This window comes from Ochotona curzoniae, unplaced genomic scaffold (assembly GCF_017591425.1).
Source record: "Ochotona curzoniae isolate NIBS_2020 unplaced genomic scaffold, NIBS_Ocur_1.0 contig_3332, whole genome shotgun sequence".
Taxonomy (NCBI): Eukaryota; Metazoa; Chordata; class Mammalia; order Lagomorpha; family Ochotonidae; genus Ochotona; species Ochotona curzoniae.
The window spans coordinates 2,805,989-2,878,077 of NW_024465816.1; the positions used below are offsets into that span (position 1 = coordinate 2,805,989).

Consider the following 72,089-nt stretch of genomic DNA (forward strand, 5'->3'; position numbering starts at 1 on the left):
CTCAAGTGACACCACCTTGAGCAGGTGTCCTGCCTCTTGCGTCTTGGTTTCCTTACTCATGGAGGAAGAGTGCAGTGCCTTTGTCGGGCTATTACATGGTTGTCATAGGAATCTATGCAAAAGGACCAGTACTCCGTGAATGGTTCACTGTACAGTGAACAATGCTACAATGCTCTTGCCAGTTTCAATGCCATAATCGGGGACCTCCACTGGTTCACTTCCCATATCCCAAACAGTCCCAGCTCTGCTGTGACATAGGGCTGTCCACTCTGCTGTTCCATTCAATCTCTTTTTTGGTCTTAGAAAGCCTCACCTTCATTGCCGCTCCATTCCACCCAAATAAAACTCTCATCCCCAATCTTCTCACAATACATAATTAATCCTTCACAGTTCTGGGGGGTGGGAAGTCCTAGATCAAGGTGTTTTGGGCCTAACTTAATTTCTAGGTTCTTGCTCCTTACCCAAAAAGCATTTTAAGCCCATGTACCAACATAGCTTTCAAAGTGATGAAGTGTATTCAAAAGGTGAGGAATCCGCAGACACATGTGGGCCACATTCAGGGACAGAGTGAGCCAGGAAGGGAAAAGTGACACAGAGAGGTCTCTACTTTACATCCTCTGAGTCCACACAAAGAGAGAGTGTGCACAGGGGAGAGCGCACCCGTGGCATGAGCTCTTACGGGATTTGAAGTGGGTGTGGTTACACTATACAGTCCAAGGTCTGAGTTGGGCAAGTACTTCCTTGGGAAGGGGTCATTTGATTGGCAGGTAGGCAGACAGGGCTACACAGTGCAGGGGCTGGAGAGTGAGACAGCTACATACCTATCCCAAAGCAAAGGCACCTGCCAACACAGTGTCTGGTGGGTGGGTGCTCACGGCTGCTTCCAAGAGAGTACCTCTTCCTGCGTTCTCACAAGGCACAGGGGATGGAGGGAGAGGCAAGGCTTGCTGGACCCTTGAGCCCTTCTGTAAGAGCACTCATTCTGTCTAAAGACTCAGAGCTCTCACCGCCTAATCACCTCCGAGCGGCCCTGCCTCTCAGCACCGTTATCTCGGGGGATAAAGTTGCAGCATGGATTTTGAAAGGAGAAACACATTCAGATCCTTCCCGTCCTCATGGGCTCTTGCTGGCATTGGAACCTTGAGCAATAAGTTCCACCATGCTGTGATCCACAGGTAGTAAATGCAAGCTCTGTCCCTGTGGTCCTCAGCCTGGGCTGAAGCTGCCCCTCCGGGATAGCAGGACTCATATTTTTACCTCAGAACCTTTGACCCTCTTAAAATAAAGTATTGAGATTCTCCCTTCCCCTAAAGCTCTTCATGTGGGATACACTCATTAATGCTTACCATGTTAGAAATCAAAAGGGAGGATTGAAAAATATACATATACATCATTTTTAAATTACCATCATAAGCCTAATGCCATTGACACAAATTGGGTACATCTATGACACATAGAAAAAGCATAGTTAGAGGGGCCGGCACCAAAGCATAGCAGCCTAATTCCTCTGCCTGAGATTCCAGCATCCCATTTGGGCACCAGTTTGAGTCCCACCTGCTCAACTTAGGATCCAACTGCCTCCTCGCAGACTGGGAAAGGAGCAGAGGATGCCTCAAGTCCTTGAACCTCTGCATTGGCTCCTAGCTTTGGATTGGCTCAGCTCTGGCCTTTATAGCCATTTGGGGACTGAACTAGTGGATGGAAGATCTCTCTCTATATCTCCTGTCTGTATAACTCTGCCCTTCAAAAAAAAAAAAATTAAGGATGCCTTTCTCAGAGCACAAGAGCATTTCAATAAAGAAAAATAAAATACAGTTAGGAAAATAATATTGCTTTACCTTTATGCCAACTGGTTTCACTGAAATTTAAAAAAATGGATTTGGGCCCAGCACAATGGCTCTGTGGCTAAATTCTCACCTTGCACGTACCTTATTCCATTTGGACACCGGTTCGTGTCCCAGCTGTTCCACTTCCCATCCAGCTCCCTGCTAGAAGCCTAGGAAGGCAGCGCAGGATGACCCAGGGCCTTAAGACCCTGCATCTGAATGGGAGACCCAAAGGAGGCTCCTGGCTCCTGCCTTTGGGTTGGTTCAGCTCTGGCCACTGTGGCCACTTGGCGAATGAACCAGCAGATGCAAGACCTTTCTGTCTCTCTCTGTAAATTTGCCTTTCCAATAAAAATAAAATACATATTAGGAAAAAAACTGATTTTCCTGCCTGCTTTTGCACTTAATCAGTTTCACTGTCACAGCCTCTATCTACAGCCTGAAGAGAAGGCAAATGATGTCTTAGTATTTCACAGTCACTTTAGCCTAGAAGGTTCCTGAAAGCTCTCAAAGCAGCTCCTGGGGCACAGGTCCACATCTGGAGAACAGCTGTTCTGAAGAGTCTCTGGAAACACATGGTCCTTTCCAGCTGGTCCAGGGACTTACAGGGATGGGTGGCTGGATGGCAGAATGTCTCTTATAGCCCCAAATGATACACAAGGAAGACTGGCCCAGCCCACAGCAGCCAGGTGCCCCATCAAAGGTCAGGAGACCGAGTTAGCTCCTACAAAAGATAACCTGGACTCAGGCACCTTCACCACGGCAGAACTCGGTTAGAAACTTAAAAACCATGTCACATGCATTCAGTGTGGATGGTAAAGCCAAGGTGCTGACCAAAACAATGACTCTAAATCTGACTGTAGTTTCACTGGGCAGTCTTTTAATTCATGGGCTGCACAGTGGAAATCATGGCACATCCCAGACATTGTCTCCGAAAACAGTGCAGCATTTGTTGAGCCCACAGTGTCCTTCGTTTGCTATTTTCAACTTTCCTGGATCCACGGCAGGCTCTCTTGTGTGGGACAGCAAGTCTTCTGGGTCCCCATTTCTCTGCAGGAGCAGGAATGACGTCCTAGGAGCTTCCCGACCCAAACAGCAAACAACAGATGGGACTCTGCATATGTGGATGGAAATGACCAAGGTAATCTCTGTTAAAACAGTTTCCTTGCAGTGTTTTTTGTTTTTTGAACCTCTTCCAGGTCTCTCTCATGGGTGCAGGGTCCCAAGGCTTTGGGCCATTCTTGACTGCTTTCCCAGGCCACAACAAGCAGGGAGCTGGATGGGAAGTGATGCTGCTGGAATTAGAACCAGTGCCCATATGGGATCCAGGTGCATGCAAGGCAAGGACTTTAGCTGCTAGGCTACCACGCCGGGCCCTTATTTGGCCTTTCTTTTCATCCTAATTAACGTTCCCCAGTTCCTCTGCCCCCACTTCTGACTACAAAAATCTTTCCCTAGCCCTCACTGTGAAGTCTTTCCTGGATTCAGCATTCAGGGCATCCTCAAAACACATTAGATAAATAGACCATAGTTATCTATACATTGTCCCTTTAAAAAAAAACACAGTTATTTATTTTAGAGAATTACAGAAAGTGAGAATCAGAGCAGAAGAGAGAAAAGCTTCCATCCGATGGTTTACTTCCCAAATGGCAACAACAGCCAGAACCAGACCAGAATTCCATCCTGGTCTCCCATACTGGTGACAGAGACCCAAGCACTTGAGTCATTTTTTTTTTTTCTTTTTCTTTCTGTCTGCCCTCCTAGTCACATTAATAGGGAGCTGGACTGGAAGCAGTATAACCAGGACTCAAATCAGCACCCTGACATGGGATGCTTGTGTTGTAACAGGCAGCTCACCTGGTGTTCCATAAAGCCAACCCTTTGATGAATATGTAAACCAAGTTAACACTTCTGATGATTATGAATACTGTTTAGTATGCAAATTTTCCAACCTGGGATTCAAAGGCCTGCCTTCTGTGTCACCCATTAGTTTTGTTCAGATTTCACGATACTCCTGAAAACCCTACGTCATCCTCCTCCCCATCACCATTAGGGTATCCTCTCAAGGGTCTCACTGGACCCACACCCTTCCAGAGGTCTGAACCAGTGGCCCAGAAACGGCTCCCACCTCGGATTGCAAGAGCACTTACCATTGGTCCACACAACTGCCTCACTGCCTTGGCACACTTGGCTGGATTCTCTGCTTCCCTGATGCAGTAGTCACCTGTGGACCAGGAGTGTGTCTTGGAGACTTTTTCTTTCATAGAGAATTGTGAATGGAAGGAAGTTCCTTAAATTAAACATCTAGCCCAAGCTCCTCGTTGAATTCTAATCAATGTCTACGGACGTCAATTAAATACTAGATAGCATTTTTTAAAAGTTTTTAAAAAACAAAAACTAAGGCTATCCTATTCAAATGAAAACATCTCATTATTAAAAAAAAGAAAAACAGAGTAAAGAGGGGGGTTTTTTTTATTTACTTATTTTTATTGGAAAGTCAGATCAAACTTATAGAGAGAAGAGACCAAAGTCATCCATCCGCTGCTTCACTCCCCAAATGAGCTGCTGGAGCTGAGCCAATCTGAAGCCAGGAGCTTCTTCCCTGTCTCCCGCAAGGGTGCAGGGTCCCAAAGCGTTGGGCCATCCTCAACTGCTTTCCCAGGCCACAAGCAGGGAGCTGGATGGGAAGTAGAACATCCCTTATAGGATCCTGGTGCTTGCAAGGTGAGGATTAGCTAGTTCACCCATTACACCAGGCCCAGAGTATAGAGGTATTTTTAAAACTGTAGGTTGTAGGCACTTGGTCTAGTGATTGCCACCCACCTTGGATACCCATGTCCTACATGTCACTGCTTGTGCTGAATATGTGGCACCTGATGAAGGCTCCAACTTCTTACTAATATACGTATTTAACTTCGAAGGAGACTTGGTCCTTTCCAGATGAGCCCATCCTCCTCACTGCAGAGACACATGACCCAGTTCCTCACAGGAAGTGCTTACCTGTCCCACAGGCACAAATGCCCTTTGCTCAGGTGACAGAGCTGAAGGTGCCAGACCAGCATGACAGTGAGGCTCTACATAGCAAACAGCCCTGGGAACTCTCACTAGGAGCGTGCTCACCAAGGTCATGGCCCCTGCACTGATGTCCAATCCCCAATTCAGGGCTGATGGGGACGGAGAACAACCCCCTGGGAGCTTCTGTAACTCAGGGACACGGACACTGCCTTTCCTTCCTGGCCCCATTGAGAGGCTACTTGATACAAACATTTCAGAAAACAGTGTAGAGAGGTAAAGAACAAAGGAAAAACCAATACCCAGAGATAACCACTAATGGTATTTCAGAAAAGTTTGTTAACTGCCACGTGCATAAATACACATAAATACACACCACCATGGGGACTCATGGTGTATATGTAAAAAGCAGGTGTAACTGGGGCTCACATACGTATTTGCAACCTTCTGTGTGTGGTCAAGGTTACAAGTGGGGCATCCGGAGTCTAAGCTGTCTCTATCACCCACTGGCTTCATGACTTTGAACACTCGCTCTTACTGCACATGTTCACCCACCTGAAAAATTGTAATAGTATCTGCCACGTAGTCGTTCTGAGTTTCACTGAGGCAATGTGTCTAAAGTATTATTAAAACCACTCAGCTTGAAGACAGAATTATAAGGCCTGTGCTGTGGCACTGAGGGTAAAGCCTTTGTCTTCGATGCCAGCATCCCATACAGGCCCAGTTGGTACCCTAGCTGCTCCACTTCTGATCCAGCTCCCTGCTCATGGCCCCCAGAACCCAGAGCGCACGTGAGTAACCTCTCTAGCGCCTTGCACTTGGAAGCGACACCAGGTCAGGGTACCAGAGGCTCTTGAATTGATGGTGTGTTTCAGTAGGAAAAGGATGAACCAAGGAAGCAAAAAATATAATGAAATTATAGAACAAAACTAAAGTTCCATTTCCCATACAATGAAAAGATCTCACTGTGTATTTTAAAGGGAATTACTCCCCCCCCCAAAAGGGGAGGAGTCTTTACTTAAATATTTACCTAGAAAATTCACATAATTCTGAAAAAAAAAAAAACTGAAAATCCATCCAAAATCCCAGCACATAAGCATAATTCTAAGTTAACTCACAAAGTTGGGAAACATGCTGCATATTTCCAAGGTGGAGGCCACGAATTCCTTCACCACGGCTGTCCCCGTGTCACAGTTGCCACAGCTATAACATTCCCTCAAGAGCTCAAAGACAAAGGCTCTAGAAGGTTCTCAGCACGCATCCAGGCCTCCACATCCCACTGGGAGGACGCTTCCTCCCGGGCCTCCTGCATGCACTGGCCCAACTGTGCAAGTCGTCCCAGCCCCTTCCCTCTTTTCACAGAGGCTGCACCCCCTGCCCTCCTGGGCGGCCAGCTTCCTTCCCTCGAAAGAGTTGCTGAAGGGCCCGGGGAAGCTTCTCCATCCTTCCACCTGTGAGGTACCTGGGGCATCTCAAACACTAGCATAGAAAGTAGAGCAAGGGGCCCAGCGCGATGGCTCAATGACTAAAGGGCCTAGGAAAGCAGCAGAAAATGGCCCAAAGCCTTGGGACCCTGCACCCACGCAGACCTGGAAGAAGCTCCTGGCTTCAGATCTGCTCAGCTCCTGTCGTTGCGGCCACATGAGCAGTGAACCAGTGGATAAAGATCTTTCTCTCTGTGTCTCCTCTCTGTGAATCTGTCTTTTCAATAAAATAAATACATCTTTAGAAAGGAAGGAAGAGGGAGAGAAAAGAAAAAAAGAGAGAGAGAGAAAGCAAGGGATGGTGGTGGTTGGTGACAGTTTCCAGGGTATGGGGTTTCCAGAGAAGGTTCTGGAAACGGGTGGTCGGCCAGCGTCCTGACTGAATGGGCGCTTGAAAATCGTTGACATATTCTGAAAAGGACAGGGAGAAGGGAACCAGCTGAGCAGGAAAAGGAGGGACCGGCAAAGGCCGGTGTGTCGGCGGAGCGGGGTGCCCCGGCAGGCCAGAGCGAGGCGCATCCCAGCGCGGAGGACCAGGGCAAGGCGGGCTGCGGGCCGGCCGCCTGGAGGGCCAGAGCGCCTGCAAGAGCTTTCCCCTCCGTTCCCGGGTTCGCGCTTCAGCCCGTACCTTCCTCCTCCTCCGCAGAAGGCGGGCGAGGGGAGGCTCCCTGTCCGGGGGCCTCGGTGAAGGACCTCCCTTCCCACCCCGCAGGGTGGATCCTCAGGGGGCCGCGGCCACGTTCCAGCGGTGACCCTGTGTCCCGACCAGCCTCAGGGGGCGGGAAGGGGCAGGAACAACCCAGAACAAGCCCCCAAACAAAAGCGCCGCCCGGCGGCTCGCGGCCTCCGCTGGAGCGCGCACGCGGCGCCAGGGCGGGTCACGCCGGGACAGCGCGATGTCCGCGGCCCGCAGCAGCTCGGCCGCCTCCTGCCCGACCCTCGCGTCCCGGTTCCGCCCAGGAGGCCCGCCCTCGGCCGGGCACGTCCAGCGGCTCGGCCGCTTCCGCTGCCTCCTCCGCCCGCGCCAGGGTGGCGGCGCCCGGAGTGGCGAGAGGCGCCGCTGCCGGCGCGGCGGAAATGTGTACACCGCTCACCGCGGCCTGAGCGACGAAGTCTCTGTGGCGCAATCGGTTAGCGCGTTCGGCTGTTAACCGAAAGGTTGGTGGTTCGAGCCCACCCAGGGACGGCAATCTTTTCCCATTTTAAAAGTGCGGTGGCCAGCGATGAGATTTGTTGTTTTAATGGAAAAGGAGTACGACCGTGCCACAGTTCTAGCACAGCTCTCTGTGCCTTTCTCCAGGCCCCAGTGCATAGTCATGATGCGGCTTGTTTAGTGGTACCCCATTCCGGTCTGTTGGGTGTTCCCACTCAGAAATCCATCTTTCCGCGGGTTGTGGGCAGCGTTCCTGTTAGGGCCCGCAGGAGAATGACAGACGCCATCCTAATGGCAAATCACAACCCAAATTCCCAATGACTGATGCACGAATAAACACGTGTGAGAGAATAAATGAAAAACGAAAAGCAAATGGAATGATTCAATATTGCCTGTCTCGACTCCAGAAGGATGGAGAGCCTTCCAGAGCAAAGTGTGCCAAGAGGGCTCATCTGAAAGCATGCGAACATGGAGCATGCAAAGAAACTCTGTTAGCAGCTTTTGACTGTGAACTTCAAGCATGGGAGGACACCAATAGCAGCGCTGAGCGGAAGAATTTCCCCTGAAGGTGAAACGCGGGCAGAAAAACCTTTTAGAAATAAATGCCTGACAGTCTGACTGTCGTGGGGCAGGTGTTGTGTCACAAACCACTGCTGGCAACCCCAGCATTCCCTGTGGGCACCAATTTGAGTCCCAGGTGTTGCACTTTTAAAATCCAGCTCCCTGCCAATGGCCGGGGAAAGCAGGCCCCTGCACCTATCTGTGTGACCCTCAAGAACTCCTGCCTCCTGGCTTCAGCCTGGCCCAGCACTGGCCATTGTGGCTATCGGGAGTGATCCAGCACGAAGACATGTGTGTGTGTGTGTGTGTGTGTGTGTGTGCGTGCCTGCCTCCCCCCTCTCTCTCTCCTTGCATGTCACTCTTCCTTTCAAATAAATAAACTGGAAGGAAGGAAAGAAGGAAGGAAGGGAGGGAGGGCGGGAGGAAAAAAGAAAGAAAAAGGAAAAATGAAAAGAAAAGAAGGAAAGAGCAATATCTACAATGGCTGGGCCATGCCGGGCTGAAGCCAGAAGCCAAAAGCACCTCTTTGTTAAAACTTGAACATTAAGAGAAAATGGCAGAATTAAAAGTGGAAACAAGAAAACAAAACCAAGAAGCCAAAACCCCCATGTGGGTGGCAGGGGCACGAGTTCAGGGGCTACGTTCTGCTGCCTTCGCAGGTGTATTAGCAGGCTGCTGGATGGGAAGTGGAGCAGCCGGGACTCCAACCACGTACTGATATGGGGTATTGGTATTTCAGGCCTCACTGTGCCACAATGCAGCTCTAGGCGGAAATGCTTTGTATGGGTTCCTGTTAAGAAGTCTCCAATGGCCCTGGTTTGACAGGTAATTTATATGACAAATTCTATAAAGATACAGAATCAAGGCTAATGTAATAGCATCACATTCATTTCTGCCAGGACTGAGCATGGTGTAGGCTGCTTTGTCTCTGGGATGGATTTGAAGACCTAGAAGAAGGAACCGGGAAGTGGATCATTGGAATGGGTCTTGGGTGCTTTGACAAATGCTCTGATCAAATTGTCCATTGATACAAAATCCCTTCTGTTGCTTAGGCAGGAGCCCTAGAGGAGGAGACAGAACATGTCACTTGGAATGGTCTTCACTGGGTCCTGATGACCATCAGAGTGCCAGATTTCCACCAGTGCTACTGGGTGGCTAACAGGGACAAACAAGAAAATGAAGGGGGATTGGATCATGGAATTGTTCACTTCAAGCTCAGTCCAACATTCAAGACGAAGGCCAGAGGATTTGCTCTGAGTCCTTCCTTCCACTAGGAAACTGAGCATGGTTATCTGAGGTGACAGCTTTCTGGGGCAGAGACCCCCTTTCCGTTGTTAATGATGACATTCATGGTCTAGGCAGTTCCTTCAGATTCTTAGAATTAGCAACACAAGGGTCTATAGGATCCACCGCCCTGGCTCCAACCTATGTGTTTCTTCATGCATCCCATACCCTTCCACACACCCATCCCACTTACCTGAATAGCATCAGGACAGCTCCTCCCTCCTCCTCCCCCCAATGTTATCCCACCCCTGCTGCTTCTGCCTCAGTCTGGTTTAGATGCCCTTCTTCCCTCCAACCACCACACACCACTCTGAAGCAGTGAGTTGCTGGTCATCTGCAATGGTCTATGGACTCTTTATCTGTTTTTTGTTGCAGGGACAAAGCACCTGAGGCTGAACCATTTATAAAGGAAAGAGACTTCTGCTCCAAGAACATGCTGCCAGCATCTGCTTGCTTTCTGGGGAGGACCTTGTGGCAGAAGGGTGAGCAGGTGCATGTGAGAGCACAGAGAGAGGAAGCAACAGCACATACTGACGGGCCATGTCTAGCCCATTGGCTAAGGTGCTGCTGGGGGTGCCCTCATTGTGTATCTGTAGAATGCCTGGTTTGAGGCCTGGCTCCACTTCCAATCCAACCTCCTGCTAATGCTGACCCTGGGAGGCAGCATGTGCTTGAGTCCCTACCAACCACATGGGAGACCTGGATGGAATTCCTGGCTCCTGGCTTCAGCTTGACCCAGCCCTGGCTGGTGCAGGTGTTTAAGTAGTAAACCCGTGTATCTTTGCCTTTCAAATAAGATGAAAATAAGTGAATAATGTGAACCTTCAAAAAAAAAAAGACAAGTTGAGCCACCTTTAGAACTATCCCCACTCTCTTGGGAACAGCATTCAACTTTTCATGAAAGTAGAGCCCTCATGACCCAAAACACCTGTTGAGGGTTAGGCTACTTCTCCACACTGTTAAAGAGTTGGGAACAAGTTTCAGCATGAGTTTGGGTAGGAACAAACTACAGCATACCCCTTGAGAGTGGGGCCAGGGTCTCCACTTCATCTCACTTGCTCACCTCTGACAGGCCTGTCACCAGTACATCCCCATACAGCAGCAGCCCTTGACATCTAAAGGGCAGTTCCCAGAGGTGGGCAGTCAGACCAAACACAGAGGACGGAGAAGAGAGTCAGCATGACAACTGTGGGAAAAATGGTCCTTGGCAGCCAAGGAGGCAGACCAGTCAGGAGATTTTGAAACAACCCTGAAGGATCTAAAGAAGCCCAAAGTGGGGGAAAGGCATTTAAGATGGGGGGGGGGGGGAATGAGCATCCACCAGGATGCAGGACAAGTGAGCTTAAAGCTAGTGCCCTGGAAATGGCCTGCGCTTGTTGGAAGGGTTTGAAGACACAGAGCCGAGGTGAACCTTCACCCTGCAAAGCAAGAGAGTAATTGTTAGAGGCTTCTGCCTCTGCACAGAATGGATTCTAATGAAGGTAGTAGGTGTGGCAACAGAGGAAATGAAACTTTGAGTTAGGAGGCCATCTGTTCTAAAGGAGAGGTGGTGAGGTTCCCGGCCATAGTGCGTATAGAGAAGGCAGTGTGGTACAGTTCAAGGGAAGATTGAACAAGATCTGGGGTCTAAAACAGGAGAGTCAAGCATAACACTTACATGTAGAGCCTAGGTGACCCTAATTATTTGATACTGGAAATGTAGAGGGTTCTTCAGAAACCTGGAAATCCTTATTTGTGGCCGATTCTCCACCATGGAGTTCTTGAACCTAGAACCTAATTCCAGACACAATCTTCATTTTTTTAAAAAGTTAAATTGTAAGTTAAGCTTCAGTGCTTTTTCAGCTAAACTTCTTGAGACTACATTAGGGACTCCTGGAATGCTGTGGAAATCTGAATGGGAAGCTAAAGACTCATCAAATATGTATATCAGGAAGTTGTTTGTGATGTCCAAGTCACAGGTGTGATTGGGATTGGTTAGCCCCTTCCCCCGCAACCCCACAATATCCCTGTGTTGGAAGCTTGGACCCAGTATGGCAATACTAAAAGATGACAGAGCCTCTAAGAGGGCTTAGCACCAAGTAGTTAGGTCCTCAGTGATGCAGCCCTAAAAGGGACTCTCCGTCCCACGAACACTTCCCCTGTAGTGTCATCTGCCACGTCATGATGGCACCAGAGGCCATGCACAGGCTTGGACTTGCAGCCTCCACTACTTTGACCTAAATATTTTTTTTTTCCACAGCAAACAGACCAAGACTTTTAGAAGCATAGTTCTTGGCCCTCAGACTTTGAAACCCCAGACTCAATACAAATTATTAAATGTCTATTTTTCTTTGTAAAGGCCATAAAATATGCTGACATACTTTATACTAACATACACTCCAAAGTGTTTAGGAAAAAATGACTAAACTGAAGATTCTAGGGTCACACATACACATAAAGCCTGAATTGTCTAATACCACTGACACAAAGAGATATTAGTTTGATTTTTCTTAAGGGATGAGGAGGGCGATACTGGGTAATTAAGTAGGTAGGGAAAATTAGTAATGAAGAATCTGAAACCGACAATAAAGCTGCCTGGAGGTTTTAGCGCTCCATGTTTTATTGTTCCAATCTGGAGTGACTAGCTAGGAAGAGCTGTAAAATATGGGTCCTTTCAGGATCACCCTGTAGGAATTTACAGCATTAGCAGATACCAATGTGTTTCTTCTGAATTGCTTTAATGACATCCAGAAAATGGCCATATTTTAGCTATCCCTCATAGGAATGGAGCCATTTTTCACTTTTTTTTATTTTTAGTAAAAACAACAGAAATTATTGTCAACAGTGACTCTACTTATTCCCAAACAAGTAAATCAAACACACACTTCTGAATTAGGAGACGCTCAGCTGCCGGGGTAGTAAACAGATACACGATCTGTGCATAGGAACAATGCTGGTTTACTTTCCTTAATTGGGGACAGGTGTTCAGCCAAGGATGTGATGCTCACTGGGATGCTGAGATCCCATTTTAGAGTCTGCGGGTTTGATCCCCAGCTCTGTTTCCTGAACCAGCTTGCTGGCAATTCTGAGTTTTAAATGTGGAATTTCTCAATTAGTTTAAGTGCAGGGATTCTTTAACACACAAGATCCATGGCCAATGGGACATCAGTTTACAAGCGGTGAAGTACCTGCAGTAACTAAACAAAATGCCTTTTTTCTCGAGCATTGTACAGGCTTCCTTTTCCTTGTGGCTGCTGTTTCTCTGGAGTGGGCTACCAGTGACTGTGAGTCAGCAGCACCCCTCCTGGAAGGAAGGGTGCCCAAGGGGAACTCCTAGGGACTCGGCAGAGGGTTTGGCCTTTTTATAGGCATTACTTGCCCCAAAGAGCAGAAACAGGGGTCACAAGGGTGTTGGTTTCAAAGTCATGTTTTTCACAGTGGGTATAAAGCAGGTGAGGCTTTCTTAACCACGCAGGCTCAGGCTGCCTGAATCCATTCTAATCGATGACCATGACTCTCTTACTCAACCCATTTCTAGGGCTCAGTTTGCTCATTAAGTGCACCTTGTGTGAATGACCCCATTTTGGTTCAGTGTGGTCTGTTGGGCTTGGCATAGGACCTCAGGTCTGAACAATAGCTGCCCACACCATAGCTCTTTACCAGAGCAGAGAGGAGTCAAGGCAGCCAGAGCCGCAGAGAAGTTCACAGAGTTTCCTGGGGAAGCCCACAAACAGGGGGTGACTGTTCTGTGACAGTGGTGCCCACTTACATTGCTTCTAGAAACCACTCAGATTCAACTTACTAATTCCACTTTTCTCCAAACCACCACACTGGCCCTACAGTGTGGTCAGGGAGAGCAACCTTCCATCTGCCAGCTTACTACCCAAGTGATGGAAAATGGCCACGACCAAGTGAGGCTAAAGCCAGAGTTGGGAACTTTATCCAAGTCTCCCATGTGGGCACAGAACCTAGGCCATCTGCTGCTGCTTTCCTAGGCACGGGAGCAGAGAGCAGGATAAGAAATGGAGCAGCTAGGGCTCATCTGGGATGCAGGTAGCTAAACCCTCTACACCACGGACTCCTATTTACACTTTTTAAAAAAGTATTTATTTATTTATTGAAAGAGTTACAGAGAGAACCAAGAAACAGAGAACTCTATTTGCTGGTACATACCCCAAATGACCACAACATCCAGAAGTGGGCCGGCGTGATGTGAGAAGCTTCATCTAGGTCTCCAATACCGGTGCAGGAGTCATCTTCCAAGCTGCTTTCCCAGCCACATCAGTGAACTGAATCAGAAGTGCAGCAGCCAGACACAAACCACAGCACATACAGGATGCAGCTCTTCCAAGCAGCAGTTTAACCCAATACATCACAACACTGTCCACCCCCCATTTATACTTCCTAATTAGTATTCAAAATTAGAGTTAAAAAAATCCTTCTGACAACCCCACCATACTACAGAAATTGAATAAGAAATGTGAATGATACATTCTGAATGACTAAAGAATAGTAGGGGTTAGTTAATAAATGGTGTTCACAGTTTACTCTGGGGATAAGCAGAAACAACCAAACACTTGTAAGGTTAGATATCCGAATGCATACTAAGTCACTGGGGGAAGTGTCTGCATCCTGTATTGGGGTACATGGGTTCAATTCCTGGCTCCAGCTCCCAACTCTAACTTCCTGCTGATGCAGAGCAAGAGACAGTAGCACTGGCTCCAGCAGCTGGGTTCCTGGCACCCACATGGGAAAGTTATGATCCGGACTCCCAGCCATTGCCTGGAAAGCTGCTGTGGGTATTTTGGGAAATAAACAGATAAGTGCTCTGTCTGCCTCTCAACTATTTAAAAATATGTTCCAAATATTAAAGATTCATACACACAGACACACACACAAAAGGAAAAAAACCCAGAACCTGGTTTCACTAGAAAACATAGTTATATGCTTTGGCTTGAAACACCCTAGCTAAAACACAGTAACAAAAGGAAGACTAAAATAACATAAAAATTCTATACATCTAAACATTTTAAGTGGTCAATTGGGAACCAATATTGCCAAGTGAGAGAATTTACTATGTTTATACTTTGAGTAGATGTAAGACTGCAGTTCAACTACTGCAGGCTTGAGGGGAAGGCCCCTTGCTCCCATCTCCGCTTCAAGATGCCCAGGCCATAATCTCATCCAACTGGCTGTACCTGTCTGGCCCCCTACGCCTTGCACAGTGCCTTTTGAAATGTTTGATCTGGCTGGACAGGACATTCTGTGGCCTCAATTTCCTCAGCCATCTCTCCCCTGCGTGGTACTAAGTGAAATCTGAGTACCCCGAAGAATGTTCGGTGGTGACCACTTTACTCCCGTCATCCCCTCAGCTGTATTGTTGAGCCTTGTTGCTATCTCAACCCCCTGCTCCCTCTTTCTCCTCAGGACTCTGCTGGCTTTGAATAACCGACCCACCCAATCTGCTGCTTTTGTTGTCATCTCCCAGTAACTGCAGGGATTAATATCAAGACCCTATATGGAAATCTGTGGAACCTCACGTCCCTGCATAAAATGGTACAGTACTTGCATAGTGCACACATGCGCCCATATACTCAATCATACCTAGCACAATGTAAATGCTCTGGAAGGAGTTGCGGTGCTGTACTGCTTAGGAAATAGTTCCATCTTCAGTCCTGCAGTTTTGATCCTGAACACTCGCCATCCTTGGCTGGTTCAATCTGAAGGCCTGGAGCCCGCAGACAGGAAGGGTTTGGGAGATGTTTTCCGGCTTGCTGCCATCGGGATATCTGTGCCTTTCACAAAAACTGTGCCTCTACTTGTGTTTCGCCTCCTGGTGCCTCTTCTCACCCTTCATGGGCTGCTTCTCCAAGCTGGGAAGAACACTAGAACAAACACTAGAACAAGGTCTTTTCTTTGCAGGGAACCACACTCTCTAGTTTTCCTAATGCCCTCTTTATTCCCTCAAACCAGCCTATACATTGGCATTAAGACTCATGCATTTCCAATTCCCAATCATCTCTGTCCTCAGCCCCCAGTGTTGCCCAACTTACTGGTAAATTATCTCTACTTGAAAATCTAGTAGGAATCCCTCAATTAACACACCATAAATTGAAATAATCTACCCACCTCAGATCCCTTCCTTTCTAGGTCTGACCCACAGAACAGCACTCACTGGCTCAGACACCACCTGGGAATGATTTTTCACTCCCGTTTCTATCCTACATCAACACATTCAGTTAGCTCCATCTTTGAAACGGCAACAACCCAATTACTCCACAAGTAGTGCCCTAGACTGGACCTCTATGGAAACTGTAGATGAGAGCTTCTACTCTGGACATCTGTAGTTACTCTGTGCACTTCAGGGATCCTGTTTAAAGCCCAGACCACAACTGTTACTCTTTTGGTTGAATCCTTCCAGTGGTTCCCTGTGTTCAATGTAGATAGCCTTCACAATGATTCACAAAGCCATGTAAGATGTGGTATCTGGCATCTCCATATTGTGGTTTTGTCTTTCAGTATCAAGCTTTTTGCATTTTTGTGATTTCTGTTTAAGTGGCTAGGTACAGCCATGAAAGTGTTTAACACTATCTCTTTTAAAAAAAATCCATTTTTATTCGAGTCAAAGAGACACAAAGACGATCTTCCATCTTTTTCCATCTGCTGGCTTACTCCCCTAATAGCTGCAACAACTGAAGCTGGGTCACTTCAAAGCCAGGAGCTTGTTGCAGAGAACCTCAAGGACTTGGGTCATTCTCTGCTGCCTTCCCAGGCCATTCAGCAGGGAGCTGAATTCAAAGTGGAGCAGCTGGGACATGAAGCAGCGCCTGCGTGTATGCTGGCGCTGTAGGCAGAGACTTTCACACCATGGCCCTGCTCTCTAGCATTCTTAAGCACAAAACAGTGGTGAGTCTTTTAGAGAATATCCTAGCCAGGGATGAGTTCAATCTGTACTACACATTTAATAGTGTATCATTAACAGACCCTCACAAAAACAGTGGTATTCATAGACTGGCTGACTGTATAGCAAGATGCTTGCAGGAACCTCACACTGCATTTCCCCAAGGAGCGATGGTTTATAGTTTAGTACTTGCTGACCTGGTGTTCACTGGTGACTTTATGAAAACTACCAAAAATTACAGGAATTAACTATAATTTCCTCCAGATACTACCTAGCATTCCATACAACAGTACTTCAAAGGTTAAGTTTGTTTTGAAACGAAAGGATATTGAAATCTTTGCATTCGAGTACTCATCTTGTTTAGGAGGCAAACTCGTACAGGGTAAGTATTTCCTTTCACTTTACTGCCTCACCCTGGCTCACTGCATTGCTGTGCACTTAATGTTGTTATGTAATGTATTCCATATATAACAAGAAATACTTGTATCATGGAAAACCTTTAACAAGCAAAAGATGGACAGCAATTCCTCAAAGAAACTCAACTGGTTAGCAGTTACCTCGTTAGCAATGATGAAAACCCAAAGCAGCCACGATATTCTTTCCTGGCTTCAATTCTATTGCCTATGCTTGGGAGAGTTCAGGGAAGCCAACCAAGCAATCCTGGAAGATGTTAACTGTGTGTATCCTTTGGACCAGCACAGTCATTCCTCTGAACACCTGAACATGTGCCATAATTTGTGGGGATTTCAGCACAATTAATGGTAGCCGTGCGAAATAGTACAATTCACCTCAGAATCTAGAAAGATTAGTGGAACAATGGTGATCCATATAATGTTCCATTACGCAATTTTTCTACAGTTCTCAAAAACTGAGATGGAAAACTATTAAGCAATATGCAAAAACAAATCATATACATATAGTCCAATAGGTTCTCATTTTCACTTAAGACTTGTATGCATACAATATTTGCAGCAGCTATAATAATCAAGATGAATGTTTAAAATTCTGGTTTTCCTGTATTCTTTCTATTTTTCATACAATAAATATACACTACTTTTGTAATTTCAAGAAAGAAGAGGTGTGGGAGTAAACCTGACAGATCATTAAGTACTGGGCTTTTGGGCAAAGTACTGAAAACCTTACACCTCAGTAAATGTTGTTGCTAATGGCAGTCACTTTAGCAGTGGTGCCGTCTGGAGAACCAACAGGATATGAAGCCTGAGATGGAATGGAAACTGGCAGCTCTCCTGTGTTGACAACCACCCTACTCAATCCCAGCTGCACAATCTCTCCACTGTGTACAGGGGCTCTTTGTCCATGAGATAAGAGGAAAGTTGCTCACGCATACAAATACTGGGATTTACTTTTATTGGAAGGTCAGATATACAGAGAGGAGGAGAGACAGAGAGGAAGATCTTCCGTCTGATGATTCACTCCCCAAGTGGCCGCAATGGCTGGTGCAGCACCGATCCAAAGCCAGAAACCAGGAACTTCCTCCAGGTCTCCCACACGGATGCAGGAACCTAAGGCTTTGGGCTGTCCTCTACTGCTTTCCCAGGCCACAAGCAGGGAGCTGGATGGGAAGTGGAACTACCAGGATTAGAACTGGAGCCCATATGGGATCCCGGTGCGGTCAAGGTAAGGACTTTAGCCACTAAGGCACCGCACCAGGCCCAAATACTGGGATTTAAATCAACCCACATTTCTTTCTTTTTTTTTTTTAAACATTTCATAAGTAACAGAACCCAACAGACTCATACAGTAAGCCTGGTAAGCTTTGCTTATTTTCCTAAATAGAACTGGTATATGATTTCCCAATTTGTATGCACAAAAAGAATAAATGTCTTAGGGAAAAAATTGAGGTTAATACATTATTTTTTGGTGGATCAATACAAACACACTTCTTATTGTTAAAGCTCATTTACCAATCACATAACATTCCTCAACATTCTAGCAGTAAGGTTTCCTGGCATCCTGAGGACAGAAAAAGCAGTACCATCTTTACAGCACTCTATCAAAAAACAGGCTTAGGCTCTAAGACCAGAGAATCAGCACACAAAACTATCACACATTCTTACATCGCATACAACAACTTACATCTGCATAGTGTTTTTCCTGAACCAACATAGCCAAAATTTAAAACTTGAAAATGTAGTGCACTCAACTGTTCAGGTTGCCAGAAAACCAAAACACACTTCCCATGTTTAGCATTTTGAGATCCGTATCTTTCTGTAAGTAGAAAATGAAACTAACAACAAAAACATATTCCTGATAATTTTAATTTGTAGAAAAAAAAATTTCATGCTTCACAGGCAGAACCAAAAGGAAGTCTACATTTTGTTCATGGTTATTACCTAAGGCCAGTGTATAACACACTATCTGAAAGTCTTTTTTGTAAGTATAAGAATAAATATTAAAAGAATCAAGCATTCAAAAATTCTCAAACAGGCATTCATCAAAATGAGGTAAGTCTAATGTGTCATTGGCTAATGAATCTAATGTTGATGTGGAAAAAAACTCATCCAAAATGTCAGTCTTCATTGGACTCTCAAAGCTTAATGTTTTACTGCAGGCATCACTTGTTGCTAAGTCTGGTTGAGTTTCACACTCATTCTTCCTGCTGGGGCTGCAATAATCACGTTCCTGTTGGAGAAGTGTGTTTTGGGAAGTACTGTTTAAGTCACTAGGTACTGGTGCCGGCATACAGTCATCTCCCAGTTCCAAATATCTGAAGTCAACATCCCCATTGTCCGACAGCTCCGTTGAAACAGTGTTTGTAGGAGATAATATTTCTGCCAAAATTTCTTCCTGAGTTTGACCGTTGTAGGATAAAACAGGAGAGTACCCCAATTTATTATCTGCAATATCAATGTTATATTGTAGCTCTTTTAACAAATCATCTAATGATTCACAGCAATTTGGAGACTCACACTGGGATATGTGTTCTGAACTTCCTCCTGGAAGTGTTCCATTTTGGGGGGAAGACTTAAGTGCAGCTAACTTCCTCTTTTTGGCCTTCAGTTTTTTAAGAAGTTTTAGTCGAAGTTTATGAATCTGACCTTCAACTGAATCTCCATATTTTGCTGAAGAAAAAGTTTCATTTCCATGAGGACCGTGGCTGAATTGAGCTCCATATGAGGTGCTGTCAGACTTGTTCAAAACTATCGAGGCAGCACTCACACCCCCAGGCGGAGCAGCTACACTAGCAGGTAAAGGGGCTGTGGTAGGTGGCAGAGAAGCTGGAGAAGCAGCCATGCTGGGTGGAGGACCTGGAGGAGCAGCAGCCATGTTGGGTGGTAAAACAGTTGTGCTAAGGGGTAGAGAAGATGGAGGAGAGGCTGCGGTGAGTGGAGAACTGGGAGGAGCAGCCATGGTGGGTGGAGGACCTGGAGGAGCAGCAGCCATGCTGGGTGGTGAAACCGCTGTGCTAAGGGGTAGAGAAGCTGGATGAGCAGCCTTGGTGGGTGGAGGACCTGGAGGAGCAGCCTTGGTGGGTGGAGGACCTGGAGGAACAGCCATGCTGGGTGGAGGACCTGGAGGAGCAGCCATGTTGGGTGGTGAAACCACTGTGCTAAGGGGTAGAGAAGCTGGAGGAGCGGCTGTGCCGGGTGGTGGAAGAGCAGCCGTGCTGGCTGGAGGAGCCACTGCGCTAGGTGGAGCAGCAGCTGTGCTGGGCGGTGGAACAGCAGCTGTGCTGGGCAGTGGAACAGCAGCTGGAGGAATGGCTACACTAGCTGGCGGAGCAGTGGGCGGGAGACTGGGGACCAGAGGTGGCTTGCCTGCATGCTTCCGGGTTTTCTTGGATCCCTGCTTAGCCTTTGGTTTTTTACCTTTCGCTTTAAAGTTGTCCACACTGTTTGCCCTTGCAACTACAGAAGGCTGCAAATCAGTGTCTCTATTGTAAGCAGAAACACAGAGTGGCATAAAAGAAACCCCTCTGCTTAACAAGCCTTTAACCCAACTTCCCACAAATGGTTTCTTCTGATTCTCTTTTACAGACTGATTCTGTAGTGGCTTCACTATTGCAGTTTGGGAATCTGTTGCAGGTTCTTTCTTGTTCAGATTAGATAGCAGAGATGGAGCAGCATGCTGCTCTGGTTTTGACGGCTCAGATTTGGGAGGAAGGAATTGTTTTAACTGAGCATTCTCCACTTCTACTGATTTCTCTGTCCGTGTAAGCCCAGCAGAGTGACTGCCATCCACAGCCTTCGCACCAACAGTGTCTCTTGTACTCAGCTGCACCAATGGCACATTTGTATTTACAGCTTGAGATGGACAGCCTGAACCTACAAACTGGCCTTGGACTTGGTTTTCTTTACACGGTTCTGGTACTGAAGAAGCCATTAGTGAGTCTTGTGTCTGTAAAGTATCTGTTTTGACAATTCCCGTTTTATTTGCGTTAGGTTCATTTTCCAATAGGACAGTTTGAGACTTAACTTGAAAAACAGTGACACTTTTCTGGACAGCTTCTTTCGATGTTGAAGGTAAAACCTTGCTGGCAACCACACTTTTTGGCCCTGGAAGGAAATGATCCCCAGGAGCCGCAGCTTCATCTGGTGGACCAGTGTGAGGAGCAACTGATCCACCCGCAGGGTGTGTGAGTGAGGCTGTTCCCGCTGAGGAGGCTGCCTGCCTAGGACCCAGTGCTGCAGAAGATGACCGATCAGCACCAAAAGCATGCTCATCATTAGGCTTCCCAAGGGGAAGGCGGGCAGCTTCTTGATCTGCCAGCTGGGATGTTTTTCTTTCCCAAATAACAATATGTATCTCTGAAGCAGGAACTTCAAATTCCTCGTGTCTCTCGCAACAGAGGCCTTTTAAGTCGTCACATTCCAGCCAACTTCCTGGGGGTTGGGGAAGAGTCAAAGAGGTTACTCTTACAAACATCACCACCCTAGTTAAGTTTCTTCTATTTTAAATGTTGTCTTGTCCTGATCATCACCCTTATCCTGCTACAGTCCTAATTTGAATGGCAAGAATTAGGGATTAATATATTCAGAAATCTTAAAAATGGAGGCAGCTTTCTGGATAAGTGACACTCTCCAAAAATAGACACAAAAATCAAGACAGAACTATGAGCATGATTAACTTCTGGTACTTAGAGTACAATAACAATCAATTTATCCAACATCATCAAAGAGGTTACGTTGTTCTGTATTACCCAGATAAATGAAAATTACTACTTTAGTTGCCAACATTTTTTAGTTCTTGGATTACTTGAGTGTCTCATTTGTCAAGTGAGAAAAAAGATGGTGGATGCCAAGAGACACATCTGAAGACCAGGACTAGGTCTGTGAAGAATCCACTATTCCCAACAGTGTGCTCGCTGCTGGCAGTTATTTTTGACAGATTTCAGTGGAGTGGTAGGAACAGCGGTCATTAAGCATTGGTGAAATGTGAGTGGAGAGTACAAGCTGTGACTTCATGTAAACCATTCCTTACAAAAAGAGAAAGCAAAGACACCATGAGGATGGCTACTGTCAAGCAGCACCACCACAAAGCACAACAGTACGTGTGGTGGAGACAGGCACAAAGTGGAACTTTTTTACTGGGGAATGGAAAACTGAACGCTGCTGTGCAACAGTCTGGTAGTTCCTCCCACGGTTAAACTGAGAACTACCCTGAGACCTGGCCCACCCACTGCAGGTACACACACAGAACTGAAAGCAGGGATTCAGTAACTTGTCCCCTAACATTCAGAGCAGCATTACTCAGCTAGCAGGGGGGACAAACCACAGGTTCACCAATGGATGAGTGGGTAATAAGACAAGGGAATCTTTCTAAGCCTTTAAGGAAAAAGAAAACCTGAGAAACATTATAACATGGATTCATCTTGAAAATATGTTAACTGAAATAATTCAGACATAAAATGACAAATATTGTATAGTTCCGTCTTGCATGAAGTACCTAGGGCTGTCAAATTCAGACAAGTAGCATGAATGGTGGTTACCAGGGGGTATGGGGAGAGGGAAGGGGAATTTAAGAAGAATTTGTTAAGATGATGGAAAGTTCTAGAGATCAGTGGTGCTAACTACACAACATCATGAATGTATCTAACCTAATATTGCACACCTAAAAACCTGAATAAGTTTCTCAATATATCTATGTTTGTATTACTGACTTTGCAAAACAACTCATATTTCCCCTTTACATATCAATATCTATAACTATCTGAAGTGTAAGTAGCTAGAAAAAGTAAATTGCCATGGGAATTGCAGCAAATACGTAGCTCTATTCCTAAGAAACACAATATGATTTAAAAGTCATATTAACTCACCATCCTACTCACTATCGGGCATTTTCTACTCTGAAGTGCATAACGGGCATCTAACCCAATGTATTACTTTGAGGATGAAAAGGGTGTTAGAAGCCTCAGCATAAGTATTAAAAGTGCATTAAATTTCCCTTCCCCTTTTCTTTTACATACACTTTTAACCTTAACCAAAAAAAATATTCCTAAAAGCATATAGAGAAAACTGCTAGGTCATATACATAACACATCTGTCCTTCATCTTTTACTGTCCAGAAACATTTTAAGAGGAGAGGAACAGAGAATTCAAGTACAGGCTTCAATGGTCTCCTAGAAGGAACTCACTGTGAGGAACTGGGAAGTTAAGGAGAGGAGAAAAGGATCTACTCAAGAAACTTCAGGTCAATTTAGTTAGTAAAAGACTGGTCAATTTCTGAAGTATCAGTAGTGACCTACGTGTGAACAACCCAACACAGAAACATCCCAAAGGGAAAAATTTAGAACAAGATGAGAATGCTTATTAAAATACAGATATGATATAAACAGTACATAAATCACACAACAGAAATAAAAATGTTCCAATAGTTAAATAAAGAAAAAAAAATTAAACAGACTTCCGCTAACCCTCCCACATACACAAATATCTAAAGCCAGAATCTTTATTCTGTACTCATTAAAACTTTGAAGCTTTGGTTGGTCTACATCAGTGGTTCTCTATCACACGTGTGCCTGGTAAGCTTTTGAATTATTTGAGGCCAAGCTCCAAAACGGATTGATTTGTTGAGGTTAAAGCCTGAACATTTTTAAACTAACCAACGGATTCTTGCATGCTGTTAGGACTGGGAACCAGGCTGTGCCTGAAGTAGACTTTCATTCCCTCTAATGTTAACAGGAAGCTGGTTTTGTTTTTTATGTTATACAGAATTACCTGTGATGCAGGATGATACCTTAAGGTAATAATCATATTCACAATGTAAGTTTCAGTCTACAAAGTTCTCTTGTAGTACAGTATTTTTAGTTATGACTTCAAAGATATCTGAAAGGCCTGCCCCTAATAATACAGTTTTGTACCACCCATTCAAATCATTCCCAGGAGTGCCCAAACAACAGAATGATTAAAGTGACTCCTCCAGAACTTTCAAGGGGTGGGGCTGTTTCTGCCTAAGGCAAAGTAAACACTCAAATTTTCCAAAATTCATGGACAACACTTATTACTGAGACTCTTATGTAAGAAAAGGCTTTACTTTCACCGTAGCTATTAGCAAATCATGCATTTCAGATATTCTGTTTCACAGTGACAAAGGACTATGCTGTCTAATCATCTTCAAAACAAATGTTTGCTATTTTGTTTATGCTAACAACAGAGTAAAATGATGAACTTTCTCTTTAACATATCTGTGAAATATCTAAAAAATTCTGAAAACTCCAGGTCTGCATTGTGGCTTAGTGGGTTAAGTCGCTATCTCAGATGCAGGACATCAGTTTGTGTCCTGGTTACTTTCATTCCAGCTCTCTTCTAAAGCCCTGGGAAAGCAACCAAAGACAGCCTGAGTGTTTTGAAGTTCCTGGCTCCAGCACGGCCCAGCCCTAGCAACTGCAGGTGAACCAATGATTGATCTCTCCCTCTTTAACTCTGCCTTTCACATCAAACAGAAAGATCTTTTTTTAAAAAAAATTAAGTAAACATATAATATGCAATTGAAAAACTAAAAGGAAAAACATGAAGTGGAAAATAAGTAAACAGTAAACACAGTGTATCATCTCATCCTCTGATTAAAAAGGAGATGTACACAGCATAAGTGTATACCCAGAGATCTAACAGAAAAAAAAAAGAGAATAAAGGTACTTCAAACAGTTCATGAGAGTTTATTTTGCTGTAGAGGCAAGAAAAGAGAGCAAAAGGAATTAAAAAAAAAAAAAGGCTTAGTTTCTATGCCTACTATTACAAAAGAAAACACTGAAACACTCACCATCAGCATCTAAAATCCATGTAATAAAATGATTATTTGCTTGGTACTGGATTACAGACTTTATTTGATAAAGACATCCTTCCAAATGAAATACATAGCGCTGCAAGTCATTCTGTGGTAAGCCTTCCACGAAGTGCACCATAAATATGGGAGATGCTCTGTGTGGGGGAGAAAGAGAAGCCAAATTCAACACCATGTGTCTGCTCACATACAGGCGGGCTGAAGCAAACTGGTCACACGTAACACTTTGAAGGCTAAATGCACTAATTTTTCTTGAGCACCTCCAGATGTGTGTCTTAATTGGAAATGGAGCACTGACTCTAAGAAATGTGCAACACTACACCCACTCCGAATGCTGTCGGTAACAGCTGGAAGCCATCACGCAGGAAAGAGTCTAGCACAGACCATCCAACAAAAATTGCTCAAGGAGCAATGCTGTTTCGGCTTACAGAAGATTTCTTAATAGCTACATGGTAGAATCAAAGGAAAAAGCCTGGACCTTTGAATTTTCTGTGGTACCAAGTAGCCAAATTAAATTAATTGCTTTTGTTGGGTAGCATATGTAATGCATAAAACAAAGGAAGAATCTGTTATATTCAAATACATATTAATTTGCCTTACTCCTCTTGGCTACTCCTGGAAGCTGGAAAGTCTACAAACCAAAATTTTCACTGAGGAAATTTCTAAACAGAGTAGAAAATATAGCACCTTGGCTGATATACTATAAACCTTAAGACATCTATTATTCCAACAAAATGCCTGTTACTATTGCAGTAACATGCCAAACCAGAAAATAGAACCCAGACAGGCCTCAAAAACCAAATTTAACAAAGCTCTTAGGATTTAAGAAAAATGTTGAATATCCGCTTTTCCAATATTTGAACAGCTGTCAAAACTTACTTATCTTATTAAAATATATTCTGCTGAAATGAACTGGAATCAATGTCCAAAATGAAGATTATTTAGGCTGACAAGAGATAATTTGTAAATTACTCCTTGTCAATCATTCTGACAGAGAATAATCAAGTCCTCAATTTTAAATGCCTATGAAGAGAAAGGCCTGCAGATCGTCTACAGTGCCAGTTTCCATTATTTCTACCATTCCCAATTTATCGAATCTGACACGTCACTGTAAAACATACCGCAAGAAAAACTCAAACCACATCATGCCATCAAATTTGAGATATATTCCCACTGCAGCTTTGTTAAAATGTGAAGTCTATGTCCTTGTGTCAATGATCACAGTTACACTAGAGATGTGCCTTCACAGTTCACTTTGTGTCTGAAAGCTAACAAAGTTACTATAAAATCAAATATTTATAATATCCAGTTCAGTTGGCCTCCTATAAAACCTCCTGGATAGTTACTAAGATTATCTCTTTTTGATTCTTAAGATTAGGAAATCACGCTGTTCCCCTTCATGTGCGTTAAACATGGATTTTGTTCTAAGACGTAGACATTAACATAAGACAATACACTAAGACCATCTGACACTTCTGTACATTCCAAATCTTCTAAACTATTCTCTGGCAAATTAGTATAACCACCAAGATAAAAATCTGCAGTTTGCACACTTCCTTGGATTTAGCAGACACCAGAACTTTAACTGAATAGAGGACCCTGGATACAAAGAAATGACTTGTCTGAAACCTCCAAACCCTGTTTGAGATCCAGAGAAGTTGAAAATTCAATTTTCTTATCAAGCACAAAAGGGAGGACAATCACCCAAGAATTATATCCCTTTTAAAACATCCTCTTAATTATACCAGCCTCTGATAATCAGTCGACTGGCCACCAAGGTTCTAACAGGGCTGATGTGGAGCAACATGATAGAGAAGATTCTAACATTTTTGCCACTTTATCCATATAGAGATCAGCCTTTCAGAATTAAGAATATCCTCTTAATCGCTTCTCGGCCTTTTGGCTAAAATCAAGTGCAGAATGTCCTCTTAGCCTCGCTTTCTATTATTTTTTCAAATGCCAGTGGATCCCACTTTCCTTTTCTCTAAGGCTGGGGATGCACCTTGTAATTGACAGCACACAGACAGGCATTTTTCCAATGGCACAGTAAAAGAAACAACAATACAACATGTAAAGATCGGTATCCTGGAGTTTATCAAATAAAGCATTCACCTCTTCCAACTTCCGCTGCTCATTTTCTTCACTGGGAACATTTTTCTACCACAGGTCTTTTGGATATTTATATCATCATCTATGGGTCACACAAAATTATCAACTTAAAATTAGCTGGTTGCATACATTTATTGAATTTCAAGTCTTGCCTGCAGCTGCCTATGGCAGAACCAGATCAAATGCTTTTATGGGTCTCATACAGTGGCAGACAGGACATTCCCACCTGGCCAAGAACCTGGTGTCCTTTGGAAGTTACATATCCTGTCCCTAATTCCAGCTTGTAGCATTTCAGTCTCTCGAGTGAGGGTAGAACTTCCCCTCTACACTCGCACCGAGCATCATTTTCAGGCTTCTTCCTGCCTCAATGCCTGGAGCCAAGGATGATGCTCAGAGTTCAAAGCAAGTTAGGTTCTGCCTCAACCATGGGAAAACTTCATGGGATGGTTTAAGAGAACTAGAACCCAGAGTCAATAAGGGATTTCAAATAAGATCCACCTGCATTTGACTGAAGTGGACTTGAGCTCCTCCTGCTTAAAGATATACCCTCGGAAAGTAAAAAGTACAAGAAAACTGTGCTGGTATTTGCTGCCCAAAAGTAGCAGCGACTTAAGTTCATGGCTCATAAGGGCAGCCATATCTTGTGCTAACAGCTTGGAATACAAGTTTTTTAATTCCATTTCAACCAAAGGACTATTGACTATTTTAGAAAATGCAAATTGGGACGAATATATGCACATCTGAACCGCAATAATGCAGGCCTTAGAAAATCTAACTTTTTAAAAAATTTATTTATTTTTATTGCAAAGTCATATACATACATACATATGTATATATATATATATATAGAGAGAGAGAGAGAGAGAGAGAGACAGAGAGAAAGGAGGTCAGACAGAGAGGAAGATCTTCCGTCCGATGATTCACTATCCAAATGACCGCAATGGCCGGTGCTGCGCCAATCTGAAGCCAGGCACCAGAGACCCTCCTCCAGAAAATCTTTTAAATCTCCTATTTCACATCAATATCAATATTGCAACTATTCTAAATAAAAGGAAAAATTATAAATAAAATAAACTGTAACCCAAATAATTAAATTGGTTACTATTAACTGGAATAAGAAAATACTTGGGAAAATTACACCTGCTCAACAAAGCTCTGCAAGCTGTACTTTGGAGGCAGCATACGATCTTATAAAGAAGGAAGTATTTCCTGTCAAACAATAAGGATTTTTTTAAAATACATAACACTTTTTTTTTAAAGATTCATTTTATTTTTATTGGAAAGGCAGATATACAGAGAGGAGAGACAGAGAGGAAGATCTTCCGCTTGATGATTCACTCCCAAAGTGAGCACAACAGCCAGTGCTCTGCCGATCCGAAGCCAGGAGCCTCGGATTAGCCTTATTTAAATAGCTAAATAAATTTTAGCTATTTTATATATCAGTATCCACTCAAACTTTTGCAGAGCAGGACATAAATTTTGCATTAGCGTCACAGCTTTTATACCATTATAACAGACACCTGAACAAGCTCTACAAAAACAGAAATGTTTTATTTCTACCATCCCCTTATCCTGTACAAATAGTTGATTACTAACTCATTGTTCATAGTTTAAATGAGGGCCCAGCGTGGTGGCCTAGCAGCTATAGTCCTTGCCTTGAACACTCTGTGATCCCATATGGGCGCTGGTTCTAATCCTGGCAGCTCCACTTCCCATCCAGCTCCCTGCTTGTGGCCTAGGAAAGCAGTCGAGGACAGTCCAAAGCCTTGGACTCCTGCGTCTGTGTGGGAGACCCAGAAGAAGTTTCTAGATCCTGGCTTTGGATGAGCACAGCACCAGCTTTGTGGTCACTTGGGGAGTGAATCATCGGATGGAAGATCTTCCTCTCTGTATATCTGACTTCCCAACAAAAAATAAATAAATCTTTGAAAGAAAAAAGTTTGAGTCTTTTCAATGTACAGCCATGTGTGATCAGCTTCCTGAAGAGACCACAGCTGCTGTGAGCTCTCATTCTGAGCGTCTGGGAGGTGAAGCCTGGTTGGGAGAGCTTGGTGCTCAATGTCCGCATGCTCCCGGTGAATCCCTCCAATGCTATTGCATGTGCTGCTGAAGCGAGTCCATAAATAAATTCCTAAACAATTTCCTGAAAAAATGAAGCCAATTTTGATCCACTATGCTTCATTCACCTGATTTATCAATGGACTCCTTTTCAAATGAGAACATAAAATAGACGTGAACTATCTGAGACAAAGTGTTCAATTGGCATGACTGGGTTACCCGCATCTCATGATATTTCATAAGAGATTCCTAAAGTTGTATTAAATCTGCTTAATTTCCTTAGATACAAACAAATCAAGTTATACAAATGTCAAAACAAAAAAAAATTACAAAGCACTTACGCAAAGATCTTGTAATTTAAAATTTAGTGAATTTTACACTAGTTGAATTTACTCTTTTGAACATATGGGAAATGTCAAAATACACATTTTGTTTATAAATCGCTTTTGAATAACAAAGCAAATTTTCTACTGAAACTCTTACCTAATATGTACATTTTCAGATTATAGCATGAAGCTTTAATGTAAGTAAAACAGCATATTACTGTAATTAAAAGGTGAACACTGCAATGCAGCCACTACCAGATCAAAGTAACACAATGAATGCATCCTCAATCGTGGGGCTTGAGAAAAAGCAGCTACGAACAGAACATTGTGAACTCCAGGAGGCCTGAAGCAATCCAACAGCCGGGTGCAGGATGACACTGCCGACCTCTCACCTGTCTCCCCAAGTGAGATCCCAAAGCCTGCGCACCAGAAAGCCAAGACAGATCACAGACTTATATGGAGTAAAACTCTTCCTTTCCACTTTGCCCTCCCATCAGCTGCTGTGTCAGCGAAGGACAAAAGAAGCGAGCAGTCAAAAAAGGAAAAAGAGGAAAAGCAGACGGAAACAAGCAACACGGAAGTCAGCAGATTTAAGACTAAGAGGAACAGACAAGTGGTAACTTGGAGAGAAGGGCCCAGGTGGTAAGAGCAGTGCTGCAGAGTGGACATGCCAAGGAGAAAAGGTCTTCTGCCCACCTGAGTGCCAGAAGACTGATGTTTATAGATGCTACAGAACATGGGATGAGGCTAAAAACTAAGGGAGTGATTCAACCTCCCTGAATCAAACACTGCACTGCTTGGCGCAAGAGGGAAATACACCTGTATATATAACAGTACCTCAGTTTATGACAAATGAACTAAAACAAGTTTATTTGGGTGGCAGGAAAAACAAAATCCATGCATGGTTTTTTCAAAACACACACTTTCTATGAAATTTCCTGAAGTTCACTTGTTTCCATAGTACCTTAGTACATAATTCCACTTAGTACATAGTACCATAATACATAATTCAAGTACCTTGCAAGTACTAAGCTAATCAAATGTGTTACCACACCAGAAAGACAAAGATGGGGCCAAGGTTTGGTGTGAAAAGCCCAGACTTCCACTATGGTGTGGAGAATAGTCTACATAACAGCAGAGCCAACAAATAATTTGGAAATGCAACAATATAGTGGTCCCTTGGTATGGTTAGAGAGGTTGGATTGGTACCAGGGCCTTTATATATTCTCACTTCTGTAGATTTCCAATCTCTAATACAAAATGGTGCAGTATTAGCAAATCCATGCACATCCTCCCATATATTTTAAATAATCTCTAGATTACTTATAATACTTAATGCAATGTGAAATAGTTTTCTATAATGCTTAAGGAAAGTCATTACATGTTAATGCAGATACAATTTTAAAAAGCGTATTTTCAATGCAGAGTTGGTAGAATTCAGATATAAAGCATTGACTGTACTATCTTAATGTGAATGTCTGAAGCAGAAAGCTTGGGTAAGGGTGAGGACTGTCTCTTTTCCTTTTAAACCTGTGGCATTATTAAATGAACAGAGTATCTATTACTTCAATGAAAACAACCCTTTAGGAGAGATGCTGAGGGTTTTCTGGCACATTCAAGGGATCATAGGTTAATGTCACTGGCTCTTTATTATACCAAATCATACCTCAAAACATTTCCTTAATGTGGAGCTACAGGTAAGTGACACTGAAAACCAGGGTTAAAGATGATGTGTCTATGTGTGAGTGACTGCCTAAGATATGCTGACCCGAGAGAAGAGATGGGGCTTTTGGTGATGCTAGAAAAGAGAATTCTAACCACCTATTCTACTGAAGAGGAACAACAAGGCTGGCAAAACACAGTCAAAACACATTTGCTTTTAGAATAGCATGAGGCTTATAAGATGATGATTTAGCAGGCTGATCTGGGAAAAGATGGAAATGCAGAAAGATGAGCTAATGGTTCATCTTGGAATCATCTTAGTTCTTGAAATTAAAGAACTCTCAGATTCCTAGTGACTTCAGGCACTTGGCAGAGGAGAGAAAAATGAAAGCTTAATACCCCTAAAAGGGAGTGGTCGGGGGGTCGGGGGCAGAAGGATCGTAGGAGAAAGGAGCCTGACAGCCTCTCAGTGAACAGTGCTGTGGCTTGTCACCGCACGGGGATGACATTAACAGGAGCACCTGGTGATCCGAAGAGTGTGTTAACTCAAACTTCTCAAAGGTAGATTACAGTCACTTTTCCAACAGCATACATTCAAAAATATACAAACCACCTTCACTTTGTCTAAAATTGCAAGGAATTGTCAACTTACTTTTCTAACACCATTTTCCTTATTTGCGATTTATTGTTGCAATTGTTACAGGGACCAAAATGAGCAGCATTCAGTGGGTGCCATTCAGGGATGACATTTGTAAAAGTGACCAGATTCTTCACACACCTATGAGAAAATATGACAACAATTAAATTAATTCCTGTTCATTTCAGTCATATAACTTAGGCCAGCTTCTAAAATTAATAAGATATTTCCTTCATTTGCATATTCCTATTTCCGTATTTCCTCAGATCACCTATCACCACTGGCCTTAGTAACGAAGTTCTCTGAAGATGCCTCCCACGGCCCAGTCTCAGAGATGAAGCAGGAAAGTGACAAAGTTTTCAACAGTTTTCCCCAGTACCAGGCAATCCTCTGTGGCAGGAGGCATCATTGTGAGACTTTTGCCTTCCCACTGGCCACTGCTTCTCAGGGGCCAGTCCCAGTTATAACTGATGCATCTGGAATTATTGCCAAATGTCCTCTGGCTGGGGAACAGGAGCTCTTACCTGAGACCCACTGTCTTAATGTTGCCAGACTGATATATGACTTAACCGCTACTAAAACAATTCAATGGAGTTAACATTACTGGCACAACCAAAAGTGTTTTCTTTTTTTTTTTTTTTTTCCAATTGGAAGGTTAGATCCACAGAGAAAAGGACAGAGAAAGATATTCCATCCGCTGATTCACTTCTCAAGTGGCCACAATGGCTGGAGATGAGCTGATCTGAAGCTAGAAGCTTCTTCAGGATTTCCCACATGGGTGCAACATCCAAGAATTGGGGCTGTCCTTGACTGCTTTCCTAGGCCACAAGCTGGGAGGTGGAAGGAAAGTGGAGCCGCCGGGACACAAAACATTGCCCATATGGGATCCCAAAACATGAAAGGCAAGGACTTTAGCTTGCTATCATTAGGCTATCATGCCAGGCCCTTTCTATTTTTTCAATATTTTTTGTTGGAAACGCAAGTGGAGCAGCCGGGACATGAACCAGCACCCATATGGGATCCCAGAGCTTGCAAGGGGAGGATTAGCCAGATTGAGCCATTGCACTGGGCCCCAAAAGTATTTTCAAATATAGAATCAGACAATTTAACTTTGAAACAATTTAGTTCATTTGAAAGTCAGATTGAGGGAGAAGAAGAGTGAAATCTTGTAACTGGTAGCTCACTCCCCAAACAGCCACAACTGCTGGAGCTGAGCTGGCCCAAAGCCGGAAGCCAGGTGCTTCTTCCAAGTCTCCCACATGGGTGCAGGTGCCCAAGGACCTGGCCATTTTCCACTGCTTTCCCAGTTTCTCAAACAGTGTCCGTAAGGGATGCAGGTGGTGGCTTTACTATATCACAATGCCAGTTCTACTTTAACTTTTTTTTTCTTTCTTTTTTTTTTTTAAGATTTATTTATTTATTGAAAGTCAGCTATACAGAGAGGAGGAGTGACAGAGAGGAAGATCTTCCGTCCGATGATTCACTCCCCAAGTGACTGCAATGGCCAATGCTATACCGATCCAAAGCCAGGAGCCAGGAACTTCCTACAGGTCTCCCACACATGGGTGCAGGGTCCCAAGGCTTTGGACTCTCCTCGACTGCTTTCCCAGGCCACAAGCAGGGAGCTGGATTGTAAGTGGAGCTGCTGGGATTAGAACTGGCGCCCATATGGGACCCTAGCGCGTTCAAGGCGAGGACTTTCGCCGCTAGGCCCCACTTTAACTTTCTTAATCATAAGAGAAATCATACCAGCTAGGACAGAACTTTGTTTCATAGGTTATACAAGTTCCAAGTTTGAACTTTAGTGAGACTACTTGGCAGCAAATGAAAGGTGATTTCTAAAAATGTACACGAAAGTTCAAAGGCATCCTTTACTATAAAAATATTTTCAATGATATGAGCACTTACATTATCAGTGCAAAGTTTAATTTCTAAACACTGATATATGATCAAAAAGCTGTGAAGAAATAAACACTGCAACTGCTGGCGTCGCCTCCATCTCATTTCAGAGTACCTACTTGAGTCCTGGCTGCTCCGCTTCACAACCAGCTTCTTGTAAACGTGCCTACAAAGGTAGAAGATGGCTCAGTACTTGGTTCCTGCCCCATGCGGGACACTGCGATGGAAATCCTGGCTCCTGGGTTTAGCCCCAGCTGTTGCGCACATTTGAAAACCAAACCAGCAGACAGAAGATTTGTATTTCTCTGTCATTTTGTCTTTTTCAAATGAGGAGGTATAAATCTCTAAAGAGGCTGATACATAGGGAAGGTAAAACAAAGTAATTAAAAGTACCAACAAATGCATTAACTGTAATTCTGCAAAATTCTTAGTTCTCAAAGATAACATCTAGGTAAAGTCTCCTGTTTTTTAGTTTATTGATGAGAGTTTAACTCAAATAACTATTACCATTTCTGAGCCCTTGTTATATGCAAGGCAGGCATGGGACTAGGCACCAACAACCCCACATGGCAAGTGCTATTCTTAGCCCCATTTGCAGATGTGGAAATGGAGACGCCCAGTGTACACACAAAGCAGAATTCAGGGAGTCTGCCTCCTAAGACTGTGCTACTGACTGCTGCCAGAAGATAGTTCCTCATCAAAAACTCCTTACACTGGCACTAAAAATAGCAAAAGTATTAATAAAGCCATTTTTTAAATTTTTAAAAATTGCAGGTCAGGTAGGTACTCCTTTATACTAAGTGGAAGTGTTTGAAGTTATGACACATTGATTCATTTAATGTAATTTCATTTTAGCTTTTCTTCTAAAACTTTTAAGACAAGGCCTGACACAATGACCTGGTGGCTGGATCCTCACTTTGTGGTTGTCAGGATCCCATATGGGAACCAATTCATGCCCTGTCGGCCCTGCTTCCCATCAGGCTCCCTGCTAGTGTCCTGGGAGAGTACTGGAGGATGTTCTAAAGCCTTGGGACCCTGCAACCATGTGAGAGATCTGGGAAAGGCTCCTGGCTCCAGATCAGCTCAGCTCCGGCCGTGGTAGCCTCTTGGCGAGTGAGCCAGTGGACAGAGGATCTTTCTCTATGTCTCTCCTTCTCTAAATAAATCTGCCTTTCCAGTGGAAGTGAATTAAAAAAAAGTTTAAAACAAAGCATGACTTTAAAAAACAAAGTATCTGTGATTTCCCTTTAAAAAAATTAATTTTTAAAAGAGAAATCAGAAACAGACAAAAATGATCCATCAGCAGGTGCCTGCACTATGACCACCGCCTCTCGAGGCACACATCACTTAGCAGGAAGATGGATTAGGAGAACAGGGACTCAAACCACGGCCCTAGGATATGAAACTTGGGCATCCCAAGAGGCATCATAACTGCATGTCAAATCCCCTGCTAGTAATGTCTCCCCATTGAGCTCTCAGAGCTTTTCCCATGCACCTCTACAACGCATTTACTACCTCGTGATCAAAGACAACATATAGCAGCCAAAGAGTCAATGTAATGACGGAGTTTCCGGCCCTCCATTCTGTGTTCATGTATCACTTCCCCAAATAGCAGACAGCATGGGAGCTCCAGAAGAAGCTCCTGGCTTTGGACTGGCTCAGTTTCAGCCACTGTGGTCATTTGGGGAGTTAACCAACACCTGGAAGATCTTTCATTTTTTTCTTCTCTCTGTAAATCTGCTTCTCATATAAAAATAAATATAAATCTTTAGAAATAAATAAATAAAGACTCTGCTACGGGGCCCAGTGTGGTGGCTTAGTGGCTAGGGTCCTTGCATTGAATGTGCCAGCATCCCATATGGGCCAGTTCTAATCCCGGCAGCTCCACTTCCCATCCAGCTCCCTGCTTGTGGCCTGGGAAAGCAGTTGAGGATAGCCCAAAGCTTTGGGACCCTGCATCCATGTGTGGGAGACCTGTAGGAAGTTCCTGGCTCCTGGCTTCGGACTGGCTCAGCTCCACCCATTGTGGCCACTTGGGGAGTGAACCATTGGACAGAAGATCTTCCTCTCTGTATATCCGACTTTGCAATAAAAATAAAAATCTTAAAAAAAAAAAAATAAAAGACTCTGCGCTTTAACAGAGGAGTCAACAAAACAGTTTCAAGGGGTTCTGAGAGCAGAGTGTGAAGGGGAATAGAGGGTAGAGAGGTGCTACTCCCATTTGTCTCTACCTCCCGTGGAAGCACTCAAGAAAATTCCCACTAGCAATGTACTTAACCATGGTTTCTGATCCTCTGAGTTTCTAGCAGCAAGCAAAGTGCAACTGCCGACGCTCAAACTTGTCCCTTTCAACCTTAGTGCTGGAGAGACTTCAGTATATGATGGGAAACCTGGTCAAGGGAGAGCAGTGCCACAGGTAGAAGCGAGCTCCACTCCTGAGAGACATTTTCAACAGAGTAATCCACTTTAAAATCACTCACCTGTTTTGATACTGGTGTCCACACTGGGCACATGTAAAGTCCCAGGAAAAAGAATATGTGAAGAGCTTTTCAATGTCAGGCTCTAGTTTTAAGAGCAGGGGAAATGCAAATACAGGGCTTTCCATGTCACCTTCAATAAAGACAGAAAAATCATTGATCATAAATAGCAAGTATAAAAAGCAAACAAATACTGAGCTGTTGTCTTTTCACCACAGAGTACCACAGAATGAAGCCATCGTAACTGGGTGGGGCGCATATATGAAATCCCTGCAAAAATGCCCAGCATGATTTGATCATCACCTAGACCAGTTCATTTTTTTCTTGATGTACATTGATGAAAACCTTCTAGAATAAAAAGTACAAGAGACCCATACCATCTTCTCAGATCTCTCTAGCTTTCCTCAGGGGGTAGAAAAATTGTCAGAACAATAAAAGCTCTAGCATTTATTAAAATGAAAGTTGCATAACACCAGTTGACTACAGACACTAACAAAATATAACCAGCGAAAACGCTAAGACAGTATCAGAATTGCAACAAGTCTTTACAACAATTTCTATTCCAATTCTCTCCTTTTACACGTGGCAAAGTCATGGCACACTGGGTTACAGGACCGGCCTCACTTGCCGGCCTCTTCATCAGCCACTCAACCTTTCCAGCTATTCTCTTCCTGTAACAACAATTAAACTACCACAAACTATAAGCCTAAAGATCTGAATTTTCTTTGTTGTCATTGAAGCAAAAATGTGAAATGCTGGCTTGCAGCTTTGAGATCAGCAAGCGGGGTAAATGAGAAGATGGATAGTCTCCCATTCCTTCTCCTGTTGGTCTCCTCTCTTTTCTGTCCTCAGCGTGGCTGAGCTGCAGCCTTCCTGGGCTGGCCCTCAAAGTCCATCCTTCCATTCTGCCTGCCATCCTCCCCCCACCTTTCAGGACAGCAGATTTACTTTCATGGTCCAGGTTTTCTCATCAGTCTTGAACTATCACTCCCAGAGTATGGCCCAAACAAAGCAGACAGGAGGTATGACTGCCTAAGTATTCACTGTAAATATCTGTAGTTATAACAGCCAGTCACCTTTATAAATACAGACCCATGGCTATTTTTGTACAAAAACATAAAAACCATACAAAATATTTTGTATAAACAGAAACAGAACCCATCTCCTAGAAATGAAAATGTGCAACACCATATGCATAGAAGGCACGCAGCATAGCATGAGTTTGTAATTAGTCATCATCTTTAAACGCTTACTCTATTGCAACTAAATATTGAAAAAACAAACCATCTACAATTTGTACAACAAATTCTTTAGGTAGGAAATAAAATTCTCAATGAATAAATATAAAAAACCACATTGCTAATTGGGTCACATAGTTATAAGTCACTTTAGGTTATTTATATAGCTCCTACATTGGACAGCTTTTCCCTTGATTACAAATTTTATGGACACTAAGCATAAGGCATCTTGCTACAGAACATAAACTAATTTCAACCTTTGTAGCTTTCTTCCTAAGTAAATATGTTTTTGCTTCTCCCAATCTAGTTCGTGCATTTTCTTAAAATACCATTGACAGAATGCAAAGCTTTGGTGACTCTTCAACTAGCTTTGTGGTTTTCTTGTCAATTATTCATTAATATCTTCAAGCCACTTTTCCAGCAGGTTTTATTTGTAAGCTCTTTCTAACATATTCTGAATATTCTATCTTAGCCCACAGGCTTTAAACTTGAATATAATATTTACCAATTTTTTCTTCACCTTTCTTAAGGCAAGTAAAATAACTAGTTTAACATTAAGTTAGACTATTGCTCACATTCACTCCCAAAGTTTCACAACTCTGCCTTTTACACTAAAGTCTTTAAATATATATATATTTATAAGTCTTTATATATGTAAGAAAAAACCATAGTAATACTGGGTCTTGCTTTATCCCCCCTTTTGAAAAAACATACACTTTGGGGAAAAAAAAATAAATATCAAATTGAAGACAACAGTTACCTTTGTGGAGGTAAGGAGGAATTACAGCTGAGCACAAAAGGAGCTTCAGAGGAGTTGTATTTGTAACGTGTTTCTTAAAATTGCAGGGTGGGCAAGCAAAGACAATAGTGTGTAGTTTGTAAGATTTACTGACTTGTTTAAAAAGGCAGAGTCACCCAGAAACAGAGAAGGAGACATAGTTAGATCTACCACCTGCTGGCTCACTTCCCCAGGTCTGGGCCATCATCCCCTGCCACAAGGGGCATTAGCAGGAAGCTGGACTGGAAGTGGGGCAGCCTGGACCTAGCAGGGGCACTCCAATCTGGGATGCGGATGCCAAAAGCAGGAGCCTAACCTATCGCACCACAACACCGGTCCCTACAATGACAATCAAGATGATAAATAACATGATTTGAAAAGCTCAGTCAACATTCAGGGTCTGTTCAGAGACTACTTTTTTGTTAGTATTTTCAAACAAATGTTAATATCTAAAATAACAATGCACAGATGCTAAGATTTTAAAGTGTTCTCTGAAGATTTCATTAGTCTTGGGTTCCATATCATACCTATCACTGCTGAAGGAGTACAAACCAGAGAGGAATCCTACTGTATTCAAAGAGTTGTATCATTTGCACAAGTTTCAATTATACTGATCATAACTTAAGAATACCTCATGCACTACATAGAACACCAGTCCCAAGGCAGAAGTGCAGCAACAGACGCAATCTTATTCCAAATATAACTACCATGCATAAGAGCACGATTCAGATTAGGAGAGAAATCACTAATTCATCCTCAGCTAACTGCACTCAATGAACCTGTTCTCATTCTAGAAATATGACAGAAAATTTTGGTGCCTTTAGGTGTCTTTGGGATCTGGCACGTGGCATAGCAAATTAAGCCACCACCTGCAACACCAGCACTGCACAGAGAATTAGCTTGAACCCTGCTGCTCCGCCACCCATTCAGCTTCCTGTAACGTGCCTGGAAAGCAGCAGAGGATGGCCCAAGGGTTTGGGCAGGTACATCCACGCGGGAGACCCAGAAGAAGCTCCTGGCTTCAGCCTGGCTAAGCCCTGTCTAATGCAGCCATTTGTAGAGTATGCCAGAGGATCAAAGACCCCTATGTGTGTCTCTCCCACTAACTGACTTTCAAATAAAATAAAAATCAACCTTTCATAAAAAGAAACAATCTGCATGTCAAGATGCACACGGACATGACAGATGATTGAGGCCTGCAGAGAACATCTAGTACCATGGAGGGCACAACAAAGTGGACAGCTCTCCTGGTCAAGCTTTGACAGCAGGTATGTGGGCGAGTGGAAACTCTAGGGTGGACTGCGTCAGCCAATGGACCTTGGAAGGATTTCTCGGCCTTGGAGCAAAGAAATCAACAGCACCTCAGAACTACTGAAACTCAGGCTGTTGGAGCATGTTTCACATCGGTGACCCTAGGATGACACTGAGTGGCCGTCCCACCTCCCCAGGCCCTAGGCTAGGCTGCTGGGAGCATTCCTCTTCCCTTCTCTTCCTTCTTCCCCCAGACAGAGGAAGAAAAAAATTGGAAATGATTGCCTCATTCACTTTCCCCCACTCCTCAAACCTTCCCAACCTTATGTAAATATCAGCACAAACAAAATTTCTAAAACAATTTTTAGGTAAAAAATAAATTGAAAGAATCAATAATTCTCACTGCATCACAGATCCTACCCGATGATAAACTGAAATTGAAACAGTCCTTTGACCTAGAGGAGGCAATGCCAGAAATCTAGCATATGAAAATAAGCTTATTATTACTGTATAACACAGTAGCTTACATATGCAGGAGTGGATGAAAAACAAACTAAAGATAAAGAAGTGCATTAAGAGCTGGCTAACAACACAGACCCTGCTTCCAACTCCAAGCACAGTATTTGAGCCTGATAAATGTCACTAGGTGAGAGCAGAACTGGAAGGCATTAATATCTCATCAAATTCAACATGCTACTATCATGTAGCATTAGTATTAATCATAAATATGAAGACAGAAGAGAAATAAGACAAAAAGGTATTATCAAAAACAAGTCACCTTTTTCTAACGCTGAAAAAAAAAGTTTAGAAAACCTAGATGGAGACTAATTCCCAGCACTTTTCACAGGCTAGAACTCACTTAAAGAAGAAAAAAATAAGGGTGAGAAAGCATCCCAAAAGGTCATCAGTGTACTTCCAATACCACTGGTAGGAGAAGTGGCATGTCTATGGTTGGTTTAGATCAAGATGACCAACTGCACCCACACACAGAACACATGTGGGAGTTTCCCCAAATCACCGATTACCGCAGTCTCATTTGAGACTCTGACTTAACCTGCTATAAGCCTCTAGCATTGCTATTTATTTTAAAATTCCCTAAGTGCTTCTTAACGCAGAGTATTAAAGAAGCACTCATTGGTGAGACCCTAAGTACTGTCTGGGTTCTAAGAAACGCATCTCCTCCCAACAGACACCGGCTGCGTGTGGATGTGGATGAGCTCCACCCAGCAGTGACTTAACCAGCCAGAGTCCTAGGCCAACCGACTCAGATCCTCTGCCCCTACAATGTGACCATCCCAAGTAACAAAGCAGTATATTAAGATGCATACCTGTCATTTACACCATCACTTACCTAATGTGCATTTAAGCAGAGGCTGCAGTCTACTAAATATTTGATTTCTGACTTCATTCAGACAGGTCTCAATCTGTGCAAGTCTTTCAGAAGGAAGCTTTTTATAATCTCCACCTAAAATATACAGATCATCATCAGTTTCTTGTCAATGTGTCTCTCCATGGAAAAATAATGACGCAAACAAAAAGTCATCTCAGTTAATAACTTCTGCAAATGTAGCCAAAAAACAACACAACATTTCCTTAATCCTCCTCTATCATAGATCTCTGTAATAACTATCACCAGTGCAACATCACTGGCTCACACAGCCCAGGCAAGTCTGAGTGAAGGTTGTTCTCATCCAGATAACTACAGGCCTACAATACAGGTTGAACATTCATTACCCAAAATGTTGGGAACCATTAATGTTTGATTTCAGGTTTTATTTTTCTCAAATGTTAAAACATTTGTAAATACAGGGCCTGGGCCTAGCAGCTAAAGTCCTCGCCTTGCACATGCCAGGATCCCATATGGGTACCACTTCTAATCCAGGCAGCCCCACTTCCCATCCAGCTCCCCGCTTGTGGTCGGGGAAAAGCAGTCAAGGATGGCTCAAAACCTTGGGACCCTGCATCTGCATGGGAGACCCAGAAGAGGCTCCTGGTTTTGGACTGGCACAGCTCCAGCCACTGCGACTGCTTGGGGAGTGAACCAGTGGACGGAAGATCTCCTCTCTGCTTCTCTCCATAAATCTGACTTCCCAGTAAAAATTTAAAAAATTTTCTTTTAAATATTTGTACATACAAAATGAGATGTCATTAGGTAGAACCCAAGTCTAAAGTGTAAACACAAGTCTAACATACCCTGAATGTAATTTTACACAATATTTCTAGTACTAGTAAATTTCCACTTATGGTATCATGTAGCACTCAAAACGTTTTCAATTATGGAGAGCTTAGAATTACAATTCTCAGACTATGGATGTTCAACCTGGAGATAGCCATCCGATATATCATTTAAATCTAACACAGAAAAGTTCTGTTTCTTTTTAACTGAATAGAGAGAGAGCAAGCAAGAATGAGTGAGTATACACATTCCCACACCAGCCCAGCTCCTGTAACTCAGGAGCTGTAACAGTCTGGGCTTCCCATGTGGGTGGCAGAAAACCTACATCCCCAAGCCACCACACGCTGTTTTCCAAGATGTATATTAGCAGGAAGCTCAAGTCAGGAGCCAGAGATGGGACTTAAATCTAGGCACTTTTTTCCCTTCATTTTTACTAAAAAGAGAGACATGGAGAGGGAAGAAGAAAAGAACAGAGAAATTATTAGATCTTCCATATGTTGGCAATGATAGACAGCGGAACCAGACTACAATGATGAGCCTGGATGAAACCTCAGTTTCCCATCTGGGCGGCGAGGACTAAAATACCTGAGCTATCATCAGTTGCTTTCCCACGAACATTAGCAGGAAGCTGGATGGGGAAACAAAGCAGCCAGGACCTGAACCAGCACTCTGATCTGGAATGTCTGCATGGCTAACCCTGTTGCACCACAAAACCATCCCCACAAGCGGCGTGTGAACTGCTAAACCACCGGCTCACTCCGAAAGGCAGCTAAATGGTCACCCTCGAGGTCAACTCTGGGCAATTACCAAGCATGCTAGAAACCACATCTCATCCCATATTCAACTCTGTACATTTTTTACTGATATTTATAAGTCTGGTAATGTTTCATTTCCCAAATTAATAGTGTGTTCCTCCCATGTCCTTTTGAGGGGTAGTGGAAGGGCTTTCAGCAACATCATGGTGTTTATACAATTAAGATTTTCCTTCATTAAAGACTTTGGTAGCTAGGTATTACTGTGACTGACACATATCCCCAATTATTCTGTTTGCCAGATATGTTCTTTTTATTACAAATAATACAGCAATAAACACCTGTGAGCACATATATGCACATGTTTCTGATTCTTTCATTAGGGCAGAAGTACTCAAAATGGAACTACTGTAACAATAAATTACTAAGGATAAGCCAATAATTTTGTAGGAAAGCCTCCATATGCATTTGACTCCATTTACTCAAACAGATATAGAGAGAGCATTTCACTAAATCTCTCACAAATGATTCATTCATAATTGAATGAGTTGGTGTTTTCACATAGTGGTTAAGTTACCACTTAGGATGCCCTTCCACATCCTCTTCTATCAAGTGCCTGGATTTAGGCGTCCCACCTGCTTACACTCCAGCTCTCTAATGCATTCCTGGGAGGCAGTAGGCGTTGGCTCAAGTACCTGGGTCCTGGCCACACAGCTGGGAGACCATGCCTGAGTTCCAGGCCCCTAGTTTCAATCTAATCCAGGCATGGCTTTTAAGGAACTTGGGGAATGAAGCAGCAGATAGAAAATCAGCTTCTCTGCCTTTCAAATTACACAGATATCTGTGACAACACCCTGAGTGTTTCCCTATTGAACACATCTAGATTCCCAGGTAGAGAAAGCAACCACACAGTTCTTGCTACTTAACCACAGCAAAATAAAAAACGGGAGACCCAGTGTGATGGCTTGGTGGCTAAATCCTCATCTTGCAAGCACTGGGATCCCATATGAGCACCGGCTCACGTCCTATCTTCTCCACTTTCAATCTAGCTCTCTGCTTGTGGCCTGGAAAAGCAGCAGAGGATGGCTCAAAGCCTTAGGACCAGGCACCTGCATGGGACACCTAAAAGAAGCCCTGGCTCCTAGCTTTGGATTGGTTCAGCTCCAGCTGTTGCGGCCACTTGGGGAATGAACTAGAGGACAAAAGATTTCTCTATTTCCCATTCTCTGCAAATCTACTGTTCAATAAAATAAATATAAAAACACTGTAAAGTAATATACCTCAAATACAATTAGCCAAATTACAAAAGCTACAATTATTCTGTAAAAGGTTAATATTAGGATAAAAACAGAACAAATTTCAGTAATACTGAATTGTTGCTCTTTCTTTTTTTAAAGATTTTATTTATTTTTATTTGAAAGGCAGATATATAGAGAGGAGAGAGACAGAGAGAAAGATCTTCCATCCGATGATTCACTCCCCAAGTGGCTGCAATGGCTGGTACTGCGCTGATCCAAAGCCAGGAGCCAGGAGCTCTTCCAGGTCTCCCATGTGGGTGCACGGTTCCAAGGCTATGGGCCATCCTCGATTGCTTTCCCAGGCCACAAGCAGGGAGCTGGATGGGAAGTGGAGCTGCCGGGATTAGAACCAGCATCCAAATGGGATCCCGGCGCTTGCAAGGTGAGAACCTGAACTACTACGCTATCATGCTGGGCCCTAAATGGTTGCTCTTGATCAACCCTCAAACAGTACTGCAATTCCTTTATGAGAACTGTAATTATTTCTAGAAAACACATTTATAAGATACAATGAATGCAAAAATGCTGGTAAGAAACTAAAATATAAGTTGCAAAATATCATGAAAGACACAAAATTTAGTATCAAAATTCAAAATACTTTCTCTAACAAAATCTTTTAAAATATTTACAGTTAAAGGTATTAAGTATTCTACATAATATAAGTAAAAAAACTAAATGTTAATTCAATTTGCCTACAAAGCCAATTGGTAATACATTTTTTTTTAAAAGATTTATTTTTTTTTCTTTTTTCTTTTTTTTTTTTTTAAAGATTTATTTTTATTATTTTTTTATTGGAAAGGCAGATATACAGAGAGGAGAGACAGAGGAAGATCTTCCGTCCGATGATTCACTCCCCAAGTGAGTGCAACGGTGGATGCCGTGCCGATCTGAAGCCAGGAGCCTCTTCCGGGTCTCCCATGCGGGTGCAGGGTCCCAAAGCTTTGGGCCGTCCTCGACTGCTTTCCTGGGCCACAGGCAGGGAGCTGGATGGGAAGTGGGACTGCTGGGATTAGAATTGGTGCCCATATGGGATCCCGGGGGTACAAGGCGAGGACCTTAACCACTGCGCCACCACGCTGGGCCCAATTGGTAGTACTCTTAAGCATCATATTTAAATGTCCTTCTAGGCTTTAATCAGCAACAAATTCAAAAGGTGTGAGAATGTTCATATAATAGCGAACCAATGGTCAATTGTGTGCAAGCAGCATACAGTATCCATGTAAAAGATAACACACCCAATACAGGGGCTTTTTAATATTGATGAAGAAAATGGCTACAATGGCAGAAGAAAGCTCAGTTTGATGTCAATTCTGTCAGAAACAAATATATGAAAATTTAAGTTGAGAAAAAAAACCAAAATATTTAAAAAATTTAATAAAGTGAGGATTCTTTCCTACCAGACAGGAAGATTTATAAAGCTGTGATAATTAAAGTAAGATGGACACAGGGACTACACAGCCACCAAGAGAACACAACTCAGAGTTAGGAGTCAGCCACACACACATACACAACACTAACATAAGAACCAGGTGGCACAGCAGAAACTGGCCAAAAGAACAGCAGCAGAAAAATGGCTTATGCAAATATGAAAATTACTGAATCTATCTCGCACCTTTAACAATATCATTCCAGCTCAATCAAAAATTCCAATTTCAACATGAGAAGGAAAACTTTATGGTTCTGGAATACATACATGCATATGAGAATGATCTTCTGACCCTGGCAAAAGAAAAAAACTCTTCTAAAGATCTACAGGAATTACTAACTCCAGAAAGAAAGGCAAGAACACAAGTCACAAATTCACAGAAGATTCAGCAACAAGGACACACAAAACTCCACATATAAATCAGTAAGCACAGAATGACTCACAGAGCAAACAGGGACAAGACACAAGCAGGCGTTTCATGGGACAGGGAATACGGATTGTCAAAATTCACATGAAGTGTTGAGCAGCCACTTCAAAATCTAAGAAAGGAAGATCAGGATCACAGACTATTTCATTCTACTCAAAAAGCAAAAATCTCAAAGTACAAAAATAACACAGAGGGGCTATGTGAAGGTATCCTACACAGTGCCAATGGGAATACTGACTGGTACAACCACTTCAAAAACCCACTGCCATTGTCCCATAAATCTGAACTCAGAGCCTACAACTGGGAACATCTGTTCCTTATTCCTTGTATTTATCAAGGAAACTTGCACATGTCCCATTAGATTTGCTCAAGAATAATCACAGCAGTATGTATACCAGCAAAAAAGAATCCATCTATTAACAGATAAATACATTAATAGATTCACAAAATGGAAATATTACAATGCAACGGAAGTCAATGACCCTCAACTACAATCTACTTCACAGATCCAGCTATGCGTAAAGAGAACATGAGTTTTTCGTACTGCCGTGAAGATGCTTCTTAAGCCAAGGCACTCCACGTTAGAGTGCCTGGTTTCAGTTCAGCTAAGATTCTAGCTTCCTCATGTGCCCCCTGGGAGGCTGCAGGAGATGGCTCAAGTATCTGAGTTCCTGCCACCCAAAGGGGAGACACAAGTTGAATTCCGTAGGATCCTGTCCTTCAGCCAAACCCAGGCCCAGCTGATGTGGGCATTGGGAGTGAATTAGACAATGGAAGCTTTCAAACCAAAGGGGGGGAGGGGGGAAAGAGGAAAAAAAAAGGGTCTCAGATGACATTCTGAACACCATTTTTTATTGATTAAATAGGCTCTGGTTCCCAGACCTAGCGTTAGCAATTAACAAAGTAATGCTAGTGATTGACAGTTTAGGGTGAAGGCTTGGTCTTTGGGAAGCAACTAGAGTAGATAAGGCTGCCACAATGGCTCTGGGGACACCGGGCTCCCTGTGCCTCTGTGCCTTCTGGCTCATCCAGTGACCCTCCACCAGCTGTCAGCTTCATGGGCTGTACAACACTGCCTTGTCAATCTCAGAGCTGTGAGCCAAAACAAACTTGCTCCTCCCCAAGAAGTTCAAGAATTTTTTAAAAATGAAAAGTTATTATATCGTCTAATAAAGCTCAAGACCAAGTAAATTAGGCAATATAGTTTTGCTGGACACAAGTTAAAAAAAAGCAGGAGTGATACATTCCACAACAGTGATCGCCTTTAAGTGAAGGCAGAGGATGGGACTGCAGTAACAAGCAGATTCTTGGGCTGGCATGTGGGTTCATGAGCAATGTATTTTATGGAAAATAAAACAAAAAGATATATCCCTCATTGTAAGGAAATTTTGGAGAGTGTGGGAATATGGGCAATATTTATTCACTTTAACTTTTCAGCCGATTTTTAAAAAAGATTTATTCTATTATTTATAAGGCAAAATGACAAAGAGGGCAGGGGAGAGATCTTCACTTCGTTAAATAGCCACAGTGGTCAGATCTAAGCCAGGAGCCTGGAATTCTACCCAGATCTCCTATCCAAGTGTCAGGGGCTGAAATCCTTGGGCCATCTTCTGCTTTCCTAGCACATTAACAGTAAACTGGATGGGAAATGGAGCAAATGGGATTCAAACTGGTGCTCTGAGATGCCAACATCCCAGATGGCAGCTTAACCCACTGTGCTGCACTCTCAGCACATTTCAAAGTGCTGAGTTTCAAAGTGCTTAAGTTTTAAACTTAAGACTTTACTTTGATATACTCACTGACCCTATTACCTTGCCATCCAACTGTGTGACAATAAACCACAGTGACAATAAATCACCTCCGCTTGCATTCCCCCTCTCCTTCAGGACAGGGACCACCTGACAGTTCACCTAGACAACTAACTATGATCACGTCAAGAGCTGTCACAAGTCTATCTGAGAACACCTGAGGGGCTGGCTCCAAAAGCACACATAATGTTGTGAATCAAGACCCTGCCCATCTCCGCCCCCCCCCCCGAAACCTGTGCCCTATTTGTAACCTTGGCAGAAAACATCTTGTAGCTTTTGACCAAATCAACTGTTTCTATCAATCGGGGATCCTGTATCTCAGTTACTTGAATTAAGCCCTTTATTCTTTTGTTCTTTCTAAAGGTTTGATTTTCTGAAAGTTATAGAGGGTTGGACAGAGACACATCTTCCATCCTCTGGCTCAATTCCTAGATGGCCATAAGACAGGGGCTAGGCCAAACAAAAGCCAGGAGTTCTTCCCCAGGTTTTCCAAACAGTCGGGCTATTTTCCACTGCTTTTTCTAGGCCATTATTAGCAGGGAGCCAGACCAGAAGTGAAGCAGCCGGGACTCGAACCACTGGCCTAATGGGATGCTGGAGTCCCAGATGGAGGCAGTGGCAGCTTTACCCGCTTGCCATAACTGTGGCCCCACACTTTATTCTTAGATGGAGCGTCCTTCTTTGACCTTGGGTTTTTCTCAGATTAACAAGGTAATACATGAACAGCTGACACTCAGACACTAAGACCCAATCCCAGTCTTTCCCCTTTCTAGTGGAGAGTGTGTTGTGGATATTCATAATAAATCTGGTATTATCTCAAGCTGCATGACGCAATCCCTGACCGCTACCATCTTTTCTAGATACTGAGAGAAACTCAACATCTTTAAAAGTTAAACAGAAATAACACATTGTGGTACCAACCTTTAAGTCCATCCAACTGAGTGTCATACAGAAGCTTATTTGCTTGATTATATTTTGTAAACAAATGCCAGAAAACAGAATCCTCCTTAGGACATAGTTCAGTCACAGCATTCTTTAATCCTTCCAAGTGCACCAAGGCTGAAAGGATACAGTCCAACCAGCAGAGAGCATGAGCATTTTTCCACTGGACATACAAAGTCCGGCCAAATGATACACCCTCGCTTTCTAATGGCATTTCCAGTGGAGATGTGCCGCCTTCATTCTGAGGGGAAGTTTGCCCACTTGCAGAGACATCAACTGTGGCAGGCTCTTCAACAGCCATGCCAACACTCCCAGCTTGCAGAATCTCATTCTGCGCCAAGGAATGAGCTGTCCCAACTGGATGCTGACGAGTACTGTCCCCAGAACACTGTGGTGAGGCTTCATCACACAGTTCTCTGTTAGGTCTGCTGTCCAATGTCTGTCCATCATCAACAATATGATGTCTAGTCTTTTTGGAATCTGCTAGAACAGGTGAATCGGTACAGCTGGTCTCCAAGAGCTTTCTTTTGTGAACCTTATTTGGAGTGTGACAACCTTCTGAATCCGGGGAAATTAAATTATTAAGTGATCTGGAGCCTAAAGGATAGATGCACTAGAAAGAAAAAGTAAAATGATTAAAAAAAGGGAAAAATCCAAAGAAGCTCAAGTTTACAATTTCTGTCATCACAATTTTAGCACCAATTTGGCATGAGAAGACATATTAACTGAGATCTGAAGAAACTAAATAAAGCTATTAAAAACTTTGCCCTCTCAAGAATAATTACTCTTAGAAAATCTAAACAATCAGAATTGTGATCTAGCACAAACAGGAAAATACTCAGAAATCTGAAATAAATTTTAAAATAAAAAATATAAAAAACATTATATGATGAGTGTTATGCTTTGGGAACAAACACACTGTACAATTTTAAGAAATTCTTCACTTTAAAAAAAAAATTTAAACTCATCAAGTAATTCCTATACTTCTTAAATTGTAACACTGAGTATTATTCTACCTGATCATACTGTCACTGTCACTTGTTTCCTTACTGCTTTATGTCAAACTGGCTGACCTTTAATGATCTCCTCAAATCCCACTGCATATTAATATAATTTCAGCCAAATATAAAAAAATATAAATCACTAGAAAGAATGAATTTACCCCTAAGATTGAAAAGTATCACAATATGTGCCGTCACTTAAAATATGCCTGCTTTTATATAACCACGGTGAACCGGTGAACCACTACCTTGGTGGCCGCCAGGGAACACAGAGCCGTTTCTCCTGAGTAATTCGTGCCTGCAGTCAGCCCTCTAGCACACACGACTAGCTCTGAGGAGACTTTAGCAAGCACTGGGGCTCTGGCTTTGTCCTCTTGGAGCCCTCCTTTGGGAGCCTTCCTTAGTACCAACCATCACAACATGAGGAGGCAAATTAGATTTATGAATGACCCTCATGGGAAAGAACTGAGACTCTGGCTGACTGCCTGAGTGGAAAACCCAGCCAGCCTACACCATCTCCCCTTCACGCAGACATTTCAGATGTTCCAGCCAAAGTGGTAGAAAACAACACATTGCCAAGTCAACCCATAACATCTTGAGAAATAATAAGTGAAGCTGCGATATTAGTTATACAACTAAGTTTTGAAGTGATTTGCTTTCGTGATCAACTCTGAATGACAGCGGACGGGTAATTCTCCACACACAAGTAGCACTCCAGTGCACACCAACTGGAAGGCTAATTCAATTCATTTCTGATGCTATCAACCTGGACCAGTGTTAGACCCCAGAACACATACTTCAGAAGCCAATAACAAGTATCAGCCACTTATACTTCAACCAACTAGCTGCAAACTGGCCTTCTGATGATGCCTTCTTGGGTTCTACATGTATTAACTTGCCAGGATGGCTCACAGAATTCAAGCAAACATCTGTTACTGGCTTAGTCTACAGCATACTGTAAAGCAAGGAAGGGGAATCTTTTCACCGAGTCATACACTTATTTATAATTTTATTCATGATCGATACAAAATTACCAACTTGAAAATTAGCCTCCCACAGATCTATTGAATTTCAAGTGCTACACACAGGTTGTCTTGGAAGGATCCAATAATGTTACATCTTGGACTTTCCTACTAGTTACGAAAGACAGAAATGACAAGATATACAAGAGAAGACTAGGGTCAGTGACATGATGCTTCCATGCCTGCTGGATAAACCTCTCCCCAACACCTCTAGCAGCCTATTAACTCACCAAATGTTCAAGTTTTTAAGACGCTTTCAAAAACTTCTCAGGAGTGTCAGTACTGTACACATGCAATTCTGATATCCCATATTGGAGTACTAGTATGACTCCTGGCTGCTCCACTTTTAACTGGGAAGACAGTGGAAAACAGCCCAAATGCTCGAACCCGTGCCATCCGTGTGTTAGTTCAGGCTAGATTTGGGTTCCTGGCATAGGCCTGAGCCAATCCTAGCTGTTACATCCATTCAGAGTGAACTGGTGGATGGAGGATGGATCCATTTCTCTCTTCCCCCACCGCCAAGCCTCTCACTCTTTGCTTTTCAAAAAATTAAACCTAAAAAATTTTCTTAAATAAATTATTTCTAACTCCCAGATGATCTGGCACAGTTGGCCCAAAATGATCAGTTTGAAAAATAAAACACAGTTGGTATTAGATTATAGAAGGACACTGTGACCCTAGAAGGTCAGGGAGCACAGGATTACAACTGACTGGATAATATTTGTATGGGAACAACTGAATGGATGCCATTTGTATGACTGATTGGATAGCCTTTGCATTAGAACAAATGAATGGATATTTTTCGTATAACCGATTGGCTATCATTTGTATGAGAACACTGAGTGGGGGCCATGCATATACCTAAATGGATACCATGTGTATGAGAACACTGGTGGAATATATAAAACAAAAGGAGTTCCAAACAAAGTATAGGGCCCAGCGGCATGGCCTAGCAGCTAAAGTCCTCGCCTTGAATGCGCTGGGAGCCTATATGGGCACCGGTTCTAATCCCGGCAGCTCCACTTCCCATCCAGCTCCCTAATTGCGGCCTGGGGAAACAGTAGAGTTTGGCCCAAAGCCTTGGGACCCTGCACCCACATGGGAGATGCGGAAGAAGTTCCTGGCTCCTGGCTTTGGATTGGCATAGTATCGCCCGTTGCACTCACTTGGGGAGTGAATCATCAAGCGGAAGATCTTCCTCTCTGTCTCTCCTCCTCTCTGTATATCTGACTTTCCAACAAATAAATAAATCTTAAAAAAAAAAGTATAGAAACAGTTGATGAGTTTTGTTGATAAGCTCAATACCTCCTCCCTTATCCCCTACTGTAGGAAGACACTGTGAGCCTGGAAGGTCAGCGTTTACAGTTCATTGGACAGTATTTGCATGACAACAACCAAATGGCTACCTTTGGTATAAACAGCATGTAAATGAGAACACCTGGTGGGATATACAAAACAAAAGGAATTCCAATCAAGAGAGGGAAACAGTACGGACTCTCAGTGTATACAGTCTGATGCCCCTAATAAACTTCGGCTTTGACCATCAGTCAGGGTCCACCCGTGTTGTTATCGGCTCCGTGCACCAAGTCCATCGCTGCGGGACAGCGACACCCTATGACCCTCAGTCTATAAAGTCTGTCTATAAATTCTGATGCCAATAATAAACTTCGGCTATTGACCAGCAGTCAGTAGTCCACGTGTGTTATCTCCATGCAGGACAGCGATAATAGATATTTTTATCAGGTATAATTTGAAAAACACCAATACCAGACATGTCCATAAGTAGAAAACAGAAATTTCTTTAAAGGATTGATTATTTTTGATAAAGCAGGGTGACACTCCCCAAATTGCCACAACATCTCAGTCTGGGCCAGAAGGGCGTCAGGAGCCAGGAACTCTAGCAGGGTCTCTCACATGGGCAGAGAGGCCCAAGCACTTGAGCCATCCCCTCTTGCCTTCCAAAGCACATCAGCAGGAAGCTGCACTGGAAGAGGAGCAGCTGGGATGCAAACCAGCACTCCGATATGGGATGACCAACACCACAGGCAGTCCACTGTGCCTCAAGGCCAGCTCTAGAATCAATGAGTAAAATGTAAACAATGAAGACAAACAAAAGGCAAAAAGCAAAACCTTACACTCTCTGCACGATTAATACTTTACCTGCAAATCTTCACACAAAAAGATAGACTCTTGAAAACTAATTCGGTAAATCTTCAAGGCTTTTAACTTTCCCTTCTCTTTACAAGCAGGACAATAACCATCTGATGAAATGCTTGATGGATTATAATTCTAAAAGAGAAAGAAAACAAATTAAAATATAGATATTCCTGTAAGAAGTTAAACTGAAAGGCAACCAGAGAAAAATCAACAATTTTCAGCTAGAAATGTCCTGGCAAGATATTTAAATATGGTAAGTAAAATGACTGCACATCATGCTTTAAATATAGCTAGTATTCCAAAACGAACATGCTAGTTTTAAATTTCAGGTATTAAGAATCACATCGATTTCATTTCGAAGATTAAGGTAACATCAATTGCCAGGGAAAAATTATGTTCCATATTTTCAAATAGTAATCTATCAAGTATATATTTTATTTCTATTGTCACTTATCATTAAAAGAGAGGTAAACACATTATAATAACAATCTTTCGCCATTTTGTAAGATTTCCGTGGAAGGCAAATTTTCTTAGAATCTAATCCATAAAATGAAAACTAAATTTAATCTCAAAAATAGAAGAGTGGAAAAAAAAAACAACTTTGCACTGAGGCAAAAAATAAGTTCACTAACTTTTCCCAAATACCCCACCATGTGGAGTGAAGATATCCCTATATCAGCCCCTGGTCCAATCATTGGCAAACCATTTCCAATCTTCGGAGAATCCGTCATTCCGAGTCATTGGCTAATTTATGTCACTTGAGACATGTCAATACCACTAAGGATTTTTCAATGATCCCTGGAAAAAAAAAAGTCAATACACAATTAAATAAAAATCCTGTTTACTCTCAAAATGAGCTAAACTCTAAGATATATACATACACATACAAAGCACATTGTGAGAGCTCTTTATCCTAAGACAAACACATTCTACAGTTGTGATCCTGAAACAACAAAAATTCATTCACTAATTTAAAAAATGAGCAGCTGGGTGTGGGGGAGGGCAAAGGCTAAATTAAAAAGTTGTGGCAGCAGCAACTACTATTTGCAGCAAAGTGTATTTGCTAGGGTTTGAAAACCTATGTTTTTTTTTAAGAGTCCACGCACAATTTACAAGAAATATGCCTACATCATAGTAGGAACCCAGTCACTGTGTACTTAACAGGGAAAAAAGCACCAAGAAACCACATCTATACATTCCGTCTATTTTCAAACAGAAAAAAATACTTTGCCAGTTGAGAACTTACTTTTAAGAATCATCAGTAAAATATTACCCTGTATTATTTGTAAATGATCTGTACCAGACAGAACAAAAACAAACACTGCTCTAGCTCCAGTTACCTATGGGACAAGCTTGTTCTGAGCCTAACTTGGACCTAGTGCCACTCGCCACTCAGAATAACTGAAACTACTGACGGCGAAGTGACAGCAGTGAACTATACAGCCTAGGGGAAAAGAGGCAACAGAAAGCAGTTTAAACCCCGATTTAAAACACAGCAAAGCCAGATGCAGGAGACCTGCGAGGTGAATTACCGCTAGCACCGCTATTATAGAAGTGACTTCAAGCCACGTGTAAGCATCTGTGATTCTGCTCCCACCTCCTGCGAATCAGTGGTTTACAAGCTGCACACACCTCTCCAGCCAAGCAGTCATTTAAAAAGAAAAAAAGCCTCTGAAAGTGCCGGTGAATCTCTTTCCTACTCCTGAAGTAACCATAAGCAGGGTTTCCCAGCTGCCGCACTAGACCCACTGGACTGGACCGTTCTCTGGTGTGAGGAGCTGTCCTGTGGCATCACTGAGCCTTCCGCATAAACGCGACAACCCAAAACGTCACAATGCCAATGTCTCCTGGGAGACGGAAAAAAAAAATCACCCTACAGAGAAACACTGATGTTAACTGTTCTTTTTAAGCTCCTCACAGACTACACTAGCTTGAATACTCTTGTCAATTTCTACTCATAATCTCTGCACAAAAGGAAACCGTGGAGGAAGCAAATTGCCAGGGTTCCACAAAGGTTCAAAGTATGGGCTTTGGAACCTTCAAAGATGAGTCCAGAAATCTATGTGTAAAACTGGTTGTTGAATGAATTACGAGCGTTAAGCCAAGCCAGATACTTAACACAATACATTGCGGTAGTTCTTTGCTGTTTAATCTTCACCTTGAACAAAGTGGTTCTGATCAAACTCTCCTTTTGCATGAGGAGTCTGGGGAACTTTCTCAGATGGGTCTATTACAAAACTGCAACGTTAAAGAGAGCTTTCAAATCAGCTCTATCGATTCCATCGTCAAACACGCCAACGGGAAAAGCTGGGACTGGATTCCTGAACACAAAGAATCCCCTGTTGCTGGAAACCTTCACTTTAAAAACGACCAGATACAGACGCTCCAGGCCTTCTTTCAAATGTAATAGTTTCTTAAGATACAAAATCCTACAGTGCGTGCGTGCGTGAGGCAACCTACTCTCCCCCCTCCCTGCCTCCACCTTCATCGCTTCAAATTCAGCCGGCTCCTCCCCCCTGCCACAGTAGAAAGTTTGCACTTTCCCTTTCACATTTCTCTGGTAGTGAAAGTCACCAAATTCTCTGGACGGTTCTCCACCAGCAACTCAAAACGTCCATCTCTCCTTCCATTCCAACCCCGCTCTTTGCCGCTGTCAAGTCGGTGCTTCCGTAAACCAACCAGCCCCTCCATGGCTGCTTATAAAGCCGTCCCAGCAGCTCAACGCGACCTAACCATGCTACTGTGACCTAAAAGCTCCACGTGCTGACAACCAGCCCAGCTTCCCAGGGTTGCCTTTTTTCTCTGCTCCACTTCACAAACCTCAGCATCCAACACAGTCTTCGCAGAACTCATCGGGGAGGCCCGGTTGCAAATTACCAAACTGCAGGACAGTGAGTGAGACCAACGCCCCCATGACACCCCCGGCCCAGAGATTCGCGCCGGGCGGCCCGTTAAACCCTAATAGGGCAGCCCTGCCTGCAATCCGGGTGTAGGAACGGGCAGGGGGTCTTAGATCGAAGGCGAGACCACACCAGACACACGAGGAGGTGACCTGCGGCGCCCCGCACCGTCCGAGACCAGAACTCGACCCAGGTCGAGTTTCCAAACTCGCCTGGGGTAGTCTGAGACGCCCACTCCGCGCTCCCTGGGGCACGGAAACAAACTCTGGTTTCTCTTCAGTGTTTACCTCTCTGAGCCCCAAACGGACGTGAAACTCTCTAACTCCATTGCTTCATCGGGATTTCAAGCCGTGGCCCCAGCCCAGCCTCCATCAACCCCGTTCACTCCCTGACCCCCCAGTCCGACAGCGAAACGGAACCATCCTACCGCTCCCGTACCTGTGCCGGGCACGCCCCTAGTTCGTTCCGGGACGGTGCACACTCCCGTTCCAGCCTTGAGCTTCCCCCGACCGGGCGGCAACGTCCAACCCGCGTTCCTGGGACCGCTACTGCCCCGACTGCGCCGCCGCTAGGAAACAGCTTCCGGCTTAGCGTCCGTCGCCCAAGAAGGTCCCCCTTCCTGCAGCGCCACGCGCGCGCGGGCTCTGAAAGCACGCCGCGTGGCGGGGAAGGCTAGCGCGAGAGCACTTCCGGCCGGCCGGGCGCAGTTCCCGCGGCGGCGAGCAGAGGGGGCGGGGCCGGGAGCGGCCGAGCCCGGCCTGTGGGAGGGGCGGAAGGAGGGAGGGAGCAGGCGACATTTCTGGAAACTGCTGGAAAAAAACGCTCGAGCGGCGGAGGTGACGCCGGCGGCCTGGGGGGGTGGGGCGTGATTAAAACTAGTGCGCGGCCGGCTGCGGAGGGATTACGCTGAGGGCCGGGCCGCCCGGTGGCCGCTGGTTCGCGAGCCCGCTGCGCCGAGGGGACCCCGGGTTGGGCTGAGGTCGGGAAGGCGGAGCTGCCATGGAGCCCGTGTGGGCCTCGGCCGCTGGGCCGCGCCGGACGCCCCCCGGTCCGGCTGCCCCGTCCTCACGAGGGGAATCGCCGGGCGGCCTCGGAGAGCTGTGCACAAAGGGTCACCCACACACGGAGCCGCCCCTCCCTGTCTCCCTCCCTAACCCCCTCCTCGGAGGCCCGGAGCTTGGCCACGGCGATTCTGGGGTGTCTGTCCTCCTTTGCTCCCTCCCAGATCTTCTCACGGTAAGGGCAGTAGGCAGAGCACAGGGCCCTGCCCTCCGTGCCCGCTCGGCGGCCCGCCCTGCCCGGTGTCACTTCCCGGAGCCGGGCGGGGGTGGCGGTGGCTCCTCGTGGAGCGGAGGAGATTAAGCTCTGCCTTCGTAGGAAGGTCATGTGGTTTAGGGGACATCGTGACCGCGTGTGCTATTTCTGAGCCTGCATTCACAGTCTTGGGGGGCAGCCTGTTCCGCAAGCCCTTTCGGTCGACTGGTTCTGTCCTCCCCTCAGAATCTGGTTTCTTTCTGGTCGTCTCTATGCAGGGTAATCACGACGGGTATTCTGCAGTGTGGCTGATTTTTTTTTTTTTTTTTTTTTTGGTGGTGGTTTTTCTGTTTCGTCGTCTCAAATGATGATTTTTTTTTTTTTTCTGAAACGATTTTGAAAAGGTGCTCTAGAGGCGTCAGAATTCACATAAGAAATTCTGGAGTAAAATGGGGTGTTAAGTGTTTACTACTTTGGAAATGTAAATGGCCACGACATCAGCCAGGAGTTTTGTCAGGTTTTTTTTCCTCCAAGCAAAAATAGGCTGTTTTTTAAAAAATTAATTTTGTAGTTGTATCAGTATTTGTTGAGAGATCTCACCAAGTTAATATTTTTTTATGGTAGAAATTTGAGAACACATCATTTCCTCCCGAGTAGAAACCAAAACGAAGAGTTTTTTTTTTTTCTTGCTCATCATTGCTATTTTCAACTAGAGTGGATAGAATACACTATTATTTTTGTAATGCTTGGTAAATGTTAACTCATAAATTGAACAGTTGGTTCAGTTAGAATATAGATAAAAGTGTGAGGTTGCAAAATAGCATCACCAAACTAAAGCATATCAAAAACCAAATAGTCATCCACGAAGTTAATTTGGCCTTTTAAAGCAATTTTTTTTTCAGCCGGAAAAAAAGTGTAGTAGTGATGGGGGTAGGGGCAGATGGAGGCGGAGCGGAACGTAGGCGTGGCGGAGAATGCGGAGGAATTTTAGTGTGTGCCGTGTTCGGACTTGGAGTTTTCCCCTTTTAAACCAAACACAGTCTGGACTTGGAGATCAGAAGAGATTGACTGGAAAACTGGGGTTGTGTGAAAGAGTAATCGCAAATGGCTTCTGCTGTCCCCGTGGGTTTGGAATTCCTCACTCCTGTGCACTTCTCCCTGCCTCCAGCCCCAGTACTGTACAGTTAGGATTTTTTTTTTTTAATTTCCCTTTTTTCTTCATTTTTCTCTTCTCACATTGTAAGCTTTTGCAACCTGTGATAGGTTGAATTGCATAACCACCAAACAAGTCCTCTTCCCAAACCTTGGATACGGAAGTGGTCTGTTACAACTGTAGGTTTTGGTTTCAGGAAAAAACCAAAACCAGTGGAAGTGACTAACCTTGCTTCCTAGCAACAGAACAGGCTTTGGTTCCTTTATCTGAATCTAACAGTCAGAAAGCTCTGAAAGCCACAATCTGAGGCTTTGAGACAAAATGTGACCAGGACTAGTGAGAAGTCTGTTATTTGATAGGTTTTGCAGGAGCAGTGTGAGTATGTTTGCTCTCAGCCACTGGTATGTGGAGTGTTATGCAATGGTTTATAGAGCTTATAAATTTTTTTTTAATTCCAATAAATTCTTACTCCTAAAATGCATATAATGTTTGGATGTTAGTTAAGGAATTATAAAATTCAGTAGAATAATTTTGGCAATGTGCATGCGCTAGGCATTTGTATTTTTAAAAAAGTAAGGTATCTTACTTGTTAGCCTCAAGTAGATTCACATAAGTTATGACAGAAAAAAATATTTATCCTACCTGTAAGTGCAGTCATGTAGATATCCACAACCTGTTTGTAAATATAGCCATTTAGTCATATAAATAAGAAATTGCCACAGGGATTGCAACTCATAATAGTCGCCCAGACTCACTGGGACCTATTTTGCCTACACCAAGTGAAAAGGCTGTAAGAGAGGAGAAGTATGGATAGGTACTCGGCATTGATCTGCTGTTTGACCTTGTACAAGTTGCCCAGATTTCACGGCCATGGTTCACAGAGGTAAGAAGTGAGACATCCGGAATATGTGGATTTCCTAAGAAAGGTCTTCGGTAGTTTCAGGGACTGAGTCTTAAAGCTGTCCTGTTGTAAAAATGCCCTTGCCAGGGGGGACATTGAGCACAGTGGTTAAGGCACTGGTTGGAACATGCATGTCCCATGTCTGAGGGCCTTTCAGGTCCCAGCTCCGCATCTGGTCCTCGCATTCTGCCAACATGCACCTGCTGGTGATGGCTCAAGTTGTGGTTTGGGGAGAAGTCCCTGCCTCCATTTTGACTTTGGTGTCCTGCCTTCCACCTGAGCCAGCCCAGCTGTTATAGACATCTGGGGAGTGTACCAGAAGATGAGGCATCTCTCTCCATGTCTGCCATGTTTCTATGCCTTTCAGAAAAGTAAATTTAAAAAATGCTTATCAAGGACATGATCCTATTGATCTTAAGTGACTTTCTGATCTAAATTAACCATCTTGTTTTGGATTGGATGGTCCATTCCTGTAGCTAAGGGTATGGCATAAAAAGCCTGACCTTCCACACCTGCCCCTCAGAGAAGTAACCAAGGCTGTATCTTGACTATTTAAGAAAAAAAAAATATATATATATATATATATGTATATATAAGTTAGTACTACATGGTACATTTTTGTTTGTGAACAGAAACGGTGTCATACGTACATTTTATACATCATTTGTTTAGAAAATTATTTTGCGTAAGTTGCTTCATTTTTAGGCCTGCATGATATATTGGATAACGTGTTATTTCATCAGTCCTCCCCTTTTGAACATTGAGTTTTAAGAATTTGTTTTTTATTAAAAGTAGTCGTGTTCAGTGAATAATAGTAAATGTGAATGTATTCATGTCTTAAATAGTGGCATTCCTTTTACTTTGACTTCTGTGTTCCTGCACCATTGTGATACTTACATCACAAAACAGTGGGTGACTCCCTGTTGCTTCTGTAGTAACGTGCCTAGAGGAGGCAGACAGCGGCTCAAGCACATGAGTCCTTGTATGCCTATGGCAGATTCAGACAGAGTTCCTGGCTATTCCTGAGTTTGGGGTGTGGACCAACAGATAAATGTCTGTCTCTAAATCTAAAAATAAATGTGTATGAGATGTATAACCTGAGTAACTGTCTAAGCCCTAGACAAAGCAGGTAGACTATGTTTAGGAACTTTTTCCTAAACAAATCATCTTACGCATTTTTTAACATTAGAATTTTGCAACAGAGCAAGATTTACAGAGAGGCCTGTGAGAACTAAGGCCTGCTGGTACTCTAGTAGCTCATGTTCATTCTGGGTTATGAGCTTAAGTTAGTGCTTTTTAAAGTTTTTACCATGCATATATAACTTTCTGTGTATGATGCAATTCCCCTTGAATTCTTGGTTGGCAGTAAGAAAACAGCCTGGGCAGGTGTTAAGCCTAGTGGTTGAAGATACCCACCTTCCCCATCAGAGTCCTTGCGTTCAATACCTGATTGATTCCTGATTCCCGATTCCAGCTTCCTGCTAATACAGACCTAGTACTTGGGTGGTTCCTGACACCTGCATGAGAGACCTGGATTGAATTCCTGGTTCCTGCCTTTGGCCTTGTCTCTGCCTGTCCTGGGGGCTTTTGGGAAGTGAACCAGTAGACAGGAACCCTCTGGATCTCTACCTCCCAAATGAATAAAAATTGAAAACTAGACCTAAAAGAAGTGAGCAATTTTCCCAAATTTGCATAATCAAGTTACAGACCTGGGCTAATGCCTTCCTCCTGTGGCCGGGGCTCTTTGCAGTAGATTGCCCCCTTGGACTGAGCGGATCGCTCCAGCCGATGTGAGTGTGCATAGTAGTCAGGGGCTGCTTAGTGTATATTTTCTGTTTAGACAACCTAGGAGTTCAGAAAGCAACAGTATGTTCTTCCGGTGACAAAATAACATTCTATAAGTACTTGTTGAAGTAATCACACAACATGCTGATTAGCAATCAGAAGGTCTGCAAATCAAAAATTAAGCTCATATAGAGAGACACTCTTTCCTAATTGGGATGTAGTTGTCAGTTCAAGATGAATACCAGTCATAAGAACTAAAAGAGGGAAAAAAACTAGAAGAAATTTGGGATTATTTGGAAATGAATACTTACATTCCCCAGGGCATGTGCCATCATCTAATTAAATCAGAAGATGTAAAGCAGTTTGCCACCAGGAAAAGAAGTGATGACAGAAATGGTAGCAAAAGAATTGAGGTGTCGAAGGCTAGGCATGCACTGGAGTTACTGAAGCTAACATTGGAGTACACGGCCTCACCCCCTTGGGGCCAGAACGCCCTGCTGGCAGTGCTGTTCCCCTCATTTCTGTGTAACTGGCTCTTCCTTCATTTCCTGTGTATCTGCTTAAACATCTCTTGTAAAGCTTTCCTTCCTATCTGAAGGGCCCTCTCTCCTCCTCTACCCTAATTCTGTATTACTTCCCATTGCTTTTTTTCCTTATAGTAGTTCTATGGGTGTGTCTCGTATGTATGTTTTTTACATTCCTCTCTTGCTAGATTTGAGAGAAGGCAGACACTGCATCTTTGTCACCATCATACTTACAGTGCCTGCTACATATGAAGATCTTTGTTGATGTATGATGATCTTCAGTATTCAATTGATGTGACCAGTCAAACCTGTAAAATGTAGTGTTTTGTTTTGTTTTTTTAAGATATATTTTTATTGGAAAGTCAGATATACAGAGAGAAGGAGAGACAGAGAGGAAGATCTTCCGTCCGATGATTCACTCCCCAAGTGAGCACAACGGCCGGTGCTGCGCCAATCTGAAGCCAGAAGCCAGGAGCTCTTCCAGATCTCCCACACAAGTGCAGGGTCCCAAGGCTTTGGGCCATCCTCGACTGCTTTCCCAGGCCACAAGCAGGGAGTTAGATGGAAAGTGGAGCTGCCAAGATTAGAACCGGTGCCCATATGGGATCCTGATGTGTTCAAGGCGAGGACTTTAGCTGCTAGGCCATGCTGCTGGGCCCAAAATGCAGTGTTTTCAATGGCCTATTTCCCTTATGTTTTCATATTTGTTAGCTCGAATGTACAGAAAAAATACTCTTCTATAGAAAAATACTTGTCAGCAAGCTTTTATTAAGTGTGCAAGACATCATGCTAAGTGCAGAGGGAATACAAAGGTGAATAATGCATAGCTCTTATCCCTAAAGAGAAGTAGAAACATTTGTAAACAAGCAGCTTTCCTCCAAGGCTGAGTGAGGCCGGTGCTCACCAGTTGCTGTGTAAGCAGATTCTGCAGGATCAGTGCAAGAAAACTTAAGGAAAGCCTCATGGAGCTGAATTTTTACTTGGGCCTGAGAGAAAAAAAAATTATTGATTTGAAAGCCAGAGAGCAGGGGAGATAAATCTTCCATTCACGCATTCAGCCCTCAGACAGCTGAAAAATGGCCAGACCTGGGCCAGACCGGGAGCTCCGTCTGAGTCTCCCACATGGCGGCAGGGGCCCAAGCATAGAGGCCGTCTCCCACTGCTTTCCCAGACACATTGGCAGGGACATGGATCAGGAGCAGAGCAGCCACCATGTTGCCGGCAGCCACTAGTTTGTTTTTTGAAAGTGGGTTTTAGGTTAGTGGTGGTGTTTTAAGATCACTAAGTGTGAACTGCTTTGGGGTACTCTGATGTAACTTCTCAGTTTTTCTTTTGCTTTCCTGCCGTTGTTCTCTTAAGGTACTGTGGACTGTCTCTTCCCACTCCCACTGAAAAAGAGCAAAAAAAGGCATATCCATTAGATTCACAAACGATACCACAACTGGGCCACTTACTAATCCTAGCTCTGCCACTTTCCATTTTTGTTACTTCAAGCAGAATATTCGGCCTCTGTGTGGCTTAATGTCTTTACAAAATGAAAAAATCTACTAATTTCACTTCTGTTTTTAACTAGTTTTGTGACCTCAGGCAAATTGTCTCAGCTCTGATGTAGTTATCTTAAGTAAGTTGCTATGTAAAATGGTGTCCACAGTTCTGCCCTGATAGCTGAGCACTTGCTCTCTGTCACCACCTCCACACTCTGCCTGTTCTTGAACTTCGCCTAAAGTTTTGGGTGCCATAACCTTTCCTTAGTACTAGCAGAGCTAGGAGTTGTTGCACTCATCATGTTTGCCACTGGTGCTTGAGTAGGTACTGGCAGTGTGTGTGCGAGCTGCCGTTCAAGGGCCAGCACCACAGACAGCTGGGCCGCCTGGGTCCGACTGCCCACTGCGCTTCTCATCTAGATTTTTGCTAGCATACACTCCGGAAAGCAGCGGGTCATGACTCATGTTTCTGTATCCCTGCCTTCCATATGGGAGACATGGATGGAGTTCCTGATCCTGGTTTTGACCTCTGCCCGACCTAGCTGTTTCCAGCATTTGGGGAATGAACCACCAAATGAGAGGTCTCTTTTGATCTCCCTGCCTTTCACAGAGAGAAATACAACATTTTAGAGGTGACCTGCCATCACTGTTGTGTTCTGAGGGTTGCACAGCTCGGCTGGCTTGGACAAGAGAGACCTTCACAGGTCTGTGATCATCTCATGAGCTGGGATTCACTGGGGGAGGCCTTCTCGGATGCTGGCTTCACCAATTATATTACGTGTTGGCTTGATTTCATATTTCACAGAGCAAGGAGTTAATAATGTTTAACAACTCAATAAAATTATTAAATGTTAATGATACTTTTTGAAATAATTAAATTTTTATATATATGATTATATAGTTGCCCAGATAGAGAATTGATGGGGAGAATACGTCCACAGCAGTTTCTGCTGCTTACCCCTCTTTCCCGTGTAGCTGAGCGTGTAAATCAGTGATTCTGTAGTACGATCAAGGACTGCTGTCAGTTGCACACTCTTCCAGATAGTCTGAAAGCTCGCGCATTCCAGTGTTCTGATCTATTCAAATGAGACTTATTGCAGTGGTGATCAGAATGAGGCGGACTGGTGGCTGGAACATGATGTAAGGGAGAAGTTGAAATGTTCACTGAACAGGGTATGTGATCCATTTGGTCTTTGTCTTTACAGCTTTTCAACATAATAGAAGAGAATTTAAAGATTACAGTGGATGTTTTAAAGTAAACTCAAAGTGCCTAAGTATTCTTTGGCGTTGTAACCATAAGTATTTGTTGGATCTGTTTGTATTTTAAGTTACGTAAAGCACCTACAAGCGAACGATGAGTTAGTATAATTTGCTTTCCCATCTGAACGTAAGCCGTCAAGAGAATATAGAGCATGCCAGCACAGGCCCACATCACTTAGATGTGAGAATTTCCATTCAGGTAGACAAATCTGACAGCAGCTCTCAGCATCAAGTATTAGGAGGCACTGTTTTGCTAATCAGGAAAGAAATTTCAATAAATTCATTTTACTTTCCAAATGTGATTTGTCATAACTAATCAATAAAGCCATGTTTGGTTTGGGTGCTGATTAGCTTTGGAATGAGCTCTCCCCTGAAGTCTTAGGATAAGTGAGAGGTGGTGTACTTCTGAGCCAATAGGTAATAATAATTCAATGAAAAACAAAAAAACTCCATCTTGGGACAAATCTAAGATTTTTCCTTCTAAGTGAAAGGTTAGAAAAGCTGAGAAATGTTAACTTTCAGAATATTTTGCCAGCAAGTACTACTCCCAAAAATTCTCCTTCCGAGAGTTGGCCTTCAACACCGCTTGCTAAGCTCACATACCACAGCAGAGTGCCTGGTTTTGAGGCCCAGCTTCCTTTGGTGTGCACCCGAGGAGGCAGCAGGTGATAGCTCAGTAGCTGGGATCCGGTCACCCACATAGAAGACCCAGATTAAGTTGTTGGCTGCCAAGTTCAGCCTGGCCCATCCCCAAGCTGGTGTGGATATTTAGAAATTGAGCTAATGGGTGGGCGATCGCTTTGTGCCAACGCTGAGTTGTTTGTGGCTTTCACATATGAGGAAAAATATGTGGCATTTGTCTTTCTGTGTCTGGCTTTACTTGACATGATGTCATCCAATGTACAAGTAGAAATACCATTCTATACTCAGTTCATTGACAACCAGAACAGTGTACAGGGTGCCACTAGTTACCAAGACTCCTAAGTTGTTTCCAGGCCAACAGCTCCTGTGAGCTTGAGACTTGTGTATCTATGTGCCTCTGTGACGTATTCACATGTGCCCAATAGGCATTTCAAAAAAATTTTTAAGGATTTATTTATTTTTATTACAAAGTCGGATATATAGAGAGCGGGATAGGTAGAGAGCAATATCTTCCATCCAGTGATTCACTCCCCAAGTGAGTGCAACAGCCAGTGCTGTGCAAATCCAGAGCCAGGAGCCAGGAACTTCCTCCAAGTCTCCCACATGGGCGCAGGGTCCCAAGTCTCTGAGCCATCCTTGACTGATTTCCCAGGCCACAAGCAGGGAGCTGGATGGGAAGTGGAGCTGCTGGGATTAGAACCAGTGCCCATATTGGATCCTGGCGGCACGTATAAGGCGAGGACTTTATCTGTTTGGACATGCCGCTGGGCCCGCATTTCAAATTTGTATGTGCCAAATTGAATGTTTCAGTGCCATCATGCACGTCTGCTCACTCCCAGACAAGTGAAGCACTGATCCCATGCCTGCTGCCTCTCTTACCTTGCTAATCTTTCTTACCTCAAAATAAGAAATTTCCATTATTTGCTGGGGCAAGAAACTCTGGTGCCAACTTCTTCTCCTTTTTTACCTCTGTATCTAACATTTACTCTCAACAGATATGACCAGTCCTACATTTTTTAAAAGATTTATATTTTATTTATTTTATTTATTTGTTTATTTATTTAAAACATTTACAAAGAAAGAGCGAGATGTCTACAGAAGCCAGCACTGGGCCAGGCAGAAGCCAAGAGCTTCCTTCAAGCTTCCCATGAGTGGCCCCAGCACGTGGACCATCTGCTGCTGCTTTCCTGGGAGAATTAACAGAGAGCTAGACGTGGAGCAGCTGGGACTTATACCAGCACCTCTATAGAATACCCACATTGCAGGCAGTGGCTTTACCTGCCACACCTCTGTGCTGGCCCCAGCTAGCCTTCTAAAATATGTTTAAAAGCTAAACTGTTTAGCAACTCTCACCTCTGCTGTCTTGATCCAGGCTGCTTTCTGTCACAGGTCATCTCAAGAGTTTCTCAGTCTCAGCATTGTTGACATTTGTGGCCTATGGTGTTGGGGGAAAAAGACTGACCTCCTCTGCATTGGGCATTGTAGGATGGTCAGCAGCTTCCTGAGCCTCTGCTTACTTCATGCAAGCAGCAGCTCAGCCACTGTCGTCACCAGCCAAAATGTCACCAGACGCTGCCGAAGCATTCCTGGGAGGCACAGTTGCCCACAGTTGGGAACCACTGGATTATCCCAATATTCTCTTGCTCTCTGCTCCTTTGCTTGTCTCTCCACAGTTTATTTTCCATCCAATAGCTAGTGCATCACATAAAAACATCATTCCTTTGCACAAAATTTTGAAATAGTTTCCCATCTCTTCAGGGTCAAATCTGTGAGTACTTACATAGCCCTTCCCCACCAATACTTTTTTTAATTTAATTTTTTTCATGATAGCAGTTTCATAGGTTCAGAGATTTCTCATTTTCCCTTCCCCTCACACTGTTTTTCCCCATATAGTATTATAATATATAGGACCTACAAGAAGTCACAAATCCATCATTCTGCTTTAAGTGTGTCATGTCATTGTAGGTATAGACAGTGGGAGAAAGTCCAGCATCCAGTTGTCAAAATGTACTTAACCATTTCATTGGGAATCCATCCTTTATTCGGGAGTAGAGAGATGCATACTGCACTAATATCTTCAGTTCTCGGTGTGCTAGTTTCCATTATACAGTTTATGTATATACATGTTTACCTATATATCTATGGATCTTGTATTTCATGTGAAGGTTTGCCTTATGTCATAGAGAACGAATAATATTTGTCCTTTGGGGATTGGCTTTTTTCTCTGAGCATAACAGTCTAGTTCCCCTCTAACATTTTCTTCCTCTCTGTCAGATAAAAACTGAAAGTAGAATTTAAAAATGTGCAAATAAGTAAATAAATAAAGCTCAATTCCAGTGATTTGACCACAGATGCACTTCTCCCCGGATGAGCCAGAGAACCAGATATGGGTTTTGGTCACTCCTGTCAGCAAGCTACAGGGTGTTAATTTTCTCACTGGTTTCCTCACCTATAAGATGGGATTAATGCTGCCATTACAGAATGATGTTTAGGATTGAGTGGAAAGATTTCAGAAACACCTAGTGAAACTGATTCTCCACAGGCATGCGTAACCCTTGATTTTGCTTTAGCATGTTTCTTCACTAGAAAAAGTTTTTGTGTGTGCTGTTTATCTGATTATCTTTAAACTAAACTTGAATGACCTAGACTGGAATTCCTGTTAAAGGAGACAGTGATTAAGATTCCAGGAGCTGAGCAGTAATAAGGAAAATTCCAATTTGATTGAATTAGTTGTTTGGAGACTGTGCTCTGAGCCGTTCCACCTTGAAGTGTCAGCGGCCAGTGATCAGGTAATAGATGAGCTTACCCTTCTAGGGGACTTCACATGCCAGCAAGCCAGTGAGGACGGGCTTCTGGGACTTCGCTTTGCAGTCTTTCCACCAGGCGGGCAGCCCAGGCAGATGGTCAGATGACTCGTGGAAGTTTGTACACAATTTAGAGAGTCTGATTTCTGCAGGCAGTGGGGAGGGGCCACTTGAAATGAATTGAATTACTCATGCCCTATGATTTCATTTGCATACGTGCCATTTAGATGAACATGGGTGCAGCTCCTACGCTGTGCTGCAAATTCAGGTTTGGGCCTCTTGTTGGCCGAGTTGGGCTCTGCCCAGAGTGTACCTGTTTGTTGATGCCTTGACTCCCAGGACCTCAGAATGTGGGATCTTAGAGACAAATGCAAGAGAGCTATTTAGGGTGGTTGAGAAGAGGAAATGAGCACACACAGGGAGGGTAGTTAAATCACAGAGCCAACCATGGAGGACATTTCAAGAAGACTGGAAGCCAAGGAGAGCGCCCTTGGGGAAAGCAGCCCTCCCCACATGGTGATCTGGGCCTTTTAGCCTCCAGAACTCTGGGCGAATAGGATCCCATTGTGCCAGCCTTCCAGTCTGGGATGCTTTCTTTGGTATCCCTAGCAAAGTTAATACAGGGCTTATTTCTCATCCTTAGACAGGTGTTAAATGTTTATTTTTGCAAAACCCAAACCCTTTGTCATAAAAAGCAAATGGAGAATGCACTATAAAAGAACCCTTTTCTCATGAAGTAATAATACTGAGCTACTCAACCTGGTATTTGAAATAATTATGTCAGAGGAATCTTCTTTATGCTGCCACAGCCATGACCTCTTTCCTTTTCCTATCAAGTTCCATCCTATCCCAGTAAAACAAGCAAGTATATCTGGAGACAGCTCTTCTACATTTGCTTGCTGTATTTTTGGGTGCAGTTCCTAATTTACCAGACTTTAGTCATTTTTCTAAGTAGCAGGAGAATCTTTGTGTTTTTCTGTTGTCACTTCATGAAAACCACGTGAGCAGACCAGTTGAAGGGAAAAACCTTAGTGCTTGCTGAGCACCTGCACAGCGTTCTCCAACTTACATAAAACATCCCCTTTAGTGAGAAGACAGCAGTAGCCTGAATGCTGACTAGCCCTGCCATTATCTGATCTGTAGTACCTGGGAGTTAACACCAGTTATTGGAATCTGCAGTCACAAACCGTTTGGTGAACTGTGAAAGCAACATATCCCAGGGCTGCAAATCTGTTAGCATAAGCCTGGAAACAGTGACTAATTTTCATGTGCATGCCCCCTTCTTCAAAGAGGGGCACTGAAGGAAAAAATGGGAGAAGTGGCTGACTTCTGAACTATTCCATAATAATTCTGAGGAAGAGACAGCTACACTAAGGACATGGGTCACGTTTCTGGATTGGTATATCCCATCTAATAGCTAAAAGACTGAAATTGTTTCCTGGGGCTTGGAATGGCTGTAGAAAAAGGAGCCACAAGGGAAAAAGATGCTAATTAAGCCTACTCATTGCCAGTCAGGCTCTGAGTCAAATGTGGACCAGACTGGTTTCTGTAGGTCCCTTGGGCATGTTTTTAAAGACTTGTAAAATACATGTAATGACAAAGACGTTTTACGACACAGAGCTGAAAAGATTTCACTGTCTGACTCTGGGGTGTGAAAGTTTGCTACTCTTTGCATATAGTTAACAGAGAGTTTATATTCCAAGTTGAAAGACCAATGGCATACTGTGGACTCTGGAATACGAATGATCATCCCAGACTTGTGTGGTGTCTTATTACCCTGTTTCAGACCTTCTAGAAGGTCAAGGGCTCCTCTCTGTCCTGCATTAGTTTGTGAAGGCTGCTGCAGCAAGGCCTTGTGAACCACAGAAATGTGGTCCAGCACAGTCCCAAAGGACAGCCCACCAGAATCCTCTGTGGGCAGGGTTGGTTCCTTCCAGGGACTGTCCCATGCTTCTCCCTGACCTGTGATGCGTTACTGGCTTTCTCTGACACAACACCAGGAGTGCTGTTCTCATCTTCACAAGGTGTTCTCTGTGTGTGTGTCTTTCCAGATTTCCCTCTAAGGACAATGGTCACATTGGACAAAGACCACCTTATTACCTGCCAGGACCCTACTTTCAAACAAGTTTGCTTTGACAAGTGCCAAATACTTCAGACAATTGGGGCAACATGAAATTAAAATATAAGTTCACTTTGGCACAAAAAAATGTGAAATTCATTTATTTCTTTCATCACAGGCATTTTATGCCATTTTTGAGGACCCCCTGTATGCACGGATGACAGAATGATTCTTCACCATGATGAACTTAATCTTTTAATTCTATTTTCCATGAGCTTTTAGAAGTGACTTTACATTGAAGGTTAGCACTCCAGCATCTTTTGAGAGAGAATTCAACCCATCGCATCTCCCAAGCCTTTGTGTCACAGGTCACAGCAGATGCACCAAGCAAGAGGAAGGAAGTCAGTCAGATTTTTTTTTTCAGCTAATCTTGGAACAGAGCCAGTATTAAAGTATAGGTGCACTGCTAGTCCAGTATTTGTTCATCTACACACATTACACAATAATGTACAATTGATTGTAGTGTAATGAGGTTCAAATCAAGTGTTTGTATTCATTGCGTTATTCCAGTTCTCTTTCATATGCCTCCCATTAATCATAAAGGAATAATAAATTATACATGGGTCAGAATTAATCTATCATTTCCATTACTGAAATAAGCTCATCATACAATAATGTTAGGTTAAAGCCATCTTTATCCAATTCAGAAAAAAAAATGTATTCAAGGCATGTGTGTGCTTGAAAGTATCTAAGCATTGAAGTACCTCACTGTGAGTGTAAGAAGGCTGAGCTTGCCGTGATATGGATCTGCACACGACCTCTTTGTATAGTATTTATGAAAAGTGACCCAGTCACAAGTTCCAGATGCTTAGAGTCTCCCTAGCTTTGTACTTTAACAAATCACTTTTCCTTTTTTTAATTTTTAAATATTGTTTACATAGTTGAGAGGGATGAATGCCCATATGGGTCTCCAGTAAGAGTGTGGAGGGTCAAGGTATGGAGGAGGTATGCAGGACAGATATTTCAGTTTTTTTCTCCTGTGTCCTCAGGAATGGAAGGAGAGAGGCCACTTCTTGCTGTCAAACTATATCAGTACCCGGGCATAGGGGCTGGTCATTTGATGAAGCCTTAGACTGGGGAAGAGTGTTGAGTGGCTTTCATAGTTTTGAGAAGTTACCGGTTTAGTTGTTCCAGGGTCAAGAGACAATTTCCAAACTGTTTGCTGACCAAGTCAACTTCAGTGCATCCACAGGCCCAGGAACACATTGCAGAACTTGGCTAGGAAAGTGGTCTAACCTGTTCTGCTTTCCATCCTCTGATGAGGTACTTGTCCTCTGTGATGAGCTGGCTATTGTGTCCCCACTGTGCATCTGGGCATGCTGTTCACTGCACAGGCATCAGCAACTGAGACCTAGACCCTTCACTTGCACACCATGGTCAAACCACATACACTGATTTTTCTTGTGCCTGAGGTTTTAGTTGAGTGATCTAGTTGGGGAAGTCCCCCAGAAACCTTGCCTGAGGTGACCCCAGACTTGACTCTTGGGTATGCCAGCCAGTGTAGGATCAGGTTCTGTCCATCGCCTGTACCAGGTAGATGAAGTTTGACTGTCATTCACATCATTGTAACACCCCCTCCAGACTAAATAGAGTTAGCCTGTGAAACCAGCAGACCACTGGGTAAATCAGTACATAATGTCAGAGACTGAACCTGATGTCATGGCTTTCTGTCTTGCATGTCACTCTCTTGCATCACTCACTCATGAGGACACTCCTGCAGCCCTGGGGGAGGGTCTGTGTGATAAGAAAGTCAGGCTTCCTAGCGACAAGCAGCAGTTGCTGGCTGACTTGTGAGCGAGTCACCCGGAGAGATGAGGCTCCCGGTACCCATCCAGTCCTCAGCCCACCACAGCCCCAGCTGACTTCTGGTCTTCAGCTGAGCCAGACCCTGTTAAGTCGCTCCTGGATTCCTGACTGTAGAAATGTTATGAAAAAGTAAAGGATTATTTTGCTAAGGCACTACATTCTGGTAGAAATATGTTCTGGTGCAGTAGACAATAATACAACCTTTGTTGATTCTTGTTTTCAGATCATTCTTTGAATCTTTATCTCCCACTTGATTTTTATCTACTCATGAGTGGAGTTTCATGTCCTAACTCATTCTTGTATACAGTGTTTCTTATACCAAATGTGCATAATTTGGATCATGGCTATAACATCTGGGCTATCACTGCCCACTCCCCATACTTCCGTGTGGAAGAACATAAATCACCTATACATTTGATTTCAAACTGAATATGATCATGTGAGTTTCCTGAAAACAAATTTAATATTTGAAACATGCAAGGGAAACAAAACTGCAAGTATTGATAATGAGGCTTTACCTTTTTTGTAAAGATTTTTAAATTTATTTTTATTGGAAAGTCAGATATACAGAGAGGAGGAGAGACAGAAGAAGATCCTCTGGGGCCACCAGGATTAGAACTGATGCCCACATGGGATCTCGGTGCGTGTAAGGCAAGGACCCAAGCCACTAGGTAGCACACTAGGCCCAAGACTTGGCCTTTTATCAAGAATCTGGAGAAAGACGGTGGAAACAGAGAAACTGTGAAAGGAGCTGTGAATCTGGAAAATGCACCAGATCAAGAAGACTGCTTACTTGCTTGCTCCTATTCTGTATTTGATGATAATTTCAAATGCACAGATAAGCTTAAACCAACACAAATAGCACCCACATGCCTTTTACGGCCCTGGAGGTTTCGCGTCGTTACCTTCTTGCTTGGGCTCAGGTACGCTCCTGCTCACTCTGTGCTAGTATGTATCGCTGCCCACTGTAGTGTATAGGCATATCAACATTGAATTCCTGAGAATTAGAGTTCACAACATCAATAAGCTTAACATCAATCCTTTTCTGCTTATCATCCAATTCTGCAAGTGATCCAATAATGTCTTCTGTAGCATCTCCTGCCATTCCTGTAACAGGGTCCAGTGTAGGGTTATGCTTAGCTCTGTGTCTTTAGAACATTCCCAGAGCCTTTATGACATTGCTGTTTTTGAAAATTTAGCTTCAGGTTATGCATTCTATAAAATACCTTTTAAAATGTCCTAAGAAGCAAAACAGTGCTATCCAAAAGGTCAATTTAAAACAAAATTTAGATCAAATAAAGTGTAGAAGAATCATTAGAAGTCAAAGTGGAAAACCAAAATATGTTGTAGCATCAACTCCCTAGAAGATATCTAGGATAGTTTTTTAGCCTTACAGTCGTCAGCTCAAAAGCTGTATTAAAAAGAAAAAAAAAATCTAGAAATGTCTGGACATCGAGGTGACCTTAGCTGAGTTTATTTCGTTTTGACGTGAACTTTACTCCCCAGAGAGCCAGTGATAACTTTCTGCGAAGAGGAAGGTTTTCTTCCCACTCCTTCTGAATTTATTCAGCA

The 72,089-nt window shown here is 43.5% G+C and overlaps 1 protein-coding gene, 1 long non-coding RNA gene and 1 other non-coding gene across 6 annotated transcripts; 2 read left to right on the forward strand and 1 right to left on the reverse strand.

Moving 5' to 3' along the window:
• Positions 1-7,434: 7,434 nt before the first annotated feature.
• TRNAN-GUU lies at positions 7,435-7,508 on the forward strand. The gene has a single exon. It is a non-coding gene; the product is annotated as a tRNA-Asn (tRNA).
• A 10,367-nt stretch (positions 7,509-17,875) lies between these two features.
• Positions 17,876-55,350, reverse strand: USPL1 (ubiquitin specific peptidase like 1). Of its 4 annotated transcripts, XM_040979831.1 has the most exons (10): positions 52,518-53,549; positions 51,889-52,017; positions 47,685-48,318; positions 40,228-40,341; positions 35,613-35,742; positions 31,249-31,374; positions 24,421-24,578; positions 19,930-21,044; positions 19,714-19,720; positions 17,876-19,397 (listed from the first exon to the last, which is right to left on the reverse strand). In XM_040979831.1, the coding sequence occupies exons 1-10, from the start codon at positions 52,614-52,616 to the stop codon at positions 18,631-18,633; spliced, it is 3,279 nt and encodes a 1,092-aa protein (XP_040835765.1). In that variant the 5' UTR covers positions 52,617-53,549; the 3' UTR covers positions 17,876-18,630. The 4 variants fall into 4 exon arrangements, with proteins under 4 accessions (XP_040835765.1, XP_040835763.1, XP_040835764.1 ...); XM_040979829.1 differs by lacking the exon at positions 19,714-19,720 and having other exon boundaries at positions 17,876-19,469; positions 19,734-21,044; positions 52,518-53,551; XM_040979830.1 differs by lacking the exon at positions 52,518-53,549 and adding an exon at positions 55,224-55,350 and having other exon boundaries at positions 17,876-21,044.
• A 3,149-nt stretch (positions 55,351-58,499) lies between these two features.
• On the forward strand, positions 58,500-68,839 carry LOC121156235. The gene is made up of 3 exons (XR_005883833.1): positions 58,500-58,511; positions 63,805-63,811; positions 65,710-68,839. It is a non-coding gene; the product is annotated as an uncharacterized LOC121156235 (long non-coding RNA).
• The last annotated feature ends 3,250 nt before the right edge of the window (positions 68,840-72,089 follow it).

Excerpts from the sequence above, each read along its gene's own strand:
- USPL1 (XM_040979828.1), bottom strand. The coding sequence starts at position 52,616 with ATGACGGATTCTCCGAAGATTGGAAATGGTTTGCCAATGATTGGACCA. Across the intron at positions 48,319-51,888 it reads TTTTGTGTGAAGATTTGCAG|TGCATCTATCCTTTAGGCTC; the intron begins GTAAAGTATTAA and ends TTTTCTTTCTAG. Across the intron at positions 31,375-35,612 it reads GGACACCAGTATCAAAACAG|GTGTGTGAAGAATCTGGTCA; the intron begins GTGAGTGATTTT and ends ATTTTCTCATAG.